This window comes from Physella acuta, unplaced genomic scaffold (genome assembly GCF_028476545.2).
Source record: "Physella acuta isolate Inbredline_101_S28 unplaced genomic scaffold, ASM2847654v3 ptg000926l, whole genome shotgun sequence".
Taxonomy (NCBI): domain Eukaryota; kingdom Metazoa; phylum Mollusca; class Gastropoda; family Physidae; genus Physella; species Physella acuta.
In genome coordinates this window covers 19,366-91,454 of record NW_026732443.1, presented here as the reverse complement: position 1 = coordinate 91,454, position 72,089 = coordinate 19,366, and the positions used below count along the sequence as shown (strand labels likewise).

General features: G+C 35.9%; 5 protein-coding genes across 5 annotated transcripts in view; 4 read left to right on the top strand and 1 right to left on the bottom strand.

Annotated features, from left to right (window-relative positions):
* Positions 1 to 1,599, top strand: part of LOC131953497 (uncharacterized) — a 2,434-nt gene extending 835 nt beyond the window's left edge. Inside the window, exon 2 of the mRNA XM_059316686.1 lies at positions 1,222 to 1,599. Coding sequence (XP_059172669.1) covers positions 1,240 to 1,596 — 357 coding nt within the window. The 5' untranslated portion in view covers positions 1,222 to 1,239 and the 3' untranslated portion in view covers positions 1,597 to 1,599. The remainder of the gene's footprint in view (positions 1 to 1,221) is intronic.
* A 25,101-nt stretch (positions 1,600 to 26,700) lies between these two features.
* LOC131953490 (zinc finger protein 493-like) lies at positions 26,701 to 33,735 on the bottom strand. Its single transcript, XM_059316680.1, has 2 exons — positions 33,692 to 33,735; positions 26,701 to 30,733 (listed from the first exon to the last, which is right to left on the bottom strand). Exon 2 carries the CDS (start codon positions 30,352 to 30,354, stop codon positions 27,634 to 27,636), a length of 2,721 nt encoding a protein of 906 aa, XP_059172663.1. The 5' UTR covers positions 30,355 to 30,733; positions 33,692 to 33,735; the 3' UTR covers positions 26,701 to 27,633.
* Positions 33,736 to 44,181: 10,446 nt separating this feature from the next.
* On the top strand, positions 44,182 to 52,820 carry LOC131953484 (neuronal acetylcholine receptor subunit beta-3-like). Its single transcript, XM_059316673.1, has 5 exons — positions 44,182 to 44,394; positions 50,646 to 50,807; positions 51,520 to 51,649; positions 51,978 to 52,150; positions 52,518 to 52,820. The coding sequence occupies exons 1-5, from the start codon at positions 44,182 to 44,184 to the stop codon at positions 52,818 to 52,820; spliced, it is 981 nt and encodes a 326-aa protein (XP_059172656.1).
* Positions 52,821 to 57,299: 4,479 nt separating this feature from the next.
* LOC131953492 (adhesive plaque matrix protein-like) lies at positions 57,300 to 59,644 on the top strand. Its single transcript, XM_059316682.1, has 3 exons — positions 57,300 to 57,371; positions 57,872 to 58,832; positions 59,514 to 59,644. Coding segments are annotated over exons 2-3 (948 nt in total). The 5' UTR covers positions 57,300 to 57,371; positions 57,872 to 57,886; the 3' UTR covers positions 59,516 to 59,644.
* Positions 59,645 to 67,020: 7,376 nt separating this feature from the next.
* LOC131953501 (putative eggshell protein) lies at positions 67,021 to 69,598 on the top strand. The gene is made up of 3 exons (XM_059316690.1): positions 67,021 to 67,109; positions 68,636 to 68,885; positions 69,517 to 69,598. The coding sequence occupies exons 2-3, from the start codon at positions 68,660 to 68,662 to the stop codon at positions 69,522 to 69,524; spliced, it is 234 nt and encodes a 77-aa protein (XP_059172673.1). The 5' UTR covers positions 67,021 to 67,109; positions 68,636 to 68,659; the 3' UTR covers positions 69,525 to 69,598.
* Positions 69,599 to 72,089: the final 2,491 nt, after the last annotated feature.

Sequence of the window (72,089 nt, the reverse complement as noted above, 5' to 3'; positions counted from 1 at the left end):
AAACAACCGACGTTTAGGAAATTTTCATGATTTTATTGGTTCATTGATACAACGACTTCACTGCCAAAACATCGCCATTTTTTCCCGCTCTCTACCCCTTTGCTTCCTTTTTTTAGCGCATGCGCACACCCACACTATATTTTAGATTTATATCGCCTTTTTATGAAACATACTCGAAACATGCATTCACCTTACATTTTACTGTTACATTTCCTTTCAAAATAACGGTCATTTCTGCTGATGAAGTATAGTGCATCTGTTTCAGTTACCTCGGCATAGGAAGGATAGGTCTGGTCAACACTGTGACCAGCCGCATTTCCTTTCCTTAAAGTTAATCAAGTACACATCAGAGCTGGGTTTACTCAGGTACTGAGTGTAGCCTCAAACCCGGGATCCGAACTCGAAACTTTAGGGTTAGAAATCGAAAGTTCCATCAGTCGAGCACACCGCCCCATCCATACTATATTAATATTTAAATTCTAAATACAATATTTTTATTAAATAAACCGGGAGTGATCTCCCCTAAACTTTCTCGAATATTCTTATATAAAATAACAGGGGATGGGAACTCGGGCTATAGACATGATTTTTAATCCATTTTAAATACTTTAAGTTTTAAAAATAGAATAAAATCTCGTAGACAATTAATTGCACACCAAGTGAACGCCTTATAAAAAAGCGCATAATAGTGCGCAATATTATTAGTACTTTTAAAATTTACATTAGTTTTTTGAGAAATCGGAAGTAGCGTAAAGTACTACTTCCAGTCAACGGAAATTACTCAAAATTTAACAGAAGGTAGAGAATTAGATCTTTTACTTACATGTGAAATTTCATTTATCTATCTGAAATAGTACTCAAATTATAGGCTTTTGAAAAATTCAAAGTAGGAAAAGTACCACTTCCGGTTATCGGAAATCGCTCAAAAGTTGTTACGGATCTACGATTTTGATAAAATACTTATATATGAAATTTCATCAACCTAGCTGTAACGGTACTCAAGTTATCGTGTTTACACACGGACAGACAGACAGACACACAGACACACAGACAGACACACAGACATACGGACAAGATTGCAAAATTATGTTTTTCCGTATCAGTGAGGTGTAAAACGTCGAGATTTGTAAAAATCTAGATTTTTTTTTTGCACGATTACAATACTTTCTCTATACTTCGTATATACGAGAAAGTAAAAATGTCATTGTTTTATACATACAGTAACAAAGTTGTAGCATCATGGCCAGTTATAAGCTGATCCTCTGCCTCCTCCTTGTGACGCTGCTGTCCCTCGCCTACGCCAAGAAAAGCTACGGGTACCGTAACGAGGACAAGAGCCACGGGTACAAGATGAAGAAGTACGGGGAGGAGCGGGGCTACAACCACTACAACAGGGAGAACCACTACGGTGAGAAGAGCTACGGCTACAGGAACAAGGAGAAGTCCCGCCGTGGTTACGAGGAGAAGCACAGAAGCTACGGGAACAAGAGCTACGGGAACAAGAGCTACGGGAACAAGAGCTACCGTAACGACAGCTACAAGCAGGAGTCTAGAGTGTACAAGCCCAGATACAATGGTAGAAGGGCCGACCAGTGAGGTAAGGTTGGTCAATGTACATCTTTGTTTTAGCTGTATCATATTTCATTTGCCTTGCGGTAGAAAGCCTCGAGTTCGAATCCGGGTTCTATTCAGAAGAACACGAGCTCTGATGGGCACCTAACTCACGTTAGGGAAACAAAGACGGCTGGGCATAGTGCTGACCACATTATTCCCTTGTATGTTGAAGTCATTAAAATAGATGCACTCTACTTCAGCTACCCCATGTATCTTGGACACAGACGGTAACGATGATGATGATATTTCATTACAGTATTCTTGTTAATAAAACATGTTATTATGTACAAACTACCATTCACCTAGTGTGAAAAAAACACCTACATTTTTTTTCTTCTTTTAAATGAAGTATTAAACGAAATATTATTTTTTTCAAACTAACAAGCTTGAAAAACGCAAACATTGTTTAAGTAATTATCCATGAAAGCAAAAGAAGATTTCGCGTAAAAAATAGAAAAACGTATTTAAAAGTTACAGTTAGTTTTACTATGACCCTCTTCTCGTTTTTCTTTTCAGGTTATTGAAGACATGAAAACAAAGATGGAGAATTTCATTTTTGAAATGTTTTGTTTAATGTGTATACGTGATTGTGGTCAAAGAACATCGTTAGCGATGAATAAAGTAAAATAAATTAATTAAATTTTTCTTTTGTTTGTTTTCAATTTGTGATAAAAACAACAAAAAATAATACAAACACATTAATTAATTTTTGAAATTGAAATATAAGTAAACTGTCTTTTTACATTTAACGTTGTACCCTTTTCGTTGAGAGTTTTAAACAATTCATCAGTCTAACGGTAAGATGAAGTAATAAAGTAAAACCTTGCACAGAAATTCCTGTATAAAAATGTGTACAGACATATGTATATAAAAAATACCAATTATAAAAAAGTGCAAAGATATTTCCATATACTTATATAAAAACTAACACAGAAATACCTGTATAAAAACTTGCAAAGAAAGCTACATAAAACTTGCATAACAATACCTGAAGATAATTTGCTCAGAAATATCTATATAAAAACTTGCACATATTTACACATATAAAAGCGCACAGAAATACCTTTACAAAAAACTTGCACAGAAATATCTATATAAAAACTTGCACAGAAATACCTATATAAAATGTGCACAGAAATACGTAAAACTTGAACAACTAACATATAACTGCTCACATGTTATGTAAATTATTATCATCCAAGTACGGGCGGTAGGCACGAGCTTACATACAAATTAGGAGTCATTAATATTTGACGTTTACGCCGTTAGGCTGGTTGGGGGGGGGGGGTACTGAAAAGGTGGTGGTTGGGTTCCTGTGGACGTCCACACATATCATTTACTATTACAACACTTATATGTTACAAAACTGCACACATAATGTATACATGTACATGCATACGCTCATCTTAAATAGAGCAGGTGGTCAAAGCTTTGAATCTATTGAAAAAACTAGAACCTCATTTGAATTAAGCGTTGATGAAAACAAATTGTCGTAAGATAACAGCTGAAACCGATGTAGCCTTAAGGTTTTAACAAAATGCTGCGTGCGACTACAAAAAATAATACTAATAAAAACTTTCTTTTGATAAAACATAAATGATTTATACCATGCAACTAGTTAACATATGGAATATCCCTTAAATGTGTTCATCACACTCTATCGTTTTTGATAATTTTAAAACGCTTTTAAAAATTTATTTTTCTTATCACATTCTATATGTTACGTTAAATAATGAATATTTTCGAAAAAAAATAAATCAGTAGTAGCATTGGAGTAGGCCTACACGTTAAAATCGTGTTTTTTAAGTAGCATTCTGGTAGTAAGTTTGGAAAGGATTAGTCGTGTGAATTTCCACAACTCGGAGAAAAGGCGACCCGATACAAATATAAAAAGTGCAATAAAAATACGTAAATAATGATTTAATATCGATCTGATGTTAGTTGTATGTATGTAACTAGTATTGATGACGAGCTAAGGATACGATTGTCATGTTATACATTATACAATGTGTAAACCAATCTTGTTGTGTTAAATCCATAATATAGGGTAACTTGTTTTCACAAAGTTAAATCGAGTTACACGTCAACAAGTTAATACACTTAAAACACCCTGACCTGGTTGAACACTTTAAACGTGTTGTACACAGGAGATCTTTGATGTAGAGAGTTTTGATATGTTGATCTCTAAAGTTTTGATCATATGTGTACAGTTTCCCATTTGAGACAAAAAAAATCCATAAATCTGATGAAGTAGTTGTTCATGTTTCATGACCTCGGCACGTGAAGGGATAGTGTGGTCAACAATATGCCAAACCGCTAACACAGGCTGTCCGGTGACCTACTTAAAAGCCCGAGGGGGTCGTCCATAAATGACGTCACACTCGTAGGGGGAGGGGGTCGGTAATTTTATGACGATGTGTGATGAAGGGGAGGGGGGTCAGATGGTGCGACGTCACACTTTTGCTTTATAGAAAAGAAATGTTGTAAAACGAATTTTAGACGTTTTAGAAAACAGTTTTAATAAATTGTAATAGGAATTGATTAAAATACTCTATTTTGACAGATTTCAGACAAGATTTTGGGGAAAAAAATATCGATGTTAAAAAAATAATTCAAATGCAATTTAGAGGGGGGTTGTAGGCTGAGGTGTGACGTCATTTTAGGGTGGGGGTCTGGCTTTTTGTGACGACGTGTGACAGAGGGGAGGGGGGAGGTAAAAATCGTCATTTATGGATGACCCCTATACTTTCCCCAACCTGAGTTAGTTACCCATCAGAGCTGGGTGGACCATACGACCATGCCGACCAGTGATCATCTATGTATTGACCTTCCAAAGTTGATTAATTAATTAATTAATTGTTTATTATTTGAATTGCTGAAAATGATATTTGATCTTTTTGTGGTAATCTATGAATGACATGAATGACTGTGATATATGCTGATCTCTGAATTCCTGAGTTTTAATGCTGAGATGTTGAAAACAGTTATCTTGGCTGACTTCTTATAGTTATTAGAGTCATTAACTAGGGTTTAACTATCACAAGTAGTAATATTACAGAAAAAACATATTTGGTATAAAAAATTATCAACGAAATCACCTAGTAACGAAATATATAAGTTGAAGTACAGTTTACCTGCTTCGTGACCGATGACGTAAAGTTGCTAAAAATAACTCACCCGTCCTTACACCGTGTTTACACTTGCGACATGTAAACCCTATACTGTACATGTCCAGAAAAAAAAACTCGCATGAAGTTATTGTATTATGAAAACATTTTTTCCTAGGATCATGTATACCTACTTTTTGCGCATTTTGTCCAAGACATGTAGGCCTATAGTATGTAAACACGGTGTAATTAATTGTTAGTATTTATTTCGCCTGCTAGCGAAAAGAAAAACAGTCCTTCTATAGTAGAGTTAAAGCAGATTAAATACATTTATATTTCGGCACTGTTACTCTCGGCTTAGCAATTCAACAAAGATATTAATACAAAAACGTCTTGTAACTTATATTTTACTTCCCTCAACACACTTAAGAAAACGTAGACCTGAGAAAAAGATAATTTTGAAATGAATTTGAAATAATGTTGATCGTAGCAATATACTAAAATTTTATTTTATAACGGTAACAACGTTAAGCAGAGGGGCCTTTTTTTCACATTGACCGTCATTAAAAATAATACCAACATTTTAATAACAAAGCAAGTAAATGTTAAAGTCATATGAGTATTGATATTATTTTAATAATTGAACGTATGGTTTTCATATTATAGCAAATCGTTCGTACAAATCAGTATTTTGTTTATTAAAACATCCAACCTTCAATGTTTCACATTTTTCAACAATAAATCAGACCAAATTAGAATTTAACAAATAAAAGGAAACACTTTTCCAAGACATACATGATTCATTAGCTCTATAATTTTCACGTTAAGCCTTTATTTTATCCATACTTTTTCCCCCACAAATTGCGGTTCTCAAAATTGTATTACCCATCCTAATCAGAGTCGACGGGAGGGGGGGGGGTACATATGTCCCCGGGCGCCGACCTTGGGGGGGGGGGCAGAAATGGGTTTGAAAAAAAAATAAAAGCTCACTTTAGCTGCAGTTTTGAATTATAAATATTAAAAATATATGTGGAGGGGGGCGCAAAATTGAGAGTTTGTCCCCGGGCGACGGGAGGGGTCGCTACGCCTCTGATCCCAAGATAAGTGGAATGGATTCTGTATTTATACTGAAACACCACTGGCTACTTCCTGGTTTGGACATGATGGGCAGTTTAGTCAGCCCGACTTTTGAAATGTGACTTAGGGGTCTGCAACAGATCTTTGAGGCACCCCCGGCCCCCGGAGTACGTCTACCTTCCTACCCCCCCCCCCCCCAACCTGGAACAAGGATATAAAATTAACATACAAAATATATACTTCACCCGCCACCCGGAAATTTCAAGTGCCCCCCCCCCTATACAGAAAAATGCCCGAAACACTGCTTAGCAAGCGAGGTATACATTTAGACAATGCTGACCTCGGCAATATACTCTGTCTGATACCGCTAGACCTATTCTTTAAATAGTACGACACACGGTAATATGCTGATGATACAAGTAGGTCTATTCTCAAACTAATAAAACATACATCACTATGTTGATAGAAGTAGGTCTATTCTCATAATAATAAAACATACATCACAATGTTGATACAAGTAGGTCTATTCTCAAATTAATAAAACATACATCACAATGTTGATACAAGTAGGCCTATTCTCAAATTAATAAAACAGACATCACAATGTTGATACAAGTAGGTCTATTCTCAAACTAATAAAACATACATCACTATGTTGATACAAGTAGGTCTATTCTCACAATAATAAAAACCTACGGTAATATGCTGATATAAGTAGTTCTACACAAGTTATCTCGCATGATTGGCATTGGTGTACATAAAGCATCTTCTATATAATCGATTGTTTTATAACACTCGTCTTTAATACACAAAAGCTAAATAAAAAACAGGTTGAGACTCACTGATCTAAAAGTTAAAAACCTAACACCCGATACAATCTCAGTTGTCTCGGTCGATCGTGTCGATCAGCGTCTAATCGTGTACGATCACCTACACTGTCTGTAAAAGGTCTGTGCCGAACTGATATTTCCCTGCGATAAACCTGAGGCGAAATGTCTTATTGTAATTACATTCAGCCGACTTACTTTCGAGCCTAGTTACAAGGTATTATACAAAAGTGGAGCAAAAACGAGCCTCTAAACTAGAGATTATTAATGGACGTTTTGGTTTAGATTGGATGATAGGACTCGAAGGGTTGATTTCAACTTCTTATTTTAATGAATAGCCAGTAGCCCATATGGAGCAGACTCCAAATAAGATTGAAATATTTATTTTTATTGAAAGTTAAACTAGCTTTAGCATGCAATGTATTGTATTTAACAATATTAATCATGTATGTTTTCCTCGCGTACTATGCAAGAAATTTATTATAAATTTAATATTTGAATAAAAAATGGGTTATATTTTAACCCAAGTTCTTTTGAATTTTTCAAAAATGTGTTTTCTTTCTCTCTATCTGTCGGAAATAGTAATATATACACGTATAGCAAAAATACTCTCTCATCAGACACTAGCCAGGGCATCCCGGCTAGTTTGTGAAGTGGTCGCCCTTTTTTTTTCTCCGTAATATATATATATATATATATATATATATATATATATATATATATATATAATATATATTTTATATATATATATATATATATATATATATATATATATATATATATATATATATATATATATATATATATATATATATATATATATATATATATATATATATATAAGCCTATATTTTTTCGCTGCTCTCTTTTGTAGAACCATATATGAAAATCAATTTAAAAAACATATCCGAAAATCGAGACCACACTTCACGAAGCAAAACAGAATGTCGAAAAACCCCACCCACATATCCAAATCTCTGCAGTATTAAAATATTAACTCATTACACGAAACTCCCTGAAAATATTCCACACATAAACCACCTTACCCACAGAGTAAAGTACTGTTGCAATTTTTAGTGCTCTAAACCCGATTCTCTGATAAGGGGTACATCCATATGTAATTTCAACATTCACATCTTATCTTTACAAATTAAAGCAAGTGTATTGATTAAAAGCACTTGTCAAAATTACATATCTAATTCGCACGAACCGGTTCCTTCTATAAAAGCCGGACCTAGCTAAGGTGTGATCACAGTCAAATCTTCCTCGGTTGGTAAGACAGTCAGGTAAGTTTTTCTGCTGGTGGAGGGCTCTCGAGGTCTAGGACGTTCGGTCTTTGTAGATTCATTGGTCCTTAGTATAGTGGATTACGTCGGGATTTTATAGAAACATTTAGTAATGAAACTCTTTTGATTTTTTACCTAAAACATTTGAAATAGCTAGATTTCTAGTTAAAGAATTAATGTTATTTTAGATTTTCATATATATATATATATATATATATATATATATATATATGTAACTAGGGTAGGCCTAGCTACTAGTTACAAATCTGATAACGAACGATAAGCCGAGACGCAGTATTACAGTCTGATGCAACCGATAGCAGGTGGCTTATTGGATCGGACTGATAACAATCTCAAAGCCAACGCGTGCTATTTTGGGAAACGGTACGAGGGGATTCAGACGGCCTGTCAACTTTGATTGATAGGATGCAGATGTTTATTACACGGACTGTACGTTAGAACTGCGCAACTAGTGGTCGGCGACATCGAGTACAAGTATCGATTACGGAGGAATACAAGTACGAAGACGAGTACGAATACAAGGGATAAATAGGAGGGGACGGCTGAACTCGTTCTCTTCCCTCTTCATCGCTCGCTTTAGATCAGTCAGTCTGTGTGACATATCAAGTTGGTTATATTGTGTTAAGAAGGACAATAGACATGTGGATTCAGTTATATGAAGCCTAGTGAGGACTGTTAGGGGTCAGTTGATTCAGACTATTATTGTGAAACATTCCTGTTGATTCATTGTGTTATATTGAAGCATTTCTTGATTCATGTAATAAAAGGATCAATAGCGAACCTGCATCTTCGAGTCTTTCTACTGTAGTCGATGTTGTGTAGCATGAGTGGTTCAACTCGTTACAATTGGCGTTGTCGGGCAGGATAGACTCGGGGAAGGTTACATTTGGCGTTGCGAGCAGAAGATGCAACTAGCCTCGGTCACATTTGGCGCTGCGGACAGGATGAATTCAACTAGACTTGCCGCTTTAGGCACCCATAGTCAACCTTGTGCATAACTGTGTTTAGTGTGTGTGTGAATTCGGACATTCAGGAACAGTGAAAATTGAGGAACGAGGAAAATGTTTTCATACACACACGGTAAGAAAGAACTCTTTTGTTTTACTTACGGAATACAATGTCTACTCTGGACGAGAAGCAGACCCATATAGTGGTCCTACCCAGAGAGTCCCACATTAACAAATTTTACGGGGACGGTGATCCAACTTTAACCAACAGGTTCAGTGAAGAGGTCAAAGCGGCCTGGGCCTCGAGAGGCATGTCACCAGAGGAAAGATTAAGACTGCTGATGGGCAGTATAGGAGAGACGGTTAGGGCAGAGGTCAAATGCCATGATAAAACCATCCAATCAGATCCGGATAAGGTGCTGGATCTGATTATGGAGACCTTTGGGGAGAGACGGTCGGGATCGCAACTGCTGGCAGGGTTCGTAGGCTTAAGGCAGAGAATGGCGGAGAGTGTGATGGAGTACTCACACCGGATGAACAGGGCCTTTGATTCGGTAAAGGTAAAAACACCTGACATTGATGTGCGCCTACTGAGGGACCATTTCATCGAGGGGCTAGCAACCCCGATCCTAAGAAGAGAGTTGAAAGAGGAGGTCCACAAAGACCCGCAGTTGACCTTCCTTCAGTTCAGGAACTCAGCGATCCGCGGGTCCGAGGATGAGGACCAATCGAACTGTTCGGTGGACAAAGTCTCTGTGCCTGAACAGAGACAATCCCCACCCACAGGGGCCGACACGATGGAGACCATGATGGCTCAACTGTTGGCCCACCTAGATAAGGTTGACCAACTTTTGGAGAGGTTAGAAAGCAGGTCAACAGCTGAGAATCAGGAAAAGAACGGGACAAAACAGAGACGGGTTGGACGGCCGCGTCCTGCCAAGCCATCACTCCAATGGACGGCCGACGGTCGACCAATTTGCTTGTCCTGTTCACAACCCGGACACATGGCACGGTACTGTCCGGTGAAACGATCGCCCTCTGTAAGGCAGGTCAAGGCTACAGAGCGGCGAGGTAATGACTTAGTAAACAAAATGACAAAGAAACACAGTAAGGAGAAAAAGAAAGGTAAAACACAACTAATGAAAAAAATGAACTGTGAAATGAACTGGGATGTTGAAAAGTTTCAAGTGAACAATTTGTTGGTAGAGAAAAATGATGATAAGAAGGAAATTGGTAGACTTAAGAATGAGATCTTAATGTTAACCAGGAAACTGGATAGGGAAAGGTCATGCAAATTAAAAGCACAGGAGGAATGTTCATCTTTAGAGTGTCTGTTATCGGAAGAAGTAAATAAAAATAGTAGACAACAGAACAGTGTTGGCAAACTAGAAGAAATGAAAGAGTCTCAAACAAGACTTGAAGAGAAATTATCCGATATTGAAAAAGAACTTCAAAGTACAGCAAGGCTGGGATCCATCGAACAGCGATGGGCAGCAGAATTGGCACTCGTTGACCTAGAGAGAAAACATCGCCCGGGGCGGTCCAATGGCAATGCGGACGCCTTATCAAGGAATCCTTACGAGAGACCGGGCGATGAGGAAGAAACGCTGACAGGAATATGTGAGGTCAGAGCGTCAACAGATATCCCTCACGGGGTGCAAGTGAGGCAGAACGGACAGACCGGGGTGGAGCACATTTCCACAGAGCCCGGACATATGGACATTGGTGATTTTAGTTGCCTTAATCACAAAGAAATAAGAGATGCCCAGAGAACGGATAGTGGCTTACAACCGCTATTGAAATACGTCCAGGAACAAAAATTCCCAGGAAGAAGGGAAAGAGAACAATTTGGTCGAGAAACAAAGAAAATACTGAGTCAGTGGGACCGTCTCAGTATAGAGGATGGTGTTCTCATGCGGAGAATTCATGACCAAATTGATGGGACAATACACCAGGTGGTGGTGCCTGGACAGTTACGAGAAGAAGTGCTAAGGTTGGCACATGACAGGGCAGGACACCAGGGTCAGGACAGGACGCACAAAATTTTACGACGGAGGTGTTACTGGCCCAATATGGAAATGGAGGTCAAACGCCATTGTGAGGCTTGTGTGAGGTGTCAGCATGCGAAAATGCCAGTTGTCAAAATGAGACAGCCATCGGGACACCTATTAGCGACAAAACCACTAGAGATTGTGGCTATGGACTTTACGTCGTTGGAGCAATCATCGGATGGGACGGAACATGTGTTGGTAATGACTGATGTATTCACCAAATGGACGGTGGCGGTGCCCACGCGAGATCAGACTGCCAAAACAGTGGCGAAGGTCTTAATAGAACATTGGTTCATCAAATATGGCATACCAAGACAATTACACTCTGACCAAGGAAGGGCTTTCGAGTCAGAAGTAATTAACCAACTGTGCAGCCACTACGGGATCAACAAATCTAGAACAACCACATTTAATCCGAAAGGAAACGGACAGTGTGAACGGTTCAACCGCAGCATGCATGATTTGCTGCGTACGCTAGAACCTGAACAGAAAAAACGTTGGCCTGATTTTCTCCCAGAGTTGGTATATCTATACAACTGCACACCCCATGCCACAACCGGCTTTGCGCCACACATGTTGCTGTTCGGACGGGAGGCTCGACTCCCTCTTGATTTGTTCCTAGGAAAAAGGGAGAGTATGACTGGCTCATACACCGCACTGGAATATGTGAATGAACATATGAGAAGAATTAGAGAAATGTACAGGGTAGTACAGGAAAGACTAGAACATGAAGCACGGCGAAGGGAACCGCCGGTACAGACAAAGGACCCGCCACTCAAACTGAATGACAGGGTAGTACTGCGTAGCCACCCGTTAGGCAGAAACAAAATCCACGATCTCTGGGGACAGGAGTTATGGCAAGTCGTGGAGATGCCTAAAGTAGCAGGTGGCCCCTTTAAGATAAGACCCATCGATCACGCCAAACCGGATCGGTGGGCGAATATTGCTCAATTAAAGAAATATTGGAATAGGCAAGAAGAGCAGTTACACACAAGGAAATCCAAGACAATTAGGGAACCGGAAGTTACAACGGAAATTCACATACCCATCCCGGAACCATATCACCATCAACAGAACAACCGCGATACACAAGTGGAGGATAACGGCAACAAAGAGGATCCCGTTCCTTCCAGAAGCAGAGAGACAGTAGACCATCAGATAAGTGGTCCGCGGAGAAGTTTGAGAAACAGAAGGAAGACGAAATTTTTTGTCAGCAACCATCAAGTCTTTCATGGTCGCGCTGGTATGAGAACAGACGGTTCAAAAAGCTATAAAAGTAAACTGGTGAAGGCACCAAACGAAAAGGGTGGATGTGAATTCTAGAACTGTTTTGTGTCTCAGGAAGATGATGTAGACACAGTTGATATGTGAAATAGGTATAACTGTCAATCGTATACGAATGGGACGACGTGGACAGTGAGTGGAACAATAAAAATTTTTTACGATTGTGCGATTGACTTTGGAGGAGTGCACCTGCCAGGCGTTGTTTGTGGTTGAAAACACACAAAAAAAGGCAGGGGTGGATGTAACTAGGGTAGGCCTAGCTACTAGTTACAAATCTGATAACGAATGATAAGCCGAGACGCAGTATTACAGTCTGATGCAACCGATAGCAGGTGGCTTATTGGATCGGACTGATAACAATCTCAAAGCCAACGCGTGCTATTTTGGGAAACGGTACGAGGGGATTCAGACGGCCTGTCAACTTTGATTGATAGGATGCAGATGTTTATTACACGGACTGTACGTTAGAACTGCGCAACTAGTGGTCGGCGACATCGAGTACAAGTATCGATTACGGAGGAATACAAGTACGAAGACGAGTACGAATACAAGGGATAAATAGGAGGGGACGGCTGAACTCGTTCTCTTCCCTCTTCATCGCTCGCTTTAGATCAGTCAGTCTGTGTGACATATCAAGTTGGTTATATTGTGTTAAGAAGGACAATAGACATGTGGATTCAGTTATATGAAGCCTAGTGAGGACTGTTAGGGGTCAGTTGATTCAGACTATTATTGTGAAACATTCCTGTTGATTCATTGTGTTATATTGAAGCATTTCTTGATTCATGTAATAAAAGGATCAATAGCGAACCTGCATCTTCGAGTCTTTCTACTGTAGTCGATGTTGTGTAGCATGAGTGGTTCAACTCGTTACAATTGGCGTTGTCGGGCAGGATAGACTCGGGGAAGGTTACATTTGGCGTTGCGAGCAGAAGATGCAACTAGCCTCGGTCACATATATATATATATATATATATATATATATATATATATATATATATATATATATATATGCTCTTTTATAGTTCTTTATATCGGGGAGTCGTTTTATAACTGAAATTTTTATTAAAATGTGTGTGCAAAGAAGCGCTAGTCTTCCTAAATATGTTACAGACAATCCTCTCTATATAATACCACCTACGTATTAACATGTGTAGCCTATATTTCTGTTTGCTTCCCACAGCAAGGAGCTTGTATCAACATGGCCAATTTCAAGTTGATTCTCTGCCTAGTCCTGGTAGCCCTGGTAGCAGTGGCACACTCAGCTAGCCAAGGCTACAGGGACAGAGGCTACAGCCGTCGTGGAGGCTACAGTCAATACGGAAGCTCCAGCTCCAGCAGCTCCAGTGAGAGCTACGGCTCCGACAGCAGGTCAAGCAGCGGCAGCTACGGCTACCAAAGTAGGGGAGGCTACCAAGATGGTAGGAGAAGCAAGTAAAGAGAAGGTAACCGGCGAATAAAATATTTATTTTTATTATCGAACTATTCTTTTGAGTAGAGAAAGTCAATGCTGCAATACCAAATAGCACTTATATTCTCTCTAAATTTTAAAGTTGTATTACAATGAGATATTTGCACATTTTCTTGAAGATATTCTTTACATTCTGTTTTTTTTGTCCCTTGGCATACGTCATCTTAATATTTCTCTATTCAATACAACTCATCTTCCAAAACTCTTATACTTAAGGTACCCAAATTACACTTCTTTTTACTTTGTTTTACGCTATTAGAAAATATAATCTTGACAATTACAAACTAGCTGTTACATGGCATAATCAACCGAAAAATTGGGAATCTTAACATGATTTTTGTGTTTGTTTTAACTGTTGTGTATAACATTTTGCTTTTTTCATTTACAGACTGCCAAATACACGCCGACTATAATGCTGGATGACTCTCTTACTGAAATATACGTTTGAAATAAACAGTAAAACAGCGATGTTTAGTTTATTAAAATAAAATTATTTGATTGCTAAACCTGAATTTTGTTGTTTTTCTTAAATTTGATTATAACACGCGTATAATTAAACTAACAATAAATGAAAGTGATTTTTACAAAGTTGCTTCTCTTTAATAAGATTGGTCCGCAATTTATTTTAGAATTAGTAGATTTGTAAGTACCAAATTAATATTTTTTTAAGAAACAGCAACATCTATTATGGATTTTGCAATAAAACAAAGTTATAGAGGAAGACATAACAACCATACATATTTATATAAATGAATTAGTGTATGAAAATACAATAAATCAATAATGCCTGTAACAAAATGATTCAACCAAATAAAAAAATCATACAAACTTCTGCAAATCAATAAAAACAACTAAAACCATACTTAAATCAGCGTCGCAAAAAATCTCTGAAAGTCATTGAATTTCGATAATTAATAAACCGGGAGTGATCTCCCCTAAACTTTCTCGAATATTCTTATATAAAACAACAGGGGATGGGAACTCGGGAAATAATTATGATTTTTAATCCATTTTAAATACTTAAACTTTTTAAAATAGAATAGAATCTCATAGAAAAAAAGAATTGCGCACCAGGCGAACGCCAAACAAAGATGTTCATAATAGTGCGCAATATTATTAGTACTTTATAAATTTGCATGCGTTTTTTTGAGAAATCGGAAATTACTCACAATTTGACAGAAGGTAGAGAATTAGATCTTTGACTTACATGTGAAATTTCATTTATCTATATGAAATAGTACTCAAGTTATAGGCTTTTGAAAAATTCAAATTAGAAAAAGTACCACTTCCGGTTATGAGAAATCGCTCAAAAGTTGATACGGATCTACGATTTTGATAAAATACTTATATATGAAATTTCATCAACCTAGCTGTAACGGTACTCAAGTTATCGTGTTTACTCACACACACACACACACATACACACACACACACACACACACAGACACACAGACATACGGACAAGATTGCAAAATTATGTTTTTCCGTATCAGCGAGGTGTAAAACGTCGAGATTTGTAAAAATCTCGATTTTTTTTTTTTGCACGATTACAAGACTTTCTCTATACTTCGTATATACGAGAAAGTAAAAAGGATATATACAGATCCATTTACCGTCTTCGTCATCATTCATGTAGACCCATTGTGGAATATTGGGGAGCTACCACACTTTTATCTATTTTTGTTAGTTTTTTTAAGTAGGTTCTATGACATTCCGGCTCTTGTGCTTTTAACGACAACTGATCTTTTCCAAGTTTGTTTTGGCCCACCCACATTCCTCTTTCTCTAAGATTTCCCTAACAACTATCTGGTCATGTTGGCCTGCTCGGGAAAGGTGCTACAATTTATCCCACCGCAATTTTAAATATTTTTCCAGTAGGAGTTTTCCCGGCTTTCTCCCAACAGTTTGTTTTTATTAATTTCCAAAGGCCACTTGATGTTCAATATATGAGGTAGGTATCTATTAACGAAGGCCGGAAGTATTGTAGGATTAGTTTATGTTACTCTCACCGTCTCAGAACCAAACATATTTCACGTTGCTGTCAAATAGTTTTATTTTAGAAATCTTAGGCAATGCTCTTGACGTCTTGAATGCGTAGAGTATTGATAGCCAGCCTAGTCTTGCTGATGTAGCTTTTAATGTCTTTATCTGCTCCTCCATCTTTGCTTGCTACACTTCCTACATATGGGAAGCAATCCATCTCGTCGGTAGTCGTTCCTTATTTCTCAAGTGTAAGCTCCTGATTGTTATTGACTCTCATCGCCTTTTATTTTCATCGAATTGAATTTGAATCCTGTATTAACTGTACTTCGAAGAATTCGCTTTATTTGAAAAGGCTGTGTTTTATGTAAGTGGAGGCTGGTGACGTACGGAAAGTCGAGGTCTTTAAACTACTTGGCCAAGGTGCACTGAATTCCAGCTCTTTTTTCTGAGTTAGATTATTTCATCAGCCAACTGATAATTATCAAGAAAAGATCATTGGCGATACAAATATGGATTTTTCGTATGCGGTTTCACCATCAAAACAGCGATACATATCTCGAGGGTAATTTCAGGCAAACCAAGGACAATCTCTTATTGACGGAACTGATAATGATTTAATTTGTACTGTGTTGATTTGCGTTTGTTGTACTCTTCGGGACATTTATATTTAGTTTATTCCAAAGGCAGAGTACCTTAGATCTGAAGACAATGTAATTATCACATGTTAAATATGCCTACTGTCGTAACTGTGTGCCTCCAAACATTGTTCCGTTAAAAAAAAGAAATATTTATTTTACAAAATAATTAAAACCGATACACATAAAATATAAAGATTTTAAAAACATTCCTAAACAGAATAGTTGGACGAGTATTTATACAGCAGAGGACACGTTGTGTAAGCGAGAGCTGATCTAGATGACAAAGGAACAGAAGTGAAAACAAGCACATTACATTAAATGATAGAATGTTTATTATTGTGTGTAGTTAGTACAATCATAGGTGGATACAAATTAAGTTATGTATAGTTAGGTCAATCATAGGTGGATAAAAATTAAATTATGGATAGTTAGGGCTATCATAGGTCGGATAAAAATTAAATTGTGTATAGCTAGGGCAATTATAGGACGGATAAAAATGTTGTATTTTATATACAACAATGTTACCTAGTTTATTTTCATTATAATGTATAGGGCTACAGGGTACTCTATATAGCATCCTTGATCTATTTTATATTCATTTTAATGTAAAGGGCTACACGGTACTCTATATAGCATCCTTGATCTGTGAGTAGTCTACAGTATATAATTGTCTACGTTAACCCATGTGAAGCCACTGCTAAGCTTGGCTGCGTGGAATACGAGTTTAGTGACGTAACGCGCGTGTTTCTGTTTTCTTTAAGAGCCAGCCCCTAAAACACATTAAACTACAGTGGGTAACCATCACACCCTATCCCCACTGAGGCAGTGTCACACAATAATTACAATATTTTTTTTAATTCTTTAATTTTAATAAAAATCATACCAATCAATTTCTGAACAACTGGTGCTGTGGAAATAAAACTGACGTAAAAATAAAATAAATATGTTTTCAAACTCAATAGATCTTATGGGTTTTATACATTTGGCTTGTGTGCCATTTTGAAAAATAGTTAAATTTAGCTTTTAATATTTGTTAGCTACTTCCCTTTAAGAATGCCCTAAGAATCAAGGAAGACAACCCATAATTATGATTTCAAAAATGCAAAAATAAATATGGAATACATATTTTAGAACATAAAATAAAAATTTTGTTATTTGTTTGTTAGATAAATATAGTTATATAAAACAGTAGATGACAATTTTGTCTGTTTTTTACAATACAATTTTTAACATTAACATTGACGTCACTGTAAATTTTAAACGATTTTGCAGTTTAAATTACTTAATTTGTTGACTAGCAAGCAATCAGTAATGAACTGCTAATTTATCAACGTTAATAGCGTATTGAGTTTTTATTTTTATTTTGGCGATTTTCTATAAATGACAATGTCTAGTTATTGAAGCATACACGTGACTAACTCAATCACATTCTGATTATCGGAAAAATCATAAAATGTAGGGGCCTTAAAAAGTTTAAACGGCACTGGGATTATCTAGGGTGTGGACAAGACTGGATTTAGACTAAAGATCTAAGCTATTTTCGATATGGAGTTCTTTATACGTTCATTATAAGTCGATATTACACGTCATTCCAAATAATTGCTGTTTTTTAAAATATTTTTCCCGAAGGTGTGCTTATAATTGTAAGGGAAAAATAATTCGACCTTCACCACGATTAGAAAAAAAAAGTAAATTACAAATACGTTAAAAAATTAAATATTGCATTAAAATGTCCGCCACGGTTTATATTTATTCCGATTTATTCCAAAAACAATTCGGTGATAGGGGGAAGGGGGGGGGGGGGGGGGGCTAAGCTATAGCCTGTTAAGCTTATACGTAAAACCGGCACTGGATGCGGTTTGTGAGGTGCGTGATGTTTGAAATTTTGTTTTTTAAAAATTTGGAATAATAAAATGTCTATCAAAGTTGTACAAGTCTTTTGTTTCATGTCTTTGCTCTTTATGTAAGCTGCTCTGTTTTTTAGCATCACTTAATTTATGTTTATATAGCCATTGGCGGATCTCGAGGGGGGGGGGGGGGGGCGGGGGACGACGACGACGACGACAAGGACAGCCTAGGCCTCCTCCCCTCTCCTCAAACGCCTAGATCCATATGTGCTTACAACACCCAGAGGCGTAGCAACCTTTTCCGGCACCCGGGGCGAACTATCAAATATGTGCCCCTCCCATTTAAATTATATTTATTCATGTTATATAAATAGCCCCCCCCCCCCCCATGTTGAAAGGTTGGTGGCGCTTTTTACCAGTCACTACTTTTTGCTTTGGTGCCACACCTTGCTGTGTACAATTCAATACCTCAGTTTAAAATGAGCATTCATTTTTTTTCTACCCGTTTGGGCGCCCTTTAGGTTCGGCGTCGGTGGCAGCCGCACCACCAACCCTCCCCGAGCCACGCCACTGACAACACCCGTTCCCCCCTTTGCTTAATTAAACTGATTGCATTCATGATAAACAATGCATTCGTGTTTCATTTTATGTAATTAGAAGATTCCTTTTGAAGTTTGAGTGACTGCATTGTTAAGTATGCCCTCAAAAAAGTGATTTAAATAATGTTAGTCGGCCTCTGAGGTTGATGCTTCTATAAAAGTCTCACCTTGCTAGAGAGACATACTTAGTCAGACCCATCACTAACTAGACAGGTAAGATCAGCTTTTTTTATGAAAATGGATCGAGCAGGCAGAGATAGATTCTATATAATTATCATGTTATTTGCACTGGTTGCGTAGCATAGACTTCGCTAGGGCTGTCATAATGTCTTCCATATCGTTACATGACAAAATTAATGGTAGGCGTATCACATGTTAGTGTATTAAGTCTTGTAGGAATTATTTAGCTGAGTGAGTTAAATTGTCGATAAAATTAAATAATCAATACCTTAATAATACACTAATTAGCAAAGGATATAGCTATATGTTTATCTAATATGCTTTTAGCTAAAAGATCGGCACCATAAGCAGATAATTATTATTTAAAGTTCCCTTTCGAAACTGACGGTCCATATGGCAGATGAAGTACGGTTTCAGTTACATCGGACTCTAAACGGATAATGTGGTCAGCACTATGTCCAGCCGCCTTAACTTAACTCATTAACATGAGTCAGGTACCTATCAGAGCTGGGTGCACTCATTGGCGTTCTTCTGATACAAATCCGGGATTCGAACTCGAGACTTTCGGGTTAGCACTCGTATGCTACCATCCGACCACGACGCCCTCAATAATTATAAATAAGATCTCTTTAAAACATTTTAAAGGGTGACAGAACAAACAACATAGACAAAATATATCGGGGTTTTTACATGATAGAGCGGGAAGAAAAAACGGCACAGATGGCGTGGGGGATGTTGGATGAGTTAAGTAGTTTGGGGTGGGTAGAAACAGAGGCGTAGCGACCCTTCCCGGCGCCCGGGGACAAACTTTACACCCCCCCCCCCTCGAGATTTTGATTTGCACCCCCCCCCCTCAAACTTGCGATTTGCACACCCCCCCCCCCCTCGAGATTTCCATTTGCACCCCCCCCCCCCCCCTCAAACTTTTGCTTTGTACCTCCTCAACCTTTCAATTTGTCTTTCCAACCCATTTTGGCGCCCCCTAAGGTCGGCGCCCGGGGACATATGTCCACCCCCGCCCCCCCCCCCCCCCTCGCTACGCTACTGGGTAGAAACAGCAGGATAGATCGTGGTCAGCAAGCTATGGGCGGCTATGTTGAAGTGATGTATACGTAGGATTGTGTAGACCTACATGCCAGTCTACAACAAACACCATGGGTGATTCAATTCCGGGAAAATTATCGTTGGCCTGTCTTTTGATGTGCAGAGCCGTGTTCGGCATTTAAAATTTAAACATTAAATCGCCTACTTTGATTTTACTTTGCGGGGTAAATTATAATATTTATTTTTTTGCTTGTGGGAATTTGGCGAGTTGAAACTACCCAAACATTCATGTATCCATTTGCTTTATATAGGGAGTTTGCTGCAACATGGGCACTACAAAGTTACTTCTCATCCTATCCATCGTGGCTTTAGTCTCTAGCTCGTACGCTAAGAGGCACGGCCATTACTCGAGCAGTAGCTCCAGCTCTGACAGCAGCAGGAGCAGTAGCAGCTCTAGCCGCAGCCGCAGCAGCTTCAGTAGCGAGAGTTCCAGTTCCAACTCTGAGAGCCGGAGTTACAGACGCCGGAGTAGCGAAGAGTTCGATCACAGACGTCAACAGCACTACGCGAAATTTGAGGAGTGCAAAGTCATCACCGGATATAGGAAGCCGAAGTGATGATGTCAGATTGTAAGATCATAAATATTTTTAAAATTCTATTGTCTGCACACATTTATTTGAATAAATTGGAATCTTAAATAAAGATCTGGGACGGTGTGGAGCACTCGAGTGCAAACACGAAAGTCTCGAGTTCGAATCCAGGGGACCAGTCCGTAGAACGCCACTGAGCCCACCCACCTCTAATGGGTACCTGACTGTATGTAGGACTTCCCTGAGCCCACCCACCTCTAATGGGTACCTGACTGTCTGTAGGACTTCCCTGAGCCTACCCACCTCTAATGGGTACCTGACTGTCTGTAGGACTTCCCTGAGCCTACCCACCTCTGATGGGTACCTGACTGTATGTAGGACTTCCCTGAGCCCACCCACCTCTAATGGGTACCTGACTGTCTGTAGGACTTCCCTGAGCCCACCCACCTCTAATGGGTACCTGACTGTATGTAGGACTTCCCTGAGCCCACCCACCTCTAATGGGTACCTGACTGTCTGTAGGACGTCCATGAGCCCATCCACCTCTGATGGGTACCTGACTGTCTGTAGGACTTCCCTGAGCCTACCCACCTCTGATGGGTACCTGACTGTCTGTAGGACTTCCCTGAGCCCACCCACCTCTAATGGGTACCTGACTGTATGTAGGACTTCCCTGAGCCCACCCACCTCTAATGGGTACCTGACTGTATGTAGGACGTCCATGAGCCCACCCACCTCTGATGGGTACCTGACTGTCTGTAGGACTTCCCTGAGCCTACCCACCTCTGATGGGTACCTGACTGTCTGTAGGACTTCCCTGAGCCCACCCACCTCTAATGGGTACCTGACTGTATGTAGGACTTCCCTGAGCCCACCCACCTCTAATGGGTACCTGACTGTCTGTAGGACGTCCATGAGCCCATCCACCTCTGATGGGTACCTGACTGTCTGTAGGACTTCCCTGAGCCTACCCACCTCTGATGGGTACCTGACTGTCTGTAGGACTTCCCTGAGCCTACCCACCTCTGATGGGTACCTGACTGTCTGTAGGACTTCCCTGAGCCTACCCACCTCTGATGGGTACCTGACTGTCTGTAGGACTTCCCTGAGCCCACACACCTCTAATGGGTACCTGACTGTCTGTAGGACTTCCCTGAGCCCACCCACCTCTAATGGGTACCTGACTGTATGTAGGACTTCCCTGAGCCCACCCACCTCTAATGGGTACCTGACTGTCTGTAGGACTTCCCTGAGCCCACCCACCTCTGATGGGTACCTGACTGTCTGTAGGACTTCCCTGAGCCTACCCACCTCTGATGGGTACCTGACTGTCTGTAGGACTTCCCTGAGCCCACCCACCTCTAATGGGTACCTGACTGTATGTAGGACTTCCCTGAGCCCACCCACCTCTAATGGGTACCTGACTGTCTGTAGGACTTCCCTGAGCCCACCCACCTCTGATGGGTACCTGACTGTCTGTAGGACTTCCCTGAGCCCACCCACCTCTAATGGGTACCTGACTGTATGTAGGACTTCCCTGAGCCCACCCACCTCTAATGGGTACCTGACTGTCTGTAGGACTTCCCTGAGCCCACCCTCCTCTGATGGGTACCTGACTGTCTATAGGACTTCCCTGAGCCCACCCACCTCTGATGGGTACCTGACTGTCTATAGGACTTCCCTGAGCCCACCCACCTCTGATGGGTACCTGACTGTCTATAGGACTTACCTGAGCCCACCCACCTCTAATGGGTACCAGACTGTATGTAGGACTTCCCTGAGCCCACCCACCTCTAATGGGTACCTGACTGTATGTAGGACTTCCCTGAGCCCACCCACCTCTAATGGGTACCTGACTAACGTTAAGGAAAGTTAAGGCGGCTGGGCATAGTGCTGACAATGTTCAACATTACAAGTTAACTTTATTTCATCAGCCCTTAAGGTTTGAAAGGGTACTGTTTAAATATAAGTTAATATAAATAACTATTTAAGGAACTGTTTTAAGAAAGAGTGTAGTATTAGTTAGTATACATAGAAATAGAAAATATTTGTATGTGTAGCTGATATCATGGTCTCGTTTAGCAAACAGTGGTAGTTTTTGTAAACATTGTCGTGCTAATATGAACTTATATTTTTCAGCTCCAACCTGCTTTACAAGACTACAGTTTCTGGATTTTTCGTTAGTCTTTCGTAGTTTAGTATTTTATTTACTCATGAAATAAAATTTTCTTACAGCTACTTCTTAAAAATTATTGAATCTGACTACTTGTTTGTGTTAGGACAAAAAGTGGCCGGTAAAATAACGATATAGCGTCGGTTATTATTCCGGAACTGTACAGCAGTAAAAAAAAATAGTAAAACCATGGCGTAGGCTGTCGAGCCGTTCCGGAAACCACCGGAAGTACTGTAAACCATAATTTATTTGCCGCCATATTATTTTTAATACATAATGTTTAAAAATGTGCAAGGATTGATTTTAGTTGCATTTTAAAAAAATACTGTTTTGCTAATTATTTTGTATTTCTAATTATTTTAAGTGTATGTGTTAATTATTGCTGCTACTAAACATTATTCTAGTTATTCTTACTACTTTTAACTTTAGTAAATCTAATCGTCTTATTTACTAACAGAACTAGAGCTGATTGTCGCAAATCTTCTGCAGGTTTTTTCTGTTTCTTAAAAAAAAACATTAATTACTGCACTCGACTTTATTAATAATATTTAGATTTACTAATTGTTGCTAATGTTTTGTCAGTTAAACATTAAATTAAGTTAAAACATTAATTTAATGCACTTGACTTTATTTTTCTTTCAACTGTCAAATAAACAATGGTTTACAGTAACGAATGTTACCGAAACTCAACGAACATTACCCAATAATTTCCGACGCTATATCGTGATTTTACCAAGTGGCCCATGTCATATTGACATTATGGCGCCCGATAAAATCAAGGACTATTTGTCACAAAACTAATGAGAACCCGATAAAAGGACTCCCGTCGAAAGTTCTTCCATATTGGCTACAGACAAAATGCCACACAACATTTGGCTCCTAACAGAAGTGTACTCAAATGTGAGACGGAAAGCGCATAAGTGCCTCACAAGGGACTTAGATAAGCAGAGGATTTTGGAAGCAGGCATTGTTAATGAAATGACAAATGTAAACATAGAGTATTGATACTATGTCGATGGTAGACAGGAATGCAATAACATTTTTAATGAAAACAGCATATTATTACAATGTCGAAGGTACACAGAGGTACGTCATACTTGATTATGTGCGTATGTCTAGCTTCGGCATTGTTTTGTAAAGATACTCTATTTACATTTGTTGTTCATTTTGTTGCAGTCGCCTTAAATGAGTTTGATTTACGGGGAATATTGTGTCCAGTGTTTCTTCCAGACTTTTTTTTTCTCCGGGGGGGGGGGGGGGGCACTTGAAATTTTCGGGGGTCGGTAGACTTTCTTCTGGGGGGCGGACACTGTATATATTTTCAATATAAATTATATAAATTTAATTTCGTTCGGGGGGGGGGGGGGGGGGGGGCGGTAAAAACAAATTCGGGGGGGGGGCTTTGCCCCCCCTCCCCCCGAAGAGATGCCTAGAAGAAACTCTGATTGTGTCGCTGGTTACTTAAAAGCTGCGCCATCTACATGTAAAAAGTACTGGGTACTACATTATTTCTGTTTCAGGCCGGCAGCACTGCATCTGTGGGGATGTTATGGGACTGAAGTTGGGTTCTTTCATAAGCTGACACTGAGACATTAATTGAACACGCTTGTTGTTGTAAGCTAGATGGAGATTTTTTTATTTATTATCGACGAGTAAACGATGGTGACTGGGTATAAAATGACAATAAGGTATGAAATGCCGACGTATGTCCCATTGACGTAGAGCCTTAAATAACGTAAACACGAATAGGTTATCAAACGCATGACTTAAACGTGTGCTAATGCTTGCCAAAAAAAACAACAACTCTGTTATTAACAGCCTCCTCCTCTATTGATAATAAAATCTAAATTAATACTAAATGATATTGCCAACATTCTAGTGAGTGTCCGAAGAGCCTGTTACGTCGGACTCCCAAGTCCCCTACATAATAGCGTGGGGGAGGAGGGGTGCAAGACTGCCGGGAAACAAGAAGGGTTTGCTCTCGACCCTAATCAGATATCTTGACTTTAAGCTGCGGCCTTCACGTGGCTTCGGAACTGTGCCATTAGTCAGACCAAGCTCATGACCCCCCTAATGGGTGCGTAATGGCTAGTGGTAGCCAACAGCAGCTAGAGGTTTTTGATCTGGCCGAGTAGAACTGCTGTATGCGCTAGGTTCAAAAAATGGCCGAACGCCCCCCCCCCCCCTCCCACGATCAAGCTGGGTACCAGGCGGTAGGACGACGCCCCGCGTCTGGTGGGTGGGGAAGGATAGCCAGGTGAGAGCCCACGGAAGTAGCGACCGATGTGTGGGAAACTCTTATGGTCGGAGTTTGCTACACTGAGGCCTGCCTGGCTAATGGAAGTCAACCTTCTGAGCGGGTTTCCGAATAAGGAAGGAAGGAAGTGAGTGTCCGGTAAAAAGTAATGCCTACCCCAAAATACCATTTTAAATTTCGCTCACAAGAGCAATAAACAAACTGAAAATGCAGACCACAGGGCCTGCAATAAGGTGTGTTACAGACCTAAATGTTAGGCCTATAATGGCAGAAAAAGTGCATCGAAATTCATGGAAATTAAAGGAAATGTGTAAGAAGGCTTTACTTTCCTCTAATCGAGTCTCCCGTCAGAAAAACGGGTACTGACTTATATTATAATAATATATCCTTCAGCCAGGAACATGAGACTTCTGGGATAGTTTTTATTTATTTAAGTGTTTGATAAATGGTACTCGTTTTGTTTTAAACATATTGAAAGTATATTTAACACAGGAAACAAATGACATAAATAGAAAACCACCCGTATACACATTTTATTTATTAAGATAAAACATGTATTTATAATTTTAGACAAACTATGGACATACTAAAACATTAACTGATCAACATCTATAATATTTTTTGTGTGCCTCAGACAAGTAATTTACAATGTCAGTTTGCCTTACCATGTTCGGTTTTGTATTACAGTTTTTGTCATCGGCTTGTGAGGACTGATACTGATTTACAATAGCAATACTTCTTTCTCATCACTTTCTGACGTACTTTCATTCATGGAAAATGTTTTAATTATACATAATACAAAACATCTAATTTCAATCTCATTCATGGAAAATGTTTTAATTATACATAATACAAAACATCTAATTTCAATTTCATTCATGGAAGATGTTTATACATAATACAAAACATCCAATTTCAATTTCATTCATGGAAGATGTTTATACATAATACAAAACGTCTAATTTCAATTTCATTCATGGAAGATGTTTATATTATACATAATACAAAACATCTAATTTCAATTTCATTCATGGAATATGTTTAATTTATACGTAATACAAAATGTCTCATTTCAATTTCATTCATGAAAGATGTTTACATTATACAAAGTACACAATGTCTAATTTCAAATTTACTATTAAACCTGAAAATGTAAATGGTGATTCAATGTTCTGTGGAGAAAACAAAAATCCTCTTATTCAAAATATGTAAAAAAGAAATGTTCTTTATCCCTGAAGAGTACTACATTGCCTTTTGTTTCTTTTTATATTTAAACATTTTAAAAAAGCCAAAATAAATAAATATATCTTTTAAAGTTTTGTACAGTTTCAAGACAAGATCATAAAGTGTATGTGTAATCATTAAAGGAAGAGAGTCAACTGGGATAAAAACTAAATTAAAATTATCATTAGCGGATACAATAATGTTCCTTCCGACAGCTTAGTGCACTGTCACTAAAGTATAAAGCTCAAAATGGACTTTGTATAATTATGTTTGTTTATGAAAGGCATGCTTACAGTGAAATCTCCACTTAAATAACAATGTGCAATATTATTATGGTCTTAATTTTTGTACTTTAACTAAAATTGATGACAAGAAAACTCAATATTTATCATTTTTAAAACAAGTCTACATTTTTTTAACATAACTTTTAATTAACCTAAACTGCAGAAAACAAAATAAAAATAAACTTATTATCCTTCACAAAAATCATAGTTCTATCTGAAAAGTTATACAAATTACTTCCATTTACATTATATTAAAGATGATGAACAAAATTTAAAACAACAGAAAACAAATTCAAATTTGTGTTTGTAAATTTGACTGTGTTTGTGTATGCTTGCACAAATTGATATCTCTAACACAAGCAGCACCCAACATTTGCTGCTTAATAAACACACAAGTCACAGTCTTTTACAGATATGTTTTTCACTATGGCCAGTGCAGAGCTTAACAAGCCAGTAACTTATAAGCACAAAACATTCTGTACAAAACATTAAATTTTAAATCTAAACATGAAAAGATTTTTTAGTAATTAAATTTTCGTGACAAAACAGTTACATTTGTATGCTTAAGAGTTTCCATATTTTTACTTGACAAATGAATCTTAGACTGTGATAAATACTTCATTAAACTTCTGAACAGTTTCAATTTATCCAAAATATTTTAACTTAAGAAATACAATCCTATTGCTTACAGTTAAGTCTATTAAGAAATTTCCCAGGTGGTTTTTATAATATAGAAAGCAATTTTATGTCTAAATGAATATTGTCTTTAGGTACAAATTGTTTTCGGATACCAGCACAGTAGTGGTTGAGAAGCCCAAAGAAAAATATACAATTTTAAGGAATCAAATATCATATTTTTATGCTGGCTATTATAATGTCAATGTACTAGTACTAGCAAGTAACAGCAACAATAAATATTATTCATGCCACACAAACACTTCTCATAAACATTTTTTTTTCAATTCTTTCCTACAAAGATCAAGTTAATTTTATGTTAAATTAAAACTGAACAAACTTTTTTTTCACAGAACAAAATACTGAATAAAGTTATCTTCCTTTGTGTTTCTTACCCTAATTAAGGATATTATTTCAAAATTAAATTATTTAATTAGGGGCCTAAACTAAAAACTCATGGTGCTTCAACTTTGATTAAATTGTCTTCTTTTGTGTTACATGAATCATCATAGTCATAATATACTTTTATTGATGTATCCGACTTATGGATTTTCTTATGTCTTGCTAAGAGAGTCTTGTTAGAAAATTTGATAGGACATTCATCACACTTGTGAAGTTCCTCACGAAGATGTTTTTTTTTATGTTTAATTAAATACGTTTTGACAGAGAAAGTTCTCAGACATACATCACACTCATGTGGCTTCTCTCCGGAATGAATAATAATATGTTGATTCAAAGAACTCCTAGACGATAATTTTTTATGACAAACATCACACTCATAAAACCCTCCACCAGAGTGAAATTTTTTATGATCATTAAAATTATGTTTAAAAGAGAAAGTTTTAAGACAAATATCACACTTATACGGTCTCTTTCCTGAATGAATGTTTTTATGTTGTGCCAAATACTGGCTAGTGGCAAACGTTTTATTACATACATCACACTTATGCAGGCCTTCTTCAGAATGTTTTTTTAAGTGTCCCATTAAACTTCTTCGGAAAGCAAACTTTTTAAAACATACATCACACTGATGCGGCCTCTCGTCTGAATGAAGGATTTTATGTTGTTTTAAAGAACGCATAGAAACAAATATTTTATGACAAACATCACATTTTTGTCCTCTCTCAGCAGAATGTGTTTCCCTGTGTCTTACTAAAGAAAGCTTTGTGGCAAAGATTTTAAGACAAACATCACACTTATGTACCATGTCTCCTGTATGAATAGATTTATGTTTTGCTAAATAATCAGCTCTAGAGAATTTTTTACCACACACTTGACATTCATGAGATTTTTTTTCTAAATGACTCTTTTTATGCCTCCTTAGAGCTGTTATTGTTGAACATTTCTTATGACACACAACACATTCATATAACATCTTTCCTGCATGGATGTTTTTATATAGTTTTAAATAACTTGACAAAAAGGATTTGGGACGCTCATCGGGATGTATTTTTCTATGTCTTGCAAGACAAAGGAAAGTAGCAAATTTTTCATGACACACTTTACACTCGTGAGGTCTAAATTTGGAATGAGTAGCTTTATGTCTTGCGAATTCAGTACGAGCAAACTTTTCAAGACACACATCACATTCTATTAGCTCAACTCCTAAATGAATATTTTTATGTTTTCTTAAATTACTTCTAAAGGCAAACTTTTTCAAACATACGTCACATTCATATGGTCTCTCCTCTAAATGAATGCGTTTATGTCGTGTCAAATAATCCTTAGAGCGATATTTTTGATGGCACACATCACACTCATATGGCCTCTCTTCAGAATGAATTTTTTGGTGCCTTTCTAAACAAAATTGGTTAGCATATGTTTCATGGCATACATCACACTCATGTGGCATATCTCCTGAATGAATTTTTTTATGTTGTGTTAAATATATCATTGCTGTAAACATTCTCCCACACACATCACATCCATGTGATCTTTCTAAAAAATGGGTTTTTCTATGCCTTTCTAAAAAAATTTGTTTCAAAAACTTTTTATGACATACATCACATTCATGTGGCAAGTCTCCTGAATGAACTTTTTTATGCACTTTTAAATAAGTACTTGAAGAAAACTTTTTACCACACTGGTCACACTCATGTGGTCTTTCTCCTGTATGAGTTTTTCTATGCCTTTTTAAACTCACACTTGTAGCCAACTTTTTATGACATATTTCACATTCATATAGCTTTTCTGAATGACATGTTTGATGTTCCTTTAAATAACATTTTAAAGCAAACCTTCTATTACATATTTCACATTCATGTGGCATCTCTCCTGAATGATATATTTTTTTATGCTTTGTTAAATAATCCATTTTAACAATTCTACCACACTCATCACATTCAAGTGTTTTATCTTGTGAATGAGTTTTAATATGCCTTAATAAACGCATTTGTGTAACAAATTTTTTTTGGCATATTTCACATTCATGTAGCAACTCACCTGAATGTAACTTTTTATGAATGATTAAATAATTATAAGAAGCAAACTTTTTAAGGCACACATCACACTCGTGTGATCTCTCTTCTAGATGAGTTTTTCTATGTCTATTCAAGCTAAGTTTTGTAGCTAACTTTTTATGACAGATTTCACATTCAAGTATCATCTCTCCTGAATGAATTTTCGTGTGTACATTTAAATAACTTTGAGAATGGAACATTTTATGACATACATGACACTCATATGATTTCCCTTCTGAATTAAAGTTTTTAGCCAAAATTGAACTATCTGAATCAGCATCAGATTTGTTGTGTCCCATAAATGCAAGTTGTCTCTCTCCAACAGTAAGAATTATTGAATCTTCATCCAAATCATTACTTTGTGGCAACACAACATCAGGTTTTATATCGGAAATATCACTAGTAAAGTTAGATTTCTCACATGTCAAACCATCAATGCTCCTCTCATGTATTTGCCTCAGTTCAGATAACTCATTTGATACCTCTGTCTTTATCTGAAAAAAATCATCCGCATGAGTTTCCTCCCTTGACTGGTTAAGCTCTGCATTTGGTTCAATACCAGTTTCTACAAAAGTGGAAATTGCTCTCAAACCAACTGGTTGTCTGTCATGAACTGAAACTTCACTTTGTAACTCATGTTGTATGTCCTCAACTGGTTCCTGTTTAATCACTATTCCACTTTGAAATGCTTCAAAACCTTCAGTGCTTCTCTCCATGTTCAGCTTTTTCTCAATGGTTCTTATGACTGAAAAAACAACATGATTATTATTTCAGCTGGGTTTTAATAAGTACATTCTTGCTTATTTGTTGCATCTTTTTATGAGAAAAACGTTAAACTATTAATTATATTTGACTTTAACATTATTTTCAAAAGCCAAATAAATAAAGGTTTACAAGTTTACATATCCACTTTAGACTATTATTCCAGTACAATTGCCAACGCAACATTGGCGTTTTACCTTTAGTTGTTTATTTTAGGTTTAATTAAAAGTACAAATCTAGTTTACAAACAAAAATGAAAACAATGCAGCCAGACCTTAGGTCTAACCCTGTAACATATGTATTGGCCATCATGATTACTACTTTGCCACACCCCTGCATATTGATTTAATAACATTTAATTCTTTTGAATTTAGATCAAGTGGGGAATTATTTGTGTAGGAGGAAGATTACTCTTTACACATCGCAATCCATTGGGCAGATGAAGTAGAGTTCATATTTTTGTATGAGCTAGGGATTTATTAAATTTAAAAAAAAAAGAAAAAATGCTATCCAATCCACAAGAAAGACGTCAAACATAATAAAATGTTTAACAAAGGTTTCTACAATTTGACGAAACTTAATGTAGGTGTGAATATGCATTATGTGGCTATACAGAACTGTGTCCTAATAGCCATCCATGGCTATAATATTTTTTACAGAACAGAGTCCAAATAGCCACTTTTCTAATCTCACTACTACCAAAATCATTTTTAAGATCTACACTACAAAGATCTAGATTCTAAACTGTACTAGTCAAGAGAGAATATTAAATATTACTAGAGATTTAAATTCTAAAATCTAATTCAACTTACTAAGTTTAATGTTACTGATCTAGTACAGTGACAAGTTTCTAGTCTAGTAATATTTTTGTATATTCTGGTGAGGATTTTTAGAATTGATAATTATCACTAGAATGAAGTGTAGCAAAGTGACAAGTCTCTAGTCTAGTCTTCTTCTTCGTTCTTAATTTTTAGTGTTGGAAGGCATCGAGCCTTATCTGCCAGAGGGTTTGAACTCAAGACTTTTTTGAATTTAACAACCATGAACTTTGCCGACTCAACCACGCCTCCAAAACAATTAAGTATACATGTCAACTGGTTATGCACCATTGAGGCCATTGACTCAGATTTTAGCCTGCTTTTCTTTTTGGATTTGCTTCCATAGCTTTTTGTCCAACCAAGAACAAACTACAAGGCAGCAGTTGTTTGATTTTGGAGTTATGTCTCCTAGAAGAGTGGCTGTCCCCAGCTAACGAGCCTCATCTGCCCGTGTGGTTGCTAGATTCTAGATCTAGTCAAATTCACATAGAGCTAGCCAAAATATTAAAACGATCACTAGATCTAGATTCTTAGTATGTAGATATAGATCTATTCACTATCACAAACAAAATATCATAGATCTACTAGAGGTCTAGATCTATTCTAGATTCTAGGCATACTTCAACTTGAATTTTAGTTCATTAGTTTGTTGTGCTCAAACAACTTACTTTACTTCAACTCAACACGACTCACATAGATCTAGATAGTCACATAAACTAATTAAGTATAAAATAAAGCAGATCTAGAATAATAATTTTATGTGCATCACCCATCGCTAATTAATTCTAGATCTAGGCCTATTCTTATTTTTTTTTAGATCTAAATCTAGCTAGATCTAGTAGGGTGTTGGGAAATTGCGGAATCTCGGGAAAATAGCAAGACACAATTTGCGAAAACAAATTTTGTTTCTTTTTTTTACGTTTTATAGTTATAAACTAAAGAAGATGATATATCACGAATGTTGTGTGTTCTTTTTTTTCATCTAATTTGATTTTATAGAATCAAACAATCTTAACTCTTAACATCCTCTGACCACTGGTCTCGTTTTCTTGTCAGCGGGAGAAGAATCCTGTCTTGATAGACGGGTCAGTGCGAGTTCATAAACAGAATATTATTTTACACTAGGCCTATATTTTTAAAATAAAAATATATACCTCTATTATAGACTATATCACGTGACCAACGTTTTTTGCACCCTTTATGCAGTTTAAGGCCTCGCAATTTCCCAACATCCGATCTAGTAGCTAGATTAATTGGTAATCTATCGTTTTGGGTACGTAAAATCGCCTGCGGCTATTAATGTACAAAAACGTTACCTCATTGTCAAGGCTTTAATAGAGGCATATTGTCATATGTGTCAAATATTATAGATAAATGAATAATAAACCTAAATCAATGGCAAAATATATCGATATAGGCCAGAAATTAACTTTAAACAGCAGTGTCTGAGAGCAAGATTTGCTATATAAACAGCAGTAATTTGTAAAATAGAGTGGCTTCCCCCTGAATCTCGTGCTATACTATAAGCTTATTAAAATAAAACTTAAACAAGATGGCTGCTATAGTAAATGAGCATGGTTGCATCTGTTGGAAACATCGCTAGTCTTCATTTATTACTGAAAAGTTTTAATTCAATTGCTTAAAAACATGTAGAATCTACATAAATGAAACAAGGAAACATTTTTGTATTTTAAAAACCATAAATCCTCATCAAAATGTGAAATAATTAGGCCCTGTTAAAATTTAAAAATTTAAGGAGTCACCTGTTTTTCACATTACAAGTCGCGGGCAATTTTACGTACCTAAAACGATAGATAACCGATTAATTAATAATTATATCTAGCTAGATTAAAATTGATTAAATAAATAGTACGCCCTAGTCACCCCTAGTGCTAGTGCCTAGATCTAGTACTAGAATCTAGTTAGTTATTGTAGTTAAGTAGTAGGCCTAGAATCTAGATCTCCTAGAGTTAACCACTAACTAGTACTAACTAGGCTTATAGATCTAGGAAGTAATTTATTTTAGTAAAGCAGCTTTACTAAAGTAACTTAACTAAAGCAACAAAGTTACAAAGGCCAGTAAGCCTGAGTAAGCTGAGTAAAGGCCCAGTAAAGGGAGTAAAGGCGTAAAGGACAAGAAAAAATTGTTCACAGTACTAGATCTACCTATAAACTAGATCTATAATGTTTTATAGTTCAATAATTAGATGCTTTATTAATCAATTATTAGATCTCTAGATAGATCTAGATATTGTTCTAGATCTAGATTTCTAGCTGCCATCAAATTAAATGACATTGTTAATTATCAGAAGATTAAAAAAAATCTTGTCGCCAAGTAATGCCAGTTAAAATTTATAACGACACTGCCAGAGAACAATAAGTTTGCATGCCAAAACATGAGTTTCAACGCAACATTTACTTTTTTAATAAATATGAGTTAGAATCTAGGCCTGCTTAATATTATTTATATTACTGGTGAGTGTGTTGAAGAACTAAAATGTGAGTGCTCGCACGTTGATAGACAGTGGTGCAGCTACAGTAGTTGGAGCCTGGTGCGTACTATTTTTCTTCCCAATTTACCACATTTACTTCGTAGCAGTGCATGTAGGTAAATGGAGGAGAGGCACTGATTAGCATTCGACATTCTGCACACACGAATGAATTAATATTATTATTCACCTAGGCCCACCCTAGTGCAAGTCGTCCAAGAAATGAAACAGATTAAAAACACCACACCCGAATTAACACTTGGCCACAGATTTTTTAAGGCGATAACAACTGCACTCACGTTTAGCAATGTTAATGCCTATTCAACCCTTTGAAGCTTATCCAATTGCATCAAATAAATTTACGTATCAATGTTGTAGCCGAGTTTGGTAGCTGCACTGCCCAGTATAAAAGACTGTCCCTTCTTGACTTGTATTCGTAGTCACTAAACTTCCTCTTGTGTAAGCCACTCAGGTAAGGTTTTTTCTTGTGCTCAAGGGCTTAGGTAAGTACTTAACAGGACATTACCAGTCAGTTGTTGATTTAAGGATGGTGCATATTTTGAACAATGCATTAGTGGTAGGGGTGACATACTATTTGGAAGTATTGCATTATTTTAGTTGTGTCGCGATCTAGATCTAGAGAGTTATATAACACTGCATTTCAGTTAGTGTATTATTTTTACAATGGATAAATGACTGAGTTGACTCAATTGGTTTATAGGCCTACAATATTTGTTTTCTTTTAATGTAATTTAAGTCTAATGATATATCTAATGAAGGTTGTTTATTTGTTTTTAAATATCACTTAAATTTTTGTATTAGCCTTTGCCTTTTTGTCGTAGTATAATTGAAGGGTTGGGGTTCTAAATATGTTATATTGTGCAAGGATTTGTGGTTAATGAAATGCTATTTAATGTAAAAGAGGATGGGGGAAATATGTCAAAATTAATTTTTTCCTTTGTTTAACAGTTAAGCTATTCAAAGTGTTTGTAAAAATGATGGTTTATAAGTTTGTCAACATTTTAACTGAAAAAATCGTGGTTTTGCTGCAAGTTTGTGTTAATTTAAATTGACTTTTAACTTTTCTTTTATGAAACTTGTCCTATCGTCTTATTTCTGTTTGAGTTATACAAATGTAGACAAAAATAAACGATCCTTTATTTAAAAGTTTAAAAACAAATATTTGAGGATATGAGAATATACATAGAAACATTTTAAAAATCATAATCCCCCTCTCCCATTAAGATATCGATATGTTAATGTTTTTATAAGGGGTCATCCATAAATGACGTCACGCTTTTTTGGACGATTTTTACCTCCCCCCTCCCCTTCGTCACACGTCGTCACAAAAGCCAGACCCCCTCCCCTAAAATGACGTCACACCTCAGCCTACAACACCCCCCCCCCCCTCAAAATTGCAGTTGCATTTTTTTAAACATCGCAATTTTTCCAAAATTTGTCAACTCAGTCAACATAGAGTATTTTGATCAATTTCTATTACAATTTATTAAAACCGTTTTCTAAAACGCGAAATAACGGTTAAATAACTCGTTTTCTAACATTGCTTTTTTATAATGCAAATAAGTGACGTCACACCATCTGCACCCCCCCACCCCCTCTCCCCCTCATCACACACTGTCACAAAATTACGGACCCCCCTCCCCCCTACGAGTGTGAAGTCATTTATGGACGACCCCCATGCCTTCAAAAACGTTTTGCATCAGTATTGTACAATTAATCGAGTTAATTCACCAAAAGCACCCATTTCCCCCCACAGTTAACTTTCTTCTTCTTCTTCTTCTTCTTCTTCTTCTTCTTCTTCTTCTTCTTCTTCTTCGTTCTTAATTATTAGTGTTGAATGGGATCGAGATTTATCTGCCAGTGGGTTTGAACTCGAGACTTTGTTCGAATTTATCAACCATGAGCTTTTTGCCGACTCGACCACGCCTCCAACACAATTTAGCGTTACGTGTCAACTGGTTATGCGCCAATGTGGCCATTGACTCCGATTTCAGCCTGCTTTTCTTTTTTGGATTTGCTTCCAACTTCTTCAATCTTTTGCTTTTCAGCTCGGAGCAAGTACCAACATGGCCAATATGAAGTTCGTCCTCTGCTTGGCGCTCGTCGCCTTAGTCGTAGTTTCCTACGCCCAGGGTGAGGGCAGCAAAAAGGGCAGCGGCGGTAGTTCCAGCAGTTCTAGCTCCGAGAGCCGTAGCAGTTCTAGTAGTTCCAGCTCTGAGAGCAAGAGCAGCTCCAGTAGTGATCGCTCCGGCCGAAACAGCAGAGCTGGAACGAAGAAAAAACAATAAAAAGGGTCAGACACTGTTATGTTATGTCTTATTAGTTTTTGTTACGTCCCTTAATTTTATATAACATTGTTATGTCCCTTGATTATGTAGTCTGTGTGTGCACTTACACCACTGATTGTGAACGAGAGGAAAGAGTTTACCGCGTGTTTACCGAGACAGTTTTCAACATAGTTATAACATTGTTAAGTAAACTGGATGGCATCAATAGTGCTTTGTTAAAAAATGATTTTCTACACCAAAAAGGCTTGTGTTTTAAAATAGCAACTTAGGTTTTACTGTAAATAGTATTTGTTTTGAAGTAAAACAAAACCATTTAGAGGTATATCAATTTGCTTTCATCATTTTTATTTTGAATTTTTTAAGTAGGCCTAGTAGTAGAAGATAATAATAATAATGCAAGAAAATTATTTAAATCTGTTAATGTTTTTGTTAGCGTTAGTAATGTTTATTAAGTACGTCTTTCTGTATAAACAAATGCATTTCATATTACCTAGAAAAGTTCAAGCTTTTCCATAGAAATCAGTCTGGGTTTAGAAAGTTTCATTCTTGTCACACTGCTCTGATTAAGATGAATGAAAACTGGCTTATAAATATTAACAAAAACCTACTCTGTGGCTCGCTGTTTGTCGATTTCAGAAAAGCCTTTGATTCTATTGATCACACCATACTTCTTAAAAAACTAATTCCATACAAATTCCACGACTTTACAGTTAGGTTACTTCACTCCTTTTTATCTAACCGATCTCAACGCGTGTTTCACCTTAATACCATCTCTTCACAGAAATATGTTAATATAGGGGTTCCACAGGGCTCAATCTTAGGTCCTTTACTTTTTTCTTTATACATTAATGATCTTCCATTACATATTGACGCTGGTCAGTGCGAGATGTTCGCTGATGATACTTCTTTGCATGTCTTTGCAGACAGTGCTGAGTCACTCAGTTACAAACTTCAAACATGTGCCAATCAGCTTGCAACTTGGACAAAATTTAACAAAATGAAACTTCACCCCGATAAAACCAAGTCAATGTTTATTACAACTCATCAGAAACGCCTTCGTCTTCCATCCACCGCATTAAACATTACTATAGACAATTCAAACATTGAACAGGTAGACAGTTACAAATGCCTAGGATTGTTTATAGATCACAACCTCACTTGGTCTGACCATATTCATTTTCTAAGAATGTCCTTATTAAAGACAACCTTTCAGTTAGCAAGGATAAAGAACTTTCTCAACTATAGGAGCAGGCTGGTTTTTTATGAGGCTTTTATTCAATCCAGGTTGGATTATGCTTCTGTAGTGTGGAGCGGCAGCTTTATTTCTAAGCAGCGTCCTCTTCTTTCTTTACAAAAAAGGGCTATAAAACTGGTTACTGGCTTGTCTAGTAGTATGGATTCTTTTTTTACAACTAAAATACTTCCATTAAATAAAAAGATAATATATACTAAATCAATTTTCTGATATAAAATATTCCACGAAACAGCCCCCTCTTACTTATCAGATCTATTTTCTTTTAACATAAAATTAAATCGTCGTCTCAATTTACCATTCCCTTATTCAACCTTTTTCCAAAAACATAGCTTCGCCTACTCTGGTTCTAATTTGTGGAACAATCTTCCTAATAAAATAAAGCTATCTAGATCTGAAAATATATTCAAATCTAAATTAAAACTAAAATTATTTAATGACCTAACTGACTCATTGTAACATTTCTCATTCATCTATTATATTCACTTTTTTATCTCATTATGTATGATAGCTATGTACCATTGTTTCTTTATTCCACATTTTCAGTGCTATGTGTTACTGCTATGTGTTATTGAATTGCTTTATTTGTTTAAACGGCCAATGTGAAAAAAGGCCTTTGTGTCTACAATTGTAACCGTTGTTTGAATAAATTTGAATAAATTTGAATTTGAATAAATTTTACGTTGTCTTAAATCTGTTTCTAAGTGCATATATGTTATGCATTCTAAAAAATTATAAGATAGTAAAATTATTTATGGAAAAATCCATAAAGACAATATGTTATCTTAACAAAATTTAAAAGAAATTTTATTTCATAAATAAATATTTTATAAATTTAAAAAAAAAATGTCTTTTTATGTTTTCAGACTGCGAGACACTGACACACGTCTGTGGCTAGGAGTTAGCTCACAACGAGGGCAAACTGTTGAAAAAAAAACCTTGTGAATAAAATAAATAATTAAATCAACTGTTTTACGAAACAATGTCTTTTTTTTTCTTTAAATTATCAACTATCATTACCATATTTTATGTTTAGTATCTTAAACAACGAATCCAACGACCCACAAAAGGACTTCATCTAGTTCCCACAATATGCGGATCTTCTTCAAACATTCAATAAGGGTTAGTTAATAAAACAAAGTGGGACGGCGTGGCCTAGCGGTAGTGCGCAATACTGCTGAACCAAAAGTCTCGAGTTTGAATCCGGGTTCAAGTCAGTGGTACGTCTCTGAATCCATCCAGCTCTGATGGGTATCCATCCAAAAATGTTGGATACTAAACTCAATTAGGGAAAGCATTATCTATTCATATGCTGAGGTCAAGAAACTTATAAACCCTACATCATCTGCCCAATGGATCGTTTCGAATGTTTAAATAAACCGGGAGTGATCTCCCCTAAACTTTCTCGAATATTCATATATAAAACAACAGGGAATGGGAACTCGGGCTATAGACATGATTTTTAATTAATTTTAAATACTTAAAGTTTTAAAAATAGAATAAAATCTTGTAGACAAAAGAATTGCACACCAAGTGAACGTCAAATAAAAAAAGTGCATAATAGTGCGCAATATTATTAGTACTTTAAAAATTTACATTAGTTTTTTTTGCGAAATCGGAAGTAGCGTTAATTACTACTTCCGGTCAACAGAAATTACTCAAAATTTAACAGAAGGTAGAGAATTAGATCTTTTACTTACATGTGAAATTTCATTCATCTATCTGTAATAGTACTCAAGTTATAGGCTTTTGAAAAATTCTAAGTAGAAAAAGTACCACTTCCGGTTATCGGAAATTGCTCAAAAGTTGATACGGATCTACGATTTTGATAAAATACTTAAATATGAAATTTCATCAACTTAGCTGTAACGGTACTCAAGTTATCGTGTTTACACACGGACAGACAGACAGACAGACACACAGACATACGGACAGAATTGCAAAGCCCAGTTTTTCAGACTGGATTACGCATAAAACCTCTTAATTTTGATAAATCTGGATTGATAATTTTTGCCCGATTAAAATAAGTCATCTATACTTCGGATGTGATGAAGGACTGAGGTGTAATACGGTGAAAATTGTTAAAATTTCAAGTGATTTTTGTGCACGATTACAATACTTTCTCTATACTTCGTATATACGAGAAAGTAAAAAAAATGAAAAAAAAAATTAGTAGGCGAACTATATTTGCGCAATCTATAAATCACAATACTAATTATTACCAAAAAGATAAATTCTTGATTTAGTTATTTGCTTTATTTCTTTGTTGTTGCGATGCTACTACAGTGACAGCAGATCGAGACTTAATGAGTGTAAAATTGTACTGATACGGTTCTTATAACGAAGAAATGAACCTTTTGTGGACCTGAAAGACGGGGTTGACCGTTGGGTTCGCAACAACGTAGATGTTCACAGTTTAAGTTTAACATCGAAATGCTTACATTTTTAAAACAAACATAAAACTCGTAACATGCATGTAAAGTTGAGAAGACAATGCTCCTGTTTGAAAACAAAACCTCACACCGAGTAAATAAAGCATGGTATTTATACCTACACTGGGTTCATCAATCTTTTACTCTTCGCAACTCCACCACAACTCTTACACAACGTCACACAAAACAAAAAGCCAGGCTGTAGCACCTAAAATAATGTCAGCAAAACACCCCTTTCAAAAGTATATTTTTTTTTAAATTTCTTTTTTTCTACAATAGCTACTGAGCTCGGTCAATGTTGAGTAAGCTTATCTTAATTTTATATTAAAATAAAAAAATAAAAAATGACACACACACACACACACCTAGCCCTCTATATACATTATATATATATATATATATATATATATATATATATATATATATATATATATATATATATATATATATATATATATATATATATATATATATATATATATGTGTGTGTATATATATATATATATATATATATATATATATATATATATATATATATATATATATATATATATATATATATGTGTGTGTATATATGTATATATATATATATATATGTATATATATATATATATATATATATATATATATATATATATATATATATATATATATATATATATATATATATATATATATATATATATATATATATATATATATATATATATGCGTATATGTGCGTGTAATATAGTAAATTCGAATGAATTATTAGATACAACTAACTTTAATACAACTACCTTTTCTGCTGTTTCTACAGAAAATGTAACCAAAGATTTCCGATAAAAATCATGTGATTGATATTTTTTTCTGAATACATCACTCTGCTTATTCGTGCAGGGGAGGTAATGTTGTTTACTAGAAAGATCATATAACATGAGAGGTTGTGGTCAGAAACAAATGTTACTTAATGTCGTAAAAGAAAATAGCTCTAAATATAGTATTTTTGTGTTCTCATAGGAACTTGTTAAGGTTTGCTCCTTAGGTTATCTCTCCCTCGTTTAGTCTAGAAACATTTGAAGTTTTTTTTTACCTGCAGACTTTTTTTACCCAATAAAAATTATACAAAAAAACAGCATTAACTTCAAGAGCCTGATAACCTAATATACCGATTAATTAAAAATAAACTTATAGAACTCTGTACCTATTTTCCCCACCCAGCCTTAAATTATTTATACAGATTCTTTTAGCATCAGACTGTGACGTCACGTAACTGTGACAGCCACCAACTCGTTCCCAAACTGTCACGAGTGAACCAATCCATAGGATGACGAAGCGAAGCAATGCATACGTCCTAAAGACGAGCTGAACGTGTTAGACTGTTGCCCTCGCCCGTTGAATTGCGGATTCACGTATTAAGCTTCTCAGAGAAGATTAGTGTGTGTTTGAGTTATTGTGTCATTGTGCTTAGAATCGGTAAAGGCTAAATTAATATTCTGAAACTCTCTCAGCCGATTCTTTGTTTTTTATTTGTTTTTAACTCCACGTTATTGTCTGTCTTTAATTTTTATAACATTTATACTTGTATTTTAAGATCACAAAAATTTTAGAAGCCTACTAGCGTGTCCGTTTTACTGTAATCTATTTTAGCTTTAAATTAAAAACGAAGTTTTACAGCAAACAGTAAAATGGTTGTATTTTGATAAAACTAGCGTGCCCGTCCCCGCGCGTTGCTGCGGTTTCAGAAGAAAATCTGATGCAATATTTTAAGAAGATTTCATCATCGCGTTATCAATTCTATATTCTTAGACATATAACCTTGCTTTCTAGCACATAGTTATTTAAATGTAAACAATGCCTGCACTTTATTTCTTGGGTCATATTTGTTTTGGCACGGGTTTGCATGGATTGAATCCACTTTCCTAATGTAAAAAAAAGTTTGCTAAAGCTTTGTTTTATTTGCAATGTAGTTTTTGAACTGAATATTATTGCACTGCTAATTAGTCTAATTGGTCTCCTAATTAGTCTAGTCGTAAGATAAGAGTTTCGTATGATTGTATCTTTTGTACAGCATGTGCCAATAATTTCACGTTATAACTGTGTACTCATCTAAAGATCAATACAGCTTCCGTTTTCAAAGACTTGTAACTGTATTACACAATCCAATAAACACTTCTGGAGAGCTATTCTTGTTTTTGTGGGGAAAAGAAAAATTTGGTCTGCATATTCGTTTTGATTTTTATATCCTAGCAATAAACAACAGTTCAACCTTAATCGGAATATTAATTTTGACATCTTGTCCCAACTATTGACGTGTTTTTTTTAAAAATATTGTTTGTCAGTAAACAGTGATCAAAAACTAATACTCAAGTGAATACTAAGTTATTTTAATTTTATAAATATTTTTTATTTTATTTTGATGGTCTTTAGATCAAGATATAAGCAAAACAAGGTAATTAAAAAGTCTAGTGACAATTTTAGCGCAATTTCCTTATGTTATCTAAAAATAGCTCTGTCGTAGCGTAAATCAAGAGCAGGGTTAGTAAAACCATTGGTTAGTTATTAAAACGTTTTTTATTAATTTTTTTTTTCAGTATTTTACATGTTTTATTTACAACTAGGCATGCTGCCCAGCTTCGCTTAGGCTTTCGAAAACATTGAGAATTTGAATGCTTAATTAATTCGCCCGAAGTTCGGTCTACGACCTCAAGAGTTATGAAGAGGTTCCTCCGTGGACATTTTTTTCGATTTATAGCTCATATAAGGTACCCGTCAGTCGAGGTCAGTTTTGACCCCCACATCGTAGACTTTTCGGCCAACCGGCCCCGTGTTCTGTCGCACCAAGGCAAGATCATGCCAAATTTGAAGCGCCTGCGGCGCCGGGAAGTGCCCTATCGGACACCCGACAATCTAGATCTAGATCTAGATTCCTAAAAGAATTTTTTTTTAAAGTTTAGCCCGAGCATAATAAAAAAGAATACATTAACCAAGTTGACTTGCTGTGTCTCGAACCCGCACCACCTGCGTGGTTTAATGTACACTAACATCTCCGCTACTTAGGCACCTTATAAAATACGGAGAATGAAACACGTATTTTAAAATCTTAACTTACGCGAATATGCCTATTCTTTCAAATTAATTTTTTATCCCAAATTAGCCAGTTCATAACAAAGATTTTGTATAAAATAAATAAGTCTTGAAATAGTTTAGTCCTAATATAGAAATTTATTTTTGGAATTGATTTTAGAGAAGTTAGAGTCTAAATCTAGATCTTAGCGTCTACGTCTAGATCTAGTTATTGCGTAGATTTAGATTTAGATTTAGTCTAGATCTAGAATCTCTAGATCTAGAATCCAAATACATAAAATAAATTTTATGAGTTTAGGCCGGAAAAATTGTATTGTATACATTTCATAGTGTACGTAGATCTAAATCAAATTTGAATGAAATAGTTCATTTCTTTTCATTCTAAACACGGCAGATGACGTCATTAGTTAATGTATAAACAATAGTGACGTCACAGTTTTATGCGTTCTTTTTCACATATATTAATGCTTTTCCGGTTGCATAAATAATACTGTTTCTCTACATTCGAATACGCCTTTAATTTTTATTTTTCTTCTTTAACTAAAATTGTGGTTATACATTTAAAACATCTAACATATTATTTCCAACAAAAGTCCGTAAAAAGTTCTTCATATATCGCTGCCGATTCTGACGTGATGTCCGGCGAAAATATTTTGCGGACAGACAGAGAGAGAGAGAGAGAGAGAGAGATGTGAGAACGTGGGGATTTATATATTAGGATAGAGTTACATGACTAAAAACCATTGCGCGCCTACTGAACGTGATGGCGCAGCCATGGAACGCGATGGCGCAGCTATTGAACGTGATGACGCGTGTGGTGTGGTTGGAAAAAATGCCTACTAATTAATTTTAATTAATTCAAAAAATTTTTTGTGACCGAACGAAAGGATATTTTTGAAAACTTTCTTCGGCAATATTGTTCTAAATTATGGCAGGAATCGATTGGTACATGTTTCAAGTCGCTAAGTGGTCTGGTTGCCGAGATATGGGCCAAAAACAGCTTTTTTTCGAGGTTTTTTGGCTTTTCCGGGAAATCCATGAAAGAAAACCGGAATTTTTATAGCCTATGTTCATCCTCGTAACTTGCTTAACATAATTGCTTTGTAACTAGTCATCGATATTGCTTCGTTGAGGAGGAGATACGACTTAAAGCCCGGACACACATTCATACATCCATACATTCATTCATTCATCCATCCATTCCCAGAAATGACGAGTTAATAAACGCAATTCTCCAGAATGGAAATTGCGCTAAAAATGAATTATGGCATATGGCATTTATTGTTTTATTTTACGATAGCGTAATAGTAAAAATAAATGTATTATTTTTCAGGCAGATAACAAAGTTGAACATGGTGGTATTCAAGGTACAAATAAATCTGTTATATTTTTGGATATGCTTGAACATTGTCCGCATGGCCAGATCTCAAACATACAACAACGTAACGGCCATCTTTAACGACAAAATCATCAACAGCGGCTACAACCCCGATGTACGACCGTTGGTTGACCAGTCCAAGGTCATCATAGTCGAGGTCGGGTTTGAGCTGGTCTCCATTGTTGAGATCAATGAAGTAGCTCAGAGCTTCACGTGTAACGGATTTGTGATGTTTGCTTGGAAGGACGAGGTATCTGTGTCTTATAGTGTTTTCTAATGATGCTATTTACGGTGCTATTTTATGGTGTGATATAACGTTGCTATCTAACAGCTTGATCTATATGTGCTATCTAAAGTGACTTTCTAATTTTTAACACGTTTTTCTTAACTCAGCTTCGCGTTTGTTTGTTTGGATGTTTGTTGTTAAAATTGACATCGAAAATTAGCCCACTTCTGATTGCTCTAGAGATCTGAAATTTGGCATGTAGGCTACTTTCGCCTAACAATTTCAGATGCAATCATAAAAACTAGCAATTAGAGACCGTAATTAGCTTAATTTAATTACGCCCCAAGGACCATAAAATTGAGGACATGATTTCTAAAGATACCGACAAGACTGGAGGCCTATTGACACAGTTACTTCGGCCCCAATCGATGTCAGCGCGCTGGCCGTGATCGTATAGTGGTTAGTACTTCGCGTAGTGGCCGCGACAACCCAGGTTCGAATCCTGGTCGCTCAAGATTTTTAGTCCGTGTATTTATAAACACTTAGTCAAGTCACATTCTTAATCAAGTCATTAGATAAAGTAGAAAATAAACTATATAAAAAACTTTTTTAAAAACCACGTTTTTCATGTGTAGCAACGGACTAAAAAGGAGAAAATAAAATACTTAAAAAAAACTTTTTAAAAAAACCACGTTTTTCTTCTGGACTAAAAAGTAGAAAATAAATTTTCATACATTTGATGACAAAAAACGTGGGTCAGGCAGATGGGTCGGGAAATTTGATGGTGAACGTTCCCACGTTTTTTGTCATCAAATGTATGAAAATTTATTTTCTACTTTTTAGTCTACAAGAAAAACGTGGTTTTTTTAAAAAGTTTTTTTAAAGTATTTTATTTTTTAAAGTCGCTATCTCCATGTGCTATTTAACGGTACAGTTTGCTGTTTCAGCTATTTAACAGTATTCACTGTGGTAGCAATATGACGTTGATATCTAGTGTTGCTACCTAACGACGTTATATGTCGGTCCCATTTAAGATATAAATAGACGACCCAGTTTTTAGTTGGAAACGGTCGGTCGACTCCACTGCACTAAATAAACCAATACTACACTACGCCCATTTTACCCCTATAAAATCTCTTCACCCCTAATCACTCTATCATCCCAGCCCTGAACACCCTTTCCATTGGACCAGTGGTGCCGGGAGGGGTCGCTACGCCTCTGCATTGTGCCAATCATTTGTAATGTACACGCGGATGCGAGGATTCCTACATTTTTGTGTAACGGTACTTATGCGGCCTTAGAGAAAAGGACACCCATGTTTTTAATGTTATTTTATACTGCAAAACATCTGCCACAAACCACGACCCTAATTTACAATATTTTAAATTTTGGTGAGAATAATGCATCAATCTATATTTTCCGATATATCTAACATAATTTTTTAAAGAGTTCATTAACAAAATATTAAAATCGATACAAGTCATCCGAGATATTACAAATATTTTGACGTGAGATATTTTGTCAGAGATCATTTGTCCATGATATTATTTGTCCTGAAAGTTGATTATCGCCCCCACCACCCTCCCGTGAAAAGATCCACCCGTGACGAAAGCACCAAGATCAAGTAGATCTTGTTACCTTCCCGTAGTTTCAAATCATTCAAAAACTATCTTCCCTTAATAGCCTTCACTAATTCGACCCTGCTCTACGTTTGTAAACATTCGACGTGAACACAGCTATCTAGACTGGTTAGTTGATAACGTCTAGCTAGTTATTCCCCCTTTAATTATGGAGTATAGTAATCTATCAAGAGATTTAAGAGATTTAATTTTGTTATTTCCCCTTACATTAAAAAGTAGATAGTCTTGTATTGTCATCGAAGTGGAACGTATCTCTAAAGTTTAAACGAAATCGCTGCATTGGAAGTGTGTCAAAGTTAGGTTAAAAGAGTCGCCACAAAACCACAAACAAACGAACAAGAAAACAAACAGACTTTGCGAACTAAATAAAGGCTTGTAAAAAAAAACGAAGAATCGTTTCGCTAAAAGAATCATTATTTTTAAATTTATCCCGAACAGTTTTAAATAGATGTGATAGATATGACAATTAATAAACCATGACTAATAATCCATACCAGCTTCAAGGTAGTGCTAATCGATGGACCTAACCTATATTGATCTACGTGTCGATGGTGGAATTTCCTGGGTAACTCATGATATTTACTTTTAAATTTTGTTTAAACAGTACAAGTGATTATACAGTAAAAAGTGTTCATTGAAAGAGAAATGCAAACAACTTCACCAAACTTTCTTCGTTGGTTTAATGCATTGTTGGAATAATTTTTTTTTCTATAGAACTTGCGAAATTTTGTTTGATGAATTAAAAAAAAATTATGCGCGTTATATCGGGTGGTAAAAATGAAATGTATTCCACCATTGTTTTTATTTGACTAAGCTTCACCTATAAGTGTCTGAATGAGCGTGTTTCTCATTTCATTGTATTGTTTAAAAATCCATATTAAATGAAGCCGTGGTTTGTGTGAGATAGTTGCTACAACAAATCTACAAAGATGAACAATGTGTTTGTTGGTTTTTTTGTGGAAGACTGGCATTTAGTTAAAAATACTGCACTTGATCACAACTGTTTGATATTCTTTATTTTTTAAAATGTATCCACTTTTTCTAGGAATGTAAACGAAAAGAATATTTGACATTGATACATTTAATATGTTTTAGCAATTTGCGTGTATTTGATATTTTCTTCACGCTATGCGAAAGAGTAAAATAAACTGTAGCAACTATAACATAAATTTAAGTCGTTATATAAACAAACCCTACTCTATAACTAATTATAAGACACTGCGATGCAAGTAAAAAGCATGTGATGTATTTACTTTTATGGTTCCAAAATCTATAGCGATGTCGGAAGGACTGACACTCTACCTAGCACTTATATTATATATATATATATATATATATATATATATATATATATATATATATATATATATATATATAAATATATATATATATATTGGTGTTACAAATTCGGCACCTTATTTGCTCTTACCCCCCCCCCCCCCCCCTACACTAAAAAATTATACACGTCTGTGATATTTGGCTTGACATGTGTGCCAGCTACTAACATGGGATCCAAAAGACTACGGGGGTGAGACAATGATTCACCCACCCCCTGCACAGATCTGGAGACCGATGGTGCTGTTACTCAACACTTTGGACAAACGTGATCTATTTGGTGATGACCTGTCGTAGGTTAATTTTTATTATCATATTTATATAGAAGTTTTAATATTGGTACAATTTAAAAGATCCTAATTCTAAATTTTTTAAAAATCTTGATACGCTATTACAAATTTTGAATCAATAAAACATGAATTTTCATTCTCGCGTTGAAGTCTACAGCTTGAATGTGTGAAGGATAAATTTTAATTTATAATACTTCAATAATATCTAAGAGCGTCCAAAATTAACGCTTGAATACTAAACAAAGAAAGCAATTAGTTAATACATAGATATCCGTAATAGACACTGGTTATGAAGCGTCACAAAAACTCAGCCTTTATTTCTCTTTCTACTAAATCGAAAGGATATAAACTTGGTAACCATAATTTCTGTTAATTAAAATACACAATAACTGCTACTTAACTTTACATTCATACCAAACAAGTATTTAATACTGCCTTTCAAAATGAGGCTGAAATGACTTAAAGGGACGACGTGGTCTAGCGATAGGGCGCTAGACTGCTAACCCAGTATTACACTGTGAACCCGAAAGTCTCGAGGTCGAATCCGGATTAAAATCAGTAGAACGTCCCTGAGTCCACCCAGATCTCAAGGAGACCTAACTCAAGTTAGGGAAAATTAAACTGGTTGGGCATAATGCTCACTACACTATTCTTTCATATACCGATGCTACTGAAACAGATGAACTCTACATCACCTGCCCCATGTATCTTGGGCACAAACAGGAAAAGGTGATACGATGATGAAATGCCTTCAGAACCACACAGACACGTTGTTATAAAAAATAATTGCACGCCCTATAATACTGCACATTGATATTAACATCTCCATGTTTCTCTCTCTCTCCCCCCCCCCCCCCACACTTACCAGGCCTGTGTTTATCTCCAACACGGGAGAAATTTTGTGGGCCCCGGGCAGTGTGTTCCATGCATCGTGTCAATTGACAATGTCCAATTACCCGTTCGATCAGCAAGACTGTGTTATCTATGTAAGTCTAAATATACCATCGTGTCAGTTGACAAGGTCCAATTACCCGTTCGATCAGCAAGACTGTGTTATCTATGTAAGTCTAAACATACCATCGTGTCAGTTGACAAGGTCCAATTACCCGTTCGATCAGCAAGACTGTGTTATCTATGTAAGTCTAAATATACCATCGTGTCAGTTGACAAGGTCCAATTACCCGTTCGATCAGCAAGACTGTGTTATCTATGTAAGTCTAAATATACCATCGTGTCAGTTGACAAGGTCCAATTACCCGTTCGATCAGCAAGACTGTGTTATCTATGTAAGTCTAAATATACCATCCTGTCAGTTGACAAGGTCCAATTACCCGTTCGATCAGCAAGACTGTGTTATCTATGTAAGTCTAAATATACCATCGTGTCAGTTGACAAGGTCCAATTACCCGTTCGATCAGCAAGACTGTGTTATCTATGTAAGTCTAAATATACCATCGTGTCAGTTGACAAGGTCCAATTACTCGTTTGATTAGCAAGACTGTGTTATCTATGTAAGTCTAAATATACCATCGTGTCAGTTGACAAGGTCCAATTACCTGTTCGATCAGCAAGACTGTGTTATCTATGTAAGTCTAAATATACCATCGTGTCAGTTGACAAGGTCCAATTACCCGTTCGATCAGCAAGACTGTGTTATCTATGTAAGTCTAAACATACCATCGTGTCAGTTGACAAGGTCCAATTACCCGTTCGATCAGCAAGACTGTGTTATCTATGTAAGTCTAAATATACCATCGTGTCAGTTGACAAGGTCCAATTACCCGTTCGATCAGCAAGACTGTGTTATCTATGTAAGTCTAAATATACCATCGTGTCAGTTGACAAGGTCCAATTACCCGTTCGATCAGCAAGACTGTGTTATCTATGTAAGTCTAAATATACCATCCTGTCAGTTGACAAGGTCCAATTACCCGTTCGATCAGCAAGACTGTGTTATATATGTAAGTCTAAATATACCATCGTGTCAGTTGACAAGGTCCAATTACTCGTTTGATTAGCAAGACTGTGTTATCTATCTAAGTCTAAATATACCATCGTGTCAGTTGACAAGGTCCAATTACCTGTTCGATCAGCAAGACTGTGTTATCTATGTAAGTCTAAATATACCATCGTGTCAGTTGACAAGGTCCAATTACCCGTTCGATCAGCAAGACTGTGTTATCTATGTAAGTCTAAATATACCATCGTGTCAGTTGACAAGGTCCAATTACCCGTTCGATCAGCAAGACTGTGTTATCTATGTAAGTCTAAATATACCATCGTGTCAGTTGACAAGGTCCAATTACCCGTTCGATCAGCAAGACTGTGTTATCTATGTAAGTCTAAACATACCATCGTGTCAGTTGACAAGGTCCAATTACTCGTTCGATCAGCAAGACTGTGTTATCTATGTAAGTCTAATAATACCATCGTGTCAGTTGACAAGGTCCAATTACTCGTTCGATCAGCAAGACTGTGTTATCTATGTAAGTCTAAATATACCATCGTGTCAGTTGACAAGGTCCAATTACCCGTTCGATCAGCAAGACTGTGTTATCTATGTAAGTCTAAATATACCATCGAGGTAAGATAATTAAGTCTACATGTGTCCTATGCAACGGAGTGGCCTAGTATTAGAGAGTTAGTCTGCTAACCCGGAAGTCTCGAATTCGAGTCAGTAGAACATCCCTGAGTCCGCTCAGCTCTGACGAGTACCTAACTCACGTTACCTAACTCATGTTAGTGAAAGTAAAGCCGGTTTGGCAAAGTGCTGATCACACTTTCGAGTTTTCTTAAACAGATGAAATCTACTTCACCTGTCCAATGTTTCTTGGGCACGAACGGGGAAAAAGACAATGTATCGTTTACTTATAGTGTTTGATTCAGTCTATAAGTATTATATAATTATATGTTAATTATGTAATTATATCTAAGAACACAATTTTTAATATATCTTCAAAGATGTCATTCTCTTTAAACAAAATCATAGACCTGTCATTTATCCCCATAGATGACAGCACTGACATTAAATTTGGAAGAAATGCAGTTCCGTAATTCAGTACCTACAATCGGAACTTCTTTTTACACACTTCATGGAGAATGGGATCTAACCTCGGCTACAATAATTACGTCAAACTTATCTTCAGGTGTCGTCCAGGTCCCTACATTTCAGGTAGGTTATAATGTCAGTGGTAGTATAGCTTCCAACATTTCAGGTAGGTTATAATGTCAGTGGTAGTAAAGGTTCCAACATTTAGGTAATTTATTATGTAAGTGGTAGTAAAGGTTCCAACATTTTAGGTAGGTTATAATGTCAGTTGTAGTATAGGTTCCAACATTTTAGGTAGGTTATAATGTCAGTAGTAGTATAGGTTCCAATATTTAGGTAGGTTATAATGTAAGTTGTAGTATAGGTTCCAACATATTAGGTAGGTTATAATGTCAGTTGTAGTATAGGTTCCAACATATTAGGTAGGTTATAATGTCAGTTGTAGTATAGGTTCCAATATTTAGGTAGGTTATCAGATATTAATAAATTAATATCTGACTGGCCGACTTATTATTCAAAATCGTAGAAATAGTCTACATAGACAAGCAGTTAAAATTGTCTAAAAAAGCGATGGGATTTAAAATTCGATGGTACAGTTTACATGTTATAGATCTTGTTTAGTATTATATTCATACTTTCATTTATTTGACAATAAGGTTAAATATATCAAGATTAAAAGTCAATTACCAACTAAAATGAAAACACAATTATACATAACTAGGACGGTAAATGTATGTAACTTAGAGACAACATAAGCGTTGCGGATTTTAGAAAATATTCTTCTATTTGGTGCAACAAATAAATTTTAAAAAAAATTCCAATATACTTTTTGCAGTTTAAATTTACACTAAAAAGACGGCCGATATTTTTGATCGTCAACATTATACTGCCAGTCGTGTTCTTGTCATTCCTCAACATACTCGTCTTTATCATTCCTGTTGAGTCAGGGGAGAAAATCGGCTACGGTAGGTAACTCTGGACAATATTTTCTTTCCACATTACTCTGGGAAAGTTTTGGAACGATGGTAAACGTATTCGGTTTCTGGACAGACAAGTAATACGACAATTTATAAAATTTTAAAGGATTAATTTTTATTTTTAATAATTTATTTTTAACAATTAAATTACGCAATACCCCCCCCCCCCCCCCGATACCACACAAACTGTTAATTTACTCGTATCATTTTGACACCATAAAAAAAGTTAAAACAACCATTAAACTTCATCTCTCACATTAACATAATTAAAATGTTACCGTTAAGTTGTCACCCCTGAACCCACAAATACCTACAGGTATCACCGTACTGCTGGCACTGTCCGTATTTATGAGTATCGTAGGGGGCATGTTGCCCAGGTCATCACGATCCATGCCCATTGTCACCATCTACCTCTTCATCTTGCTCATCATCTCCATGTTGACCGTCATCGATAGCATCGTCATCGTCTACCTCTCACACAGGGAGGAGGTAAGTACATGAATCTGTAGTGTCGAATTCACAAATTATGAATTGTTGATAAGTAGAAAATAAAACATTTAGATAGCGGCGTATGCTACGTCGCGGGTCAGCTCGTATACAATGATCACCTCAATAAGATACTATAAATAATAGCAAATGCATTTATACACACATACACACACACGCATATATATATATATATATATATATATATATATATATATATATATATATATATATATATATATATATATATATATATATATATATATACATATATATATATATATATATATATATATATGTATATATATATATATATATGAGCCTTGCTATTTTGCGTATTAACGGCTGTTATTGGTTTCTCCTTGATCAGAAAGAACGCCAACATCTTAAAGCCAAGAGAAAATTTAAAGACGCACTTACCAAAGCAAAAAACTCGGTGGCGCCTCTCGACAATGAACCCCCCACAGGCAATGACAAAGTGCAGATGACAACACTAGGTAAAGCGGTCCTATCATTTTCATCTCAAGTCCAGAATGAAGAGAAACCGGAAGTAAATAGGTACAAAGTGACCGGAAAATACATGGATAAAGTTTCTTTTGTGGTGTTTTTGGTCATCTGGATCAGTGTTACACTTGGATTTTTGATATTTGCGTCTACGTCTTTGGGCCACTAGAACTAACATGCTCTTTTTCCAAGTCTTAGTTCCAGTACAAAAACTTTCTGTTTTTTTCCAATAGTCTTAGGTACAGTACAAAAAGTTTTCGTTTTTTCAAAGTACTTTTTCTAGTACAACAAACACGTCATTTTTTTCGTGTCGTCGTATTAATACAAAAAAAAAACCCCTTTTATTTTATCCAAATCTTTGTTCCAGTTAAACAAGCTTTTTTTTTTTCTCCAAAGTTTTAGGTGTAGTATAACAAACTTGTCATCTAGCCTAAGTCTTTGGTTCAGTCGAATCAAAATTTCATTGATGACTTATTTCGAGCAGAGTTCATGTGTCTCTAGCTCGTGGTAAAAACTTTACACGCACAAAAGCCAACAGTCTCGTGGTCAAAACCTTGCATGCACTGTCTTGTGATCAAAGTTAGAGGTCAACTAGAATTTCCAGGTCCAAATTATATTGCACCCCTTATTTTAGACCGAAGTGGCCGTGATTGAGATTCGGAATAAATTTTTCTCTAGCTACGTGTTAATTGCTATCCAATCAACTATTAATGCACTAATTTATAAAACTTTAGTGCATTTGTTATAGAGTAAGAGCGCGCGATACAGGTTGTGTGTTGATGTGTATGAGTGTACGTTTACTTCAGCTGCGCTACTTACCGCGACGTCTACACTAAAAAGCAGTTTTATTACCATCAACGTACTTTGTAATGTTTGTCTTTATTTCCTTGCGGGTGTTACATTAGTATTGTTAGGATGAATATCCACCTGATGCTACTTGCTGCAGGGCATAAATCCTTATAGTAATTGTTCTGATTATGTACATAACATAGTAGTTTAGAATAATTAAATTATTATTCTTACAACTCTTTTTATTGTTTATGTAGCACAATACATTTGAAATTAGAATATATAAACATTCTTTTCATTAATAAATATTCTATTTGGATTTATTGTATATTTAATAAAATAAATTTGACTGATATTTGATTTTTACCTACCATTTTAAAATAAAATATTAGTTGGGAAAGAATCTTAATAAATACCACTCTCTTTTTTTCATTTTTAGTCGCGTTCTTGAAATACATTGCAGAGGGAAAAACATATTAAAAATTTCCCGTTAAAACCAGTTTCCCATGACAGTAGCTAGACTTGCCGCATGGGCATAGCAATCCTCAAACATATAAATGAATGTTTTAGAAACATTTGCTTGAAAAACATTTTTTTTTTCAAGCTAGCGACCACCAATTTTCTATCCCACTCCGTTTTTGTTTACCAATCAGAGTTAAACTATTTTCAATTATAATTATTTAAAACTGCGCAAACGTTACAAATGTACACCACAGGATTTCTATGATGAAATAGATTTTAGCGCCCGTTCAAAATTTTATTTGTGCTTAAACAACAACCATTAAAACACAACACGACATTTAAACATCATTAAGCTTATTAACTTAAGTTAATTGATACCTGTTTTGACTGATTGTAAAAAACAAAATAAAAATATCAAATCTATATATATAAACATGTAGGACTATAATATATTACATGAAATTTGTTGCCAACATGTACATTTAAATAATTCGAGTCCTAATCAATAACAAAATTATACATTGGGTATCTAGGAATAGCTGATAGCTACACCGTGCTAATAATTTAACGACATCTCAGAAACAAAAAAAATGTTTAACACCAGTCTTAGTAAATACCTGACGATGTTTGGTAGATTATTTTGTTGTTTGAACTAAATTCCTTAGTTCCCCGTCGAGTAATCTTACTCCGACATTTCATTATTCTGCTGTACCTTAAACTACTACCATCAAAATCAAAGATAAAGCATAAATATAGGTAAGTAACAAAACAAAGACTATTCGTTAAAATAACGTTTTTGTAATAACAGTTCTTAAGTTGTACAGATTACTGTTTTATCTAAGACAGGTCTAATAATAACTGACCTTCTTTTAGGCAAGGGTCAACGAACTAGTTTCTTCAGATTAATCCTATAGATTTAATTTTTTGTGGTAATTTTAGAACCCAGATTTTCTATAAAAGCCCAAGGAAAGCTAAAAATCCATTTATTAACACCTTAAGGCTGGGTTAGGGTAAAAATATTCAACCTTTCAAATGTTGCCTTGAGGGTTGTATCTGTAAGCAGGGTGTAAAACACAATAGATAGTATAACTTTACGATGAGCATTGGATCAAGGATTGGTTCGGGATTAACTTTCGGTTCAGGGCAAAGGTTTAGCCTTGTTAAGAGCCATAGTTACGTTTTATGCACACAAAAAAAAAACAAGAAACAAACAAACAAACAAAATAACAGTTTTATTACCACATTATCTACTGCAGCTAGATAGAGTATTTCAACTTATTCATGATTTTAGACGTGCTGCTTCAAAGTAAAATTATAAATCTAGAAAAAGAAAGCTTTATATATGTGTTTATAAAGCATTCGCAAATTCTATTTATTGTTTCTGAACGAATAGAGACTTAAAAGTGTTAAACAGATAAATTCAAAGATATTTTGCACTGTGAAGCTTTGGCTGATATAATCCTCATTAATCTAGTAGTTACAACTGATCGACTTAAAATTTGAAATGCAAGCTTAACAATAATTTAACTTTACAATTTATTCTTGGTACTAAAAAACGCAAGATCTTGATACGCTTGAAGTCGCGATTAAACAAAGACTGAACACTGATATAGATCATTTAAATTAGGCTAATTGTGAGAGTTTTGACACGAACGTTTATGTCCCTTCAAAACCACCCTTTACTACACATAAAGTTGAGATCTAATGAAGCTAAAACGTGCATTGAGTTCGTGACTGAGGAATGTTATCTGCCTCCTTGGATTCGTTGTACACACGAACAGCGGTCTCTTAAGATTCTATAGGTTGCATTCCATTATCCAGCTTAATATCTTCTCACACCTTTACACTCACACATACATACACAGATCTATAGGTAAATAGACCTTATATATATATATATATATATATATATATATATATATATATATATATATATATATATATATCATATATATATCATATATTATTCATATATACATATAGGCCTATATAAATGTATATGTATATATATATATATATATATATATGTATATGTATATGTATATATATATATATATATATATATATATATATATATATATATATATATATATATATATATATATATATATATATAGAGAGAGAGAGAGAGAGAGAGAGAGAGATAGAGAGAGAGTTGAGAGCTGGAGGACCTAGATTTTGAGGATGATATTGGTATCCACACATCCACAACAGTTTGCCCAGTGCAAGCTAATCAAACGCAGCAAAGAAACACTGAAGACAGGCTTAAAGATTATTTGGGAAAATACAGAGGTGATGAGAATTTAAAAAAAAAAACAGGAGCTGCCACATAGGTCACAAGAAATAACTACTCAGGAAGTGGATGGCTTCACATATCTCGGAAGTGTAGTAAGCAAGGATGGGAGAGCAGATGAGGACATTAAAAAAAAACGTATTTTCAATGCCAGGTATCTAGGCCCTATTCAACACACATTCCAAAATACGCCTGTTTAGCAGCACTATGAAATCTATGGTTCTGAGATGTGGAGAGTAACATAAACTATTAACAACAGACTTTAGAATTGTATTAAAGGATGCCTGCGTCACATATTGAACATCAGGTGACCTGAAAAAAATACTAATGAGATAAAAACTGGGCAAGACCGTATTAGCAAAGAGATAAAAAGCGCAAACGGGGATGGATTGGAAACACCCTGGGTAAACAAACTAGCAACATCACCAAACAGGCACTTGATTAAAATCCCCAAGGAATGAGGAAAGTAGGTAGGCCAAAACAAAAGGTCTGCCGTCAGTTATACGAAAGCAGACGGAATGACGTGGGCTCAACTTGAAGGAATTGCCAAAAGCCGAGTACAATGGTGTGGTAGCATCCCTATGCACTACTAGGGGTCCACAGCACTGATGATGTTGATATGTATTTATGGTCTATGACATTATCATCACCCGGGCAATTACCCCCTCCCCATGGTTAATTCCCCCCACCCCAAGGCCAAAGCCTTAGTATTAGCGTAAGACTAAAACTAACCACAACGACAACAAAACCCTAATCTGTGCATAAAACCTCTACTATAATGTTTGGTGAACTTACATTACAACCCATAGCTATAAATATAATGCATATACAAAAATCACAGACATAGATCTAAAGAACAAAAACTTCTTAACCCAAATACACACGGCATCTCAACCCCAAACATCAAAAACCCATCTCCCAAGCATCAGAGACTTCAATTAAAACAGCCCATATTGACGACTCATCGGATTAAAGATCACAAAACTAGATACTATAAGATTGTTTTTACTTTTTAAAGATTTGTTACTGATCAGTTAATCTCGGGGATTATCCCCCTGTATGTATTAAATCTGGCTTGTCATGAGCACAAATCTAATTCTCGTACGGCGATACGTTGTATATAAGGTGTAGTCTAGCCGTTGAAAAATCGTAGCCCAGTCTTTGCTTGTCAGTCAGGTGAGTTAGTTTAAGCGTTAGGATTTAAGAGATACACAGATAAAGGCTTCTATATTTCCAGCGAATTTAACGTGTTCTGTTAGATTGTGTTAGGGGCCAAGACGTCACTTATATGAATGGAGTCACAAATCTCCTATTCACAACAAATCATTTCAGAATATGCAGTTTACTTTTTAATCGATTTCCTCATACTTATACGTTTGTGTCTTCTCATATTTACTGAGGAGTAGCCTACATTCAAGCGCTTGCCTTCCCATTCCGAATAAAGCGTTTTTGAGGGTCACTTTAACTTAAGGTTTTATTTCCCTCTATATCCAAAATTGAACGTAAATTTTGCTTTGGCAAAATGAATTTTAAATACTTTTTCATTTGGTCAGATCCAAATATTAAAGAAATTACCTCGAAAATACTTGCGATATAAACTTGCAACTTGAATTAATGATTTAAAATGGTGTAGATTGTTTCTCATAATATATAAACAAATTTACATTTCCATATAGGGAGAGTGTAACATCATGGCCAGTCTTAAACTACTCGTGTGCATTGCCTTGGTAGTTGTGGTCTCATCGGCTTACGCCAAGAAGAAAAGCCGTCACGAAGACTACAAGAGAGACGATTACAAGGAGAAAAAAGAAAGCTACAACCCGGAGAAAGACAACGATTATGGTTACAAGGCCGAGAATAAAGATTACAAAGGGACCGATTATAAGGCGGAAAAAGAGAATTACAAGTCTAAAGATTATGGTTACAAGGCCGAAAAGAAAGATTATAAGGACAAAGATTATTGGTACAAAGCTGAAAAGAAAGATTATAAGGACAAAGATTATGGGTACAAAGCTGAAAACAAAGATTATAAGGACAAGGATTATGGCTACAAGGCCGAAAACAAAGATTATAAGGACAAAGATTATGGCTACAAAGCTGAAAAGAAAGATTATAATGATAAAGATTATGGGTACAAAGCCGAAAAAGGTGAATACAAGCCTAAAGAAGCATATGCAGCCCAAAAAGATGATTATAAGCCCAAAGATTACGGCTACCCAGCCCCTAAAGCAGACTACAAGCCCAAAGATGCCTACACAGCCCCTAAAGACGACTACAAGCCCAAAGATGCCTACACAGCCCCTAAAGACGACTACAAGCCCAAAGATGCCTACACAGCCCCTAAAGACGACTACAAGCCCAAAGATGCCTACACAGCCCCTAAAGCAGACTACAAGCCCAAAGATGCCTACACAGCTCCAAAGGACGATTACAAGCCTAAAGAAACCTACCAAGCCCCTAAAGTAGACTACAAGCCCAAAGATGCCTACACAGCCCCTAAAGTAGACTACAAGCCCCAAGCTTCCGGATACAAGACCGTAGATTACGGCTACCCAGCCCCCAAAGTTGACAACAAGCCTAAAGAAGTCTACCCAGCCCCTAAAGATGACTACAAGCCCAAACCTAGCTATTACAACTGTAAGTACTAGCATTTTTTATAACAAATTTAAAATAAATATCTAAGAGAACAGACTGATACAACTATGTATCAACGTTTTAGCAAAAAAAAAAAAAAAAGACAAAACCACTTCCTCTACTATTTGTCATGCAACCAGAAACTAATTAGAGTGTTAAAGTGAAGTAACCCATTTTGAACCTGACGGTCCATGTGGTAAATGAATTAAAATTCAGTTGTTTCTGTTTCATATAAAGAGATATCGTGGTCTCATATATGCACAGTCGCCTTTACCTAACGTGAGTAAAATAATAGGGATTCGAACTCGAGACTTTATTCTCGGTTTAGCAATCGTGCCCTCAACCTTTAAATCATAAGCTAAATTTTAACTAATTGCTTTCATTCTGTTATAATATTAAATTAAATACTTAATAAGAAGTGCAAGATTGGTTAACTCCAAAATAAAATCAAACAACTGCTGGCTTGTAGTTTGTTCTTGGTTGGACAAAGGCTATAGAAGCAAATCCAAAAAGTAAAGCAGGCTGAAATCGAAGTCAACGGCCTATATGGCGCATAACAAGTTGATGCGTATACTTAATTGTTTTGGAGGGAATCCCTTTTTAACACCAAACTTAAGAACAAAGAATAAGAAGTTCAACAACCGTTTTGTCACGTAAATAAAACAAGCTATTCTTTGATTCCAGAACTTGCACCACCAGGATATCTGTTCAGGTTTTGACATCTTTCACTCTCTGACTTGGCGGAAACAAGAACTGGCTGCTGCTTTTGTGCTGAGCTTATGCTAATAAAACATGTATTTAAAAAATTTAACGCGTTTTTAAGGAATTAATATACTTTTCCTTAATTTCCTTTTAAAAATTTTTGTGTGTGTGTGTGTGTGTGCGTAAACGGTAACTGACTTTGTGGATTAGGATATTTCTGAATGGGAGTGTCATAATTCTGAATTTTAAACAAGAGATTAATAAATTGAAAATTTAAATTTGGACAGTGCAGTCATGCATGATGTAGTGTCGTACATGTGAACAGACCTAGGAAGAACGCGGTTTCAGATTTAGTTAAGAAAAAGTAGAACATAATGCTTGTTTTTTTGTAGGTGTAGGTTATGTATGAAATATAATGCACCGCAGTTTAATTAATTGGCCAGCGAGGAACCTATAATAAAAGACATAATAATTACTTTACGAATATTTCAAGCAAGCATTATTTCCTAACAGAACAAGCTGAAATAAGTAATTCAGGGTTTGCAACTCCGTACGATAAGTATACATATTTGTTAAACCGAGTTACTGGGGAATTGTTAATTGTATTAATATTTTACACGTTCCACTAATTTAAAATAAACCGGGAGTGATCTCCTCTAAACTTTCTCGAATATTCTTATATAAAAAAACAGGGGATGGGAACTGGGGATATAGACATGAATTTTACATTAGTTTTTTGAGAAATCGAAAATAGTGTAAATTATTACTTCCGGTAAACGGAAATTACTCATAATTTGATAGAAGCCAGAAAGTAGAAAAAGTACCACTTCCGGTTATCGGAAATCGCTCAAAAGTTGATACAGATCTACGATTTTGATAAATGCTTATATTTAAAATTTCATCAACTTAGCCTTAACGGTACACAAGTTATCGTGTTTACAGACACACACACAGACAGACAGACACACACACAAACACAGACATACGGACAAAATTGCAAAATTATGTTTTTCCGTATTAGTGAGGTGTAAAACGTCGAGATTTGCAAAAATCTCGATTTTGTTTTTGCACGATTACAAGACTTTCTCTATACTTCGTATATACGAGAAAGTAAAAATTGTAATTAGATTTAGATTTTTACTTTCTCGTATATACGTAGTATAGAGAAAGTATTGTAATCGTGCAAAAAAAAAATCGAGATTTTTACAAATCTCGACGTTTTACACCTCACTGAGTCGGAAAAACATAATTTTGCAATATTGTCCGTATGTCTGTGTGTGTGTGTGTCTGTGTGTCTGTGTGTCCGTGTGTAAACACGATAACTTGAGTACCGTTACAGCTAGGTTGATGAAATTTCATATATAAGTATTATATCAAAATCGTAGATCCGTATCGACTTTTGAGCGATTTCCGACAACCGGAAGTGGTACTTTTTCTACTTTGAATTTTTCAAAAGCCTATAACTTGAGTACTATTTCAGATAGATAAATGAAATTTCACATGTAAGTAAAAGATCTAATTCTCTACCCTCTGTTAAATTTTGAGTAATTTCCGTTGACCGGAAGTAGTAATTTACGCTACTTCCGATTTCTCAAAAAACTAATGTAAATTTTTAAAGTACTAATAATATTGCGCACTATTACGCACATTTGGTTTTGGTGCTAGCTTGGTGCGCATTTTTTTTCTACTAGATTTTATTCTATTTTTAAAAGTTTAAGTAAACAAAAATCATGTCTATATTCCGAGTTGACATCCCACGTAGTGTTATATTAGAATATTCGAGAAAGTTTAGGGGAGATCACTCCCGGTTTATTTTTAAAGGCTAAAGTAAAATAAAAGTTTCCAAAAACTTACTAAAGTAAAATGTCGCCATTTTAAAAAAAATGTAATATGAACACTGATATGATTTGTAACATATATTTTTTTCATTTAGATGCCCCCATCCCCGCTGCTTTCTCAATCCACCCCCCTCTCCCGTAGGTATTCATACCCCCTCTCCTCCCAGTTTTCATCTTTATTTTCATAAATGAAGCTCATACTTCACAAAAATCTTCAGAGCGAAAGAAATAGCTATCAATGTAAATCTACAACAGTCCTCATATGTCGAATGAGGAACATTGTAATGCAATAGCGGAAGAAATGTGTACAAGGATAATATACGCTACCAATATTATATGTCTGAAAAAAATGAACATCGATAAGTAATAAATATTTCTTTCTGTTGATCATTGTTGTTTTTAATAATTACTGTGGAAATCTTAAAATGATTACGTTCAAAACGATGTCATCACTCAGACTTTCAGGAAAAACATATTTCTATCCCCATACCGTAAATATTTTACTTGCTAAATCCGTGTCACATATATTTTTTTTAGCTCTGGCCGCAGTTTAGACCCAGAGCAGGTTAGCCAGTAAAGTTCGCCATTCAAGTTAGCCAGTAAAGTTAGCCAGTAAAGTTCGCCATTCAAGTTAGCCAGTAAAGTTAGCCAGTAAAGTTAGCCAGTAAAGTTCGCTAGTAAAGTTCGCCATTTAAGTTAGCCAGTAAAGTTAGCCAGTAAAGTTAGCCAGTAAAGTTAGCTAGTAAAGTTCGCCATTTAAGTTAGCCCGTAAAGTTAGCCAGTAAAGTTAGCCAGTAAAAATAGCCAGTTAAGTTAGCCTGTTAAGTTAGCTAGTAAAGTTCGCCATTTAAGTTAGCCAGTAAAGTTAGCCAGTAAAGTTAGCCAGTAAAGTTAGCTAGTAAAGTTCGCCATTTAAGTTAGCCCGTAAAGTTAGCCAGTAAAGTTAGCCAGTAAAAATAGCCAGTTAAGTCAGCCTGTTAAGTTAGCCAGTAAAGTTAGCCAGTTAAGTTAGCCAGTAAAAATAGCCAGTAAAGTTAGCGAGTAAAGTTAGCATGTAAAGTAAGCCAGTAAAGTAAGCCTGCACAGCAATTTTATAAATCGTACTTGGCTAATACATACGTGCATTATTTTATTGTAGTACAAAGTAGAATGCGATCAACATTTGACGGTAACTCATAAAGAATTATTTACACGCAAAAGCTAGACACAGGTACAGAATAAAACTGAAATAACGACAACAGATAATGAAACACAGAAATCTGTAGAAAAGGATCATGTTGAAGTCGACTTTTGTTCTCTTGTTAATAGAGACCACAACTTGCTGAGGTCGACTTTCATTCACCGCATACTGCATTAAGCGCACCAAAAACACAACATCCCTACATGTTGTTTCCAACTTGTTTATTCCTCTTCTGTACATTTTTTCAATCCGCCTTCCTCTCGCTCGTCATAACAGTTGGTGTCCTATGTCCCAGGTGTGGCGACAGGATAACATATCCCTATCCCTATACAACATATACGGTATATACAGATACAACACAAATATCTGTATAAATACAGTATAAATACTATTTTTTCGGTCTTGTTAAGGTTAGTTGCTTCTGAATAGATAGGCAGTACATAAATGGGGTTTGACAAAATGGGGTATGACAAAATGGGGTGTGACAAAATGGGGTGTCACAAAATGGGGTGTGACAAAATGGGGTGTCACAAAATGGGGTATGACAAAATGGGGTGTGACAAATGGGGTATGACAAAATGGGGTGTGACAAATGGGGTGTGACGTGACAAAATAGCGTGTGACTGTGGTTCAGTGCATTCAGACGATGGTTACGAGAAAAACCACTGAACACACCTTTTTTTTTATAGCCAGTAATAGTCACTCTTATATAGCCAGTGGTAGTCACTCTTCAATGTGCGCAGTCGAGCGTACCCACACAGATCCACACACGTACAAATACTATAAAGTAATAAACTACAACCGTACAACGATGCCTTTGTCGACGCCGTGTAAAATGACGATGATGGTTACAACAACAACGATAATTACCATGACGTCAAAGATGAATAGCCCTTCATTAAGCCTGTACTTTCAACTGCACTTGTTAAGTAAAACGTGGACTACACAACTAACAATGCTGGACTGGACTGCTGCTACTGGAGGCTCTTGTTCATCTCACCGTCCCCGTGAAAATATCCTCTCTACACCCTGGTACCCCGCACGTCACTACGTGATATACCTGTTAGATCTGTTAGATTTGCTGACATTAAAGTAGATTTAAGGGACTTCATGGTCGGGTCGGTAAAGCTTAAGATTACTAAACCGAAAAGTCCCCAGTTAACTTCCGCAGTTTCTTCCAGGCATCTCTTCGGCGGGGGGGGGGGGGGGGGGGGGGGGGGGAATTGGCAGAATTCCCCCACCCCTCCCCTACCCCGATCGAAATGGAATTTATATGGATAATATATACTTTACCGATTTCCGCCCCCCCCCCCCGGAAAAAAGTGAAAGAAACACTGAACCGCCGGGCAGATAAAGCTTGTAAGTTGAGGACAGCAACCCATCTAAGGGAGACAACTCCAAAATCAAACAACTGCTGCCTGTTGTTAGTGCTTGGGTGGACAAAGGCTATAGAAGCAAACCAGAAAGAAAAGAAGGCTGAAATGGTAGTCAACGGGTCATATGGCGCATAACATGTTGACACGTGATTCTCAATTGTGTTGGAGGATATCCCTCCCAACATTACATTTAAAAAAGAAATAAAGTAAATAAAATAATCTTATTGAAAAAGCTATCCCACAGGGTCTATAACCCAGTAAAATAACTTTATAAATATTGTTTACGGTTAGGTCCTCTTTCAGTGTAGTAATTTAACTATGAAGGGTAATGCCCCGCGTTAATCATTTTATAATATGTTTAAATAAGCTTACCAGACATAATGAGGATATTTTTTTTAACTTAATCGATGATGTCTTTCTATTTTAATATTTGTCATATAATTATTAGTTTTAAATTTTTGGTGATCACTTCCTTTTTTTTTTGAAAAAAAAAATTGTTTAGAACAAATTCTTTACAAACAATGGTCAACTCTTCTGGTGACAAGACAAATGATCTCAAGACAAATGATCTCAGGACAAATGATCTCAAGACAAATGATCTCAAGACAAATGATCTCAAGACAAATGATCTCAGGACAAATGATCTCAAGACAAATGATCTCAGGACAAATGATCTCAGGACAAATGATCTCAAGACAAATGATCTCAGGACAAATGATCTCAAGACAAATGATCTCAGGACAAATGATCTCAAGACAAATGATCTCAGGACAAATGATCTCAGGACAAATGATCTCAGGACAAATTATATCAAGGACAAATGATCTCAAACAAAATATCTCAGACAAAATATCTCACAGCAAAATTTTAATAGTGTATTGGTTGATTTTAGTTGATTTAAACATTTTATATTAATTGTCAATATGGTTTTGTTTACTTTATAATTGTGAATAAAATGAATTTGTTAAACTTAATTAACAAAGCATCAAAAGATTTATCAGGGTCATCAGGTTCGTAACGTAATACAATTGTTTTTATTGCAGCATCAACTCAAACATAACGCTTACGTTTTTTTTTTTGGTGGAAGGTGCATGGTTATGATCACACCTCTCCATTACTATGTGATCATCTATTGTTTGAACTCTTGCTCGACTTCTTCTAACTTCGCATTTCTAAATCTCTTTGCCTGCTACACCACTTATGGCTTTAATAAACATAAATTCACCAGAAACTTATGTCCTATAACCTTTCTGCGAGGTCAAGAAAGAGGCCATGGCTGAGTAAGCATCCACAATACTGCTGTTGTTTGCATGCACACTACCACAAACTTAGCTCCGCAATGACCGCTGTCGTTTAAACAAGCAATTGTCACCTGATCACTAAGGTGTGACCGACGCATTACAAAAGAAAGGATATTGATGACTGTTTCGTCCACCAAGTCTAAACATAAGAAAATAATTTAAAAATATAATAAACGGCAACCCCTGCCCCATATAACACATTATACCAATATGGTAAAATAACACTCTGGCCATTACTCTTTATATTACATTTATAGAATATCCAGTTGCCAAATTTTTGAAGAAAAAAAACAAGCCAAAGGCGTTAATGTACATCTGTACTTGGGCGTACACACCTCAAACTTTGACTCATATAAGTAAAAAAACAAAGACTCGCTTTTATTGAACCCTAACCTAGCAACGCCACTGTATTTAACCATTTACATAAGGATTACATTTAATCTTACGTCGCGACAAGTATTAAAATGAAACGAATTAAGGTGTATTAGAGTATTGAATACATTTTGTCAGTCTAAAAATGCTGACCATGACACAATCTTCACGTGAAATTAAGACACCTGACTAAGAAAATCTGGGACACAGGTAAAACGCGGGATAGACATGGATTAATTGGGTTAAGGCACGCAGGTAAAAAAACTGGTTAAAATACATAATCTCTAGTCTATTTGTGATGTTGATCCTACTGGGCATAATGAGGATAGGTGATAGAACTAGTCGTTATGCTGTAGCTTATCATTTATGTCAACGAGAGATAAACAAACAACATTTAAAAACAAGATCTAATGGCAGGTTTGTATACACATTTAAATTTGTTTAAACAAGGAATATAAGATCAGGGATAAATTTTCTAAACAGTTTATTTTTATTTTCATAAGCAAGGAATAGAAGATCTACGGCCATGGGACAGTTGTATGTTTACATTTAAATTTCTAGAAATATGAAATAAATTATCTAAGGACAATTGTCCTTTTTGTGTACACATGTACATTTCTATAAACAATAAATATGAAATATAAGGGCATATGAGAGTATATGTACAAGTATACATTTTGATTAGCAGAAATCACAATAAATAGGGGCATTATTACTGAAATTTTAGTTAAGCAAAGATTAAGGCCTGTGGTTCTTAACGATTTTTGCATGTACTTAACCCCACATAATTATGCGCATTAACCGAACCCTTCTAAATAGTTCTATCGTCCACAATGACAAAATCTGACTGGGAATCAAATGAGTCGGGTGCGTATCTCTTCCGAACCCATGAAACTGACTCGCCGAATCTCTGGGGTTCGATGGAACCACAGATTTAGATGCATTGGAAATGTTATGCCCCCCCCCCCCCCCCCCCCCCCACACACACATAAAAACCCTTAAGTTTTAGGTGCATTCGTACTGTTTTCTGGTCGAATTAATAAAATAAAAACCAGCCCACAAGATTAACATGCATTAGGGACTTGTATGTCTCGGGGCGTTGTATCACTTGGAAAACATCGTCCTTGAAAGCGTTGTTAGTATCCTGACTTAACTTGAAGGCGTCTTCAAGTAATGATAAAATCATTTGTTGCATATATGCATTCATGCTAGCAGACACTAACACACACACATACCCACACGCACTCTCTCACTCATTCACACACAAACGTATGCATATTTGCGTGAGGTAAAAAAAAACAACATATGTAGAGCAATTGAAATCCAAACCAGACTACACGATACAGCTGATCTCCAATTATAATTATTTCAATTATCTTAAACCTCGAGATTTGTCCAAATGCATTTAATTAGTCGTTTGCTTGTAAATCCTGAGGAGTTCTATAAAAACCTGCTGGGGTGTAGGCAATAACATTCGTAGTCAAATCTTTACCGTTTGATACTTCATTCAGGTAAGTTTCTGTCAACGCGAGGTATTTAGATCTTAGTTTAAGACTTGGCATTTCTAAAATGATTTCAAGTCTCTAATAAAATTTTAGCGATACCAGTTTTAAATTATCTGTACATTGTCTTTTTATAGTGTCTTAAGTTCTAACCTTTATCGCTAAACTGAAGTGACTAAAATTATTTTATACAAAAGTCATCTAACTTCACTTCGATGAACGAGCACAGAGGATGTGTGTAAATTTAATAAGCTAATAAACTAACCTGAAAGCATATTTTCTAATTAAAATAGTTTCGTTTTGGTGTCACCCCTATGGATGGTGTCACCTAGTAAGAACGTTACCTCCAATATACGTCTGATCGTCTGTTTCTATATGCTATTTATCATGTAACTAAATACGGGGCGTGTTCTGTTTCTCATCTAGCTCCATCACGACATGTGTTTTGTTTCTAAATGCAGTTTATCCTTTAGCTACATCTTTGTGTGGGTTCTGTTTCTAAATGCTGTTTATCCTTTAGCTACACTTCGGGCGTGTTATATTTCTAAATGCTGTTTATCTTTTAGCTACACTTCGGGCGAGTTATATTTCTAAATGCTGTTTATCCTTTAGCTGCACTTCGGGCGTGTTATATTTCTAAATGCTGTTTATCCTTTAGCTACACTTCGGGCGAGTTATATTTCTAAATGCTGTTTATCCTTTAGCTGCACTTCGGGCGTGTTGTATTTCTAAATGCTGTTTATCCTTTAGCTGCACTTCGGGCGTGTTTTATTTCTAAATGCTGTTTATCCTTTAGCTGCACTTCGGGCGTGTTATAATTCTAAATGCTGTTTATCCTTTAGCTACACTACGGACGTGTTATATTTCTAAATGCTGTTTATCCTTTAGCTACACTTCGGGCGAGTTATATTTCTAAATGCTGTTTATCCTTTAGCTACACTTCGGGCGAGTTATATTTCTAAATGCTGTTTATCCTTTAGCTGCACTTCGGGCGTGTTTTATTTCTAAATGCTGTTTATCCTTTAGCTGCACTTCGGGCGTGTTATATTTCTAAATGCTGTTTATCCTTTAGCTACACTTCGGGCGTGTTATATTTCTAAATGCTGTTTATCCTTTAGCTACACTTCGGGCGAGTTATATTTCTAAATGCTGTTTATCCTTTAGCTACACTTCGGGCGAGTTATATTTCTAAATGCTGTTTATCCTTTAGCTGCACTTCGGGCGTGTTTTATTTCTAAATGCTGTTTATCCTTTAGTTGCACTTCGGGCGTGTTATATTTCTAAATGCTGTTTATCCTTTAGCTACACTTCGGGCGTGTTATATTTCTAAATGCTGTTTATCTTTAGCTACATCATTGTGCGTGTTCTGTTTCTAAATGCTGTTTATCATATAGCTATTTTAAGAGAGGTTTACTGTTTCTAAATGCTGTTTATCTTATAGCTACATCAATTTGCGTGTTCTGTTTCTAAATGCTGTTTATCATATAGCTACATAATTGTGCGGGTTCTGTTTCTAAAGGCTGTTTATCCTTTAGCTACAGTAAGGAGCGTGTATCAACATGGCCAGTCTCAAGCTGTTTGTTGGCCTACTCCTGATGGCCCTGCTCTCTGCTGTCAGCGGCGCGGCCTACGGCTACGGCTACAAACCAAGGAGCTACGGCTACAAGGACAGCTACAAGCCCAGTAACTATGGCTACAAGGGCAACAACTATGGTTACAGGTCCGATAACTATGACTACAAGCCTAAGGAGTACGGCTACAAGTCTTATGGTTACAAGAAATATGGTGAGTTACAGCCCTTGATCTTTCTCACACTCAGGTTAGTTAAATAAAGCCTTGGTTTAATACATCATGAAAGTAAAACATTAGTTTACAAAAGATAAAGATGAGTTTTGCTATTTAAAACACTTAAATTAATTTAATTACATCAATAAAGTAATATTTTCGGTAAAATGTCAAAAACTCCATAATTTTCCTGTAGTACAGTTAATATTCCTTTTCAATCTATTGCCATCACTTAGCTTGTTTGAAGATTTGGTTCATGAAATTTTATTTCTATCATTTAAAATTTTTAAAAAAGCTAACCATTTGCAGGACACAATTACAGAACAAACTTTTTATATTTTGTGAAGACAAAGTAGTTAATAGTCTTGTTCTTGCATTAGCCATTCATTAATAAGTTGTAAAATATGCAATTGAAATAATTAGCGAAACAAGTTATTTTAATAAAGAGAACCAGTGCTGGAAAATTCAAAAGTTAAAAAATATAAATTATTTACAGTAGAAGAGGAGCAGTGAATAATGTTTAAAGTTTCACTTAGAGATTTGTTTCTGAAAAAAGTTTTAATCTAGAAAAACAAACATGGGTTAGAATAAATTTTCATTAGCTGTTTATTTACTTTCTTCTCTTCCACAGGCTACTAGAATCGTCATTCAAAGTCGGTGTTGATGTCTACATTTTGGATGACAAGGCGTTAAACAAGTTTTCTCTAGTTCTACTTCATATATACAATAAAATATTATAGCTCTATTATAGTGTTTCTTTTTGCTAATTCATAGAATAAAATTATCAGAAATTGAATATCAAATATGCTCAAAAATGATCAATCAATCGCATAGAGGTGTAAGTGTCGTTTGTGTGTATTCAAATTTAAACGATGAGGTACTATTTTTAAAAAGTGCGTTATTGCCCAGAAAAACCTTCGAAAAACCTTAAAGCAACAGGCACATACTTACCTTAAAGCTACAGGCACATACTTAAAGCTACAGGCACATACTTACCTTAAAGCTACAGGCACATTCTTACCTTTAAGCTACATGCACATACTTAAAGCTACAGGCACATACTTAAAGCTAGAGACACATACTTAACTTAAAGCTACAGGCACATACTTTCCTTAAAGCTACAGGCACATTCTTACCTTTAAGCTACATGCACATACTTAAAGCTACAGGCACATACTTAAAGCTACAGTAACAAACTTACCTTAAAGCTACAGGCACATTCTTACCTTAAAGCTACAGGCACATACTTACCTTAAAGCTACAGGCGCATACTTAAAGCTACAGGCACATACTTAAAGCTAGAGACACATACTTAACTTAAAGCTACAGGCACATACTTTCCTTAAAGCTACAGGCACATTCTTACCTTTAAGCTACATGCACATACTTAAAGCTACAGGCACATACTTACCTTAAAGCTACAGGCACATACTTAAAGCTACATGCACATACTTATCTTAAAGCTACAGGCACATACTTAAAGCTACAGGCACATACTTAAAGCTACAGGCACATACTTAAAGCTACAGGCACATACTTACCTTAAAGCTACAGGCACATACTTTCCTTAAAGCTACAGGCACATTCTTACCTTTAAGCTACATGCACATACTTAAAGCTACAGGCACATACTTACCTTAAAGCTACAGGCACATACTTAAAGCTACATGCACATACTTATCTTAAAGCTACAGGCACATACTTAAAGCTACAGGCACATACTTAAAGCTACAGGCACATACTTAAAGCTACAGGCACATACTTACCTTAAAGCTACAGGCACATACTTAAAGCTACAGGCACATACTTAAAGCTACAGGCACATACTTAAAGCTACAGGCACATACTTAAAGCTACAGGCACATACTTAAAGCTACAGGCACATACTTAAAGCTACAGGCACATACTTAAAGCTACAGGCACATACTTAAAGCTACATGCACATACTTAAAGCTACAGGCACATACTTAAAGCTACAGGCGCATACTTAAAGCTACAGGCACATACTTACCTTAAAGCTACATGCACATACTTAAAGCTACAGGCACATACTTAAAGCTACAGGCGCATACTTAAAGCTACAGGCACATACTTAAAGCTACAGGCACATACTTAAAGCTACAGGCACATACTTAAAGCTACAGGCACATACTTAAAGCTACAGGTACTTACCTTAAAGCTACAAGCACATACTTAACTGATGTAGTACAGTATAGCCAGGCTGGATTTGAGCGTAGGGGTCATCCTTAAATGACGTCACGCTCTTTTTGACGATTTTACCTCCCCCTCCACTCCGTCACACGTCGTCACAAAAAGCCAGACCCCCCCCCTAAAATGACGTCACACCTCAGCCTACAACCCTCCTCAAAATTGCTGTTGAATTTTTCTTAAAACATCGATATTTTTCCAAAATCTTGTCAGAACTCTGTCAAGATAGAGTATTTTGATCAATTTATATTACAATTTATTAAAACCGTTTTCTAAACCGCGAAAAAAAATGGCTAAAACTCGTTTTCTAACATTGCTTTTTTATAATGCAAAAGTGTGACGTCACACCATCTAAACCTCCCCCTTCCCCATCCCCCTCATCACACACCGTCACAAAATTACGGATCCCCCTCCCCCTACGAGTGTGACGTCATTTAAGGACGACCCCCTACCACAAACAGCCCGCTAACAAGCACCAACATCAGGCGTGTAAACGATCTGAGCAGTTGATGTAAAAAATGGCGCTATCCTGTGCAGCACCTGTCCAGAACACATCGACTAGAGGCAGGCTGACCTCTGACTCCGATGACCTACTGTTTACAACAACAAATTAATAATTTTTTAATGTACAAAAGATATATAAACTCCTAAGCCTATATACAATTTAGTGGCTTGCTTTATTTAATAGGGGAGACAATCTTTGAAAATGTGTAGAAGTAGGCATTTTAGCATAAACAGATATATTGACTTAAGGGTTTTCTTTTTGTGAGTTGTTTTTTACTTGGGAAATAAGTTTTATAATCTTTTTATTTTAAAACAAACTTTAATTATTTATCTAAAATAATAATATCAACAAATATTTTGAATGAACACAACAGTAATAATAAAAACACAATTAAGATTTTTAATAATCAAATGTTCTCTTTAAGTAATATTTCGGTTGATTACTGATCCAATCCTTTGTTACGCAAAAAAATTGTTCTGAATCCATATTGT

What these genes read in the sequence shown, in the direction of transcription:
- LOC131953484 (XM_059316673.1), top strand. Translation starts at nt 44,182, where the DNA reads ATGGCCAGATCTCAAACATACAACAACGTAACGGCCATCTTTAACGAC. An exon ending in TGTTTGCTTGGAAGGACGAG is followed by an intron (nt 44,395 to 50,645) that starts GTATCTGTGTCT and finishes TTATCCCCATAG; the next exon opens with ATGACAGCACTGACATTAAA. An exon ending in ACCTCTCACACAGGGAGGAG is followed by an intron (nt 52,151 to 52,517) that starts GTAAGTACATGA and finishes CTCCTTGATCAG; the next exon opens with AAAGAACGCCAACATCTTAA.
- LOC131953492 (XM_059316682.1), top strand. Translation starts at nt 57,887, where the DNA reads ATGGCCAGTCTTAAACTACTCGTGTGCATTGCCTTGGTAGTTGTGGTC.
- LOC131953490 (XM_059316680.1), bottom strand. Translation starts at nt 30,354, where the DNA reads ATGGAGAGAAGCACTGAAGGTTTTGAAGCATTTCAAAGTGGAATAGTG.
- LOC131953501 (XM_059316690.1), top strand. Translation starts at nt 68,660, where the DNA reads ATGGCCAGTCTCAAGCTGTTTGTTGGCCTACTCCTGATGGCCCTGCTC.